At 53.1% G+C, this 70,691-nt stretch overlaps 3 protein-coding genes across 6 annotated transcripts in view; 2 read left to right on the top strand and 1 right to left on the bottom strand.

Moving 5' to 3' along the window:
- FCHSD2 (FCH and double SH3 domains 2) overlaps nucleotides 1-7,957 on the bottom strand; it is a 124,984-nt gene extending 117,027 nt beyond the window's left edge. For both annotated transcript variants that reach the window (XM_048950340.1, XM_048950349.1), the window contains exons 1-2: nucleotides 7,700-7,957; nucleotides 4,495-4,592 (exon numbers count right to left, since the gene is read on the bottom strand). In XM_048950340.1, the coding sequence (XP_048806297.1) occupies nucleotides 4,495-4,592; nucleotides 7,700-7,720 (119 nt within the window). In that variant the 5' untranslated portion in view covers nucleotides 7,721-7,957. The remainder of the gene's footprint in view (nucleotides 1-4,494; nucleotides 4,593-7,699) is intronic.
- Nucleotides 7,958-32,787: 24,830 nt separating this feature from the next.
- P2RY2 (purinergic receptor P2Y2) lies at nucleotides 32,788-51,050 on the top strand. 2 transcript variants are annotated; one of them, XM_048950670.1, is made up of 2 exons: nucleotides 32,788-32,861; nucleotides 37,585-38,667. In XM_048950670.1, the coding sequence occupies exon 2, from the start codon at nucleotides 37,589-37,591 to the stop codon at nucleotides 38,663-38,665; it is 1,077 nt and encodes a 358-aa protein (XP_048806627.1). In that variant the 5' UTR covers nucleotides 32,788-32,861; nucleotides 37,585-37,588; the 3' UTR covers nucleotides 38,666-38,667. The 2 variants fall into 2 exon arrangements, with proteins under 2 accessions (XP_048806627.1, XP_048806619.1); XM_048950662.1 differs by having other exon boundaries at nucleotides 32,805-32,909; nucleotides 37,585-51,050.
- Nucleotides 51,051-67,512: 16,462 nt separating this feature from the next.
- The window catches only part of P2RY6 (pyrimidinergic receptor P2Y6), a 6,739-nt gene continuing 3,560 nt past the window's right edge, over nucleotides 67,513-70,691 (top strand). The window contains exon 1 of one of the 2 annotated variants that reach the window (XM_048950726.1): nucleotides 67,513-67,596. The gene's annotated coding sequence lies outside the window, so the exon portion shown is untranslated. Of the gene's footprint in view, nucleotides 67,638-70,691 lie in introns of both variants that reach the window. The other variant, XM_048950719.1, reaches the window with a different exon arrangement.

The following is a 70,691-nucleotide window of genomic DNA, read 5'->3' as shown; positions in this document are numbered from 1 at the left end:
GCAAAGCACTCTCCTGACTTTCCAGAATCTCTTATGGGATCCTAACATACATGAATATCCATGCACATACATATATATTCCTCATCTCCAGTCACTTAACATTTAGCAGCACCACCCCTGCTCTGACGAGGCTGCTCCCCAGCACAGGACACTGAGCTGTAGGTGCCACGTTAGATTTGCTGTATTTCAAACCAGAACCACTGTTAGCTTCTACTTCAGTAAACTGACTCCCAGCCAGCACTGCCATAAACCTTATCACAAACCTGCTGATGGCAGTGCAATCACAGACCTGCAGCCACGTTCCACTGGAGAGTGCAAAGTATATCCACAGCAAAAGGTTACGTGCACTTGATGAAGCTGAGATACTCCAGTACATAAAATGGCCTGTTAGGAGCACAAGGAGCTAACTAGAAATATTCTTTCATACCTCTTTTTCTTTTTTCAATGTACTCTGCTCACTTGGGCTCATTGCGACAGGCACGAGACAGGAGATGTTGAAGCACACGGAATGGTTTTAAACTAAAGGATTTAGTTTAAGGGTTTGAAACTAAGGAATGAAGGGGAATGGTTTAAATAGTTTTAAACTAAGACAAGGGAGGTTAAGATTGGATATGGAGCAGCTCTGCTGTGAGGAAAGGCTGAGGGAACTGGGCTTGTTGAGCTTGGAGAAGAGAAGGCTGCAGGGAGACCTCATGGTGGCCTTCAGTGCTTGAAGGGAGCGGATAAACAGGAGGGGGAACAGCTGTGTGTGAGGGTGGGTGGTGACAGGACAAGGGGAATGGCTTGAAAGTGAGCCAGGGGAGGTTTGGGTTGGATGTGAGGAGGAAGTTTTGGAGGCAGAGGGTGGTGAGGCAGTGGCACAGGTTGCCCAAGGAGGCTGTGGATGCCCCATCCATCCCTGCAGGCATTCAAGGCCAGGCTGGATGTGGCTCTGGGCAGCCTGGGCTGCTGGTTGGCGACCTGCACACAGCAGGGTGTTGGAACTTTGAGGTCCTTTTCAACCCAGGCCATTCTGTCCTTCTATGACTGACCACACCGCTGTTCCGTCTCAGCCAGAAGGCACGCAGTCTTTCCATCTGCTTTGAACACGTGTGCAGTCAACTGACTCCAAGCGATGAAGCAACATAGGATCAGCACATCCAGACTGCAGAAAGTTGGATAAGACTCAAAGCAGGTGGCCCTTCCAGCTCTGTGATTCCTAAGGCTGCAGCCCTGCCTTCTGCTGAAGCCCCAGGGTGCAGATTTACCTCCAACCACCAATGGGCAGAAGAGCAGGGGAGGGAGCTGAGTGCCTTCACCCACCTGGCTGCCCCAGCATGGGAACCCACAGAGCGACAGCACGAGGAGCTGGCAAACAGGGCTGGCACTGCAGAGGCAACGCAGGCTTCAGCACGGATTGAACCTGCACCATAACCACTGGCAAAGCATGAAAGCAAAGCAATGATTTAAAAGAAAAAAACATTTTATGACTACAATTGCAAAACCTGTAAAGGCACACGAAGTTGCCTGGAAAATGAGGCACTGAGATAACATGCAAGGTAAAAGCTGCTATCAGCTAAACAGCTATTGGGATCATAGACAGCACAGATTACAGAAATATCAACTGGAATCCCAGCATGGATCAGGTAGAGCTCTTTACAGCTGTGCAGACACACAAAAGCTATGCCTACATCTTGGCAGACTAAGGGCAGTTTCACACCACTGCACACGACTCCTTGACTACCACCCACCAAAAAAACACCATGTTTCAAACCAGAATAAGGCATTGGAGAACCACCAGCACCTCTGATACAAACCCAGCCACTCCTAACCCAGAGCAAAGCACCTGCAGCCAGGGAGAAGCTCTGAAGGACGCGTGCATCTGGAAGGCAAACTGCAACTGAAACAGAAGAGACAGACAGCACCCTTCTAGCAACACCAGCACAGATCCACTACATGAAAGGACACGATGGCTTCAATGAGCTACAGAAGATGCCTTGCCTAGAGCTGTGCCAACTGAATCACTTGCTCCACCAATCCCCCAGTCACCGAGCATGAAGAAATGTTAACACGAAGAGCCAAACGGAGACGATAAACACAAAGATATTTTTAAACCTACTTGCTAATAGACTTCAAACACACATTTTTCATTATAGCCTTGTCAGGTCATAAAAAGATATTCCAGCTTTGCTGCTACTAAGCTGTCACAGAGAAGGGAAAACGCAGAGCAGTTTGTAAGGCTGCAAAGATCTTACAATTGTTATGCATCTTACAATCTTACATTGTGTCAGAAGTTGTCCGACCCCAAGCAAAGCTCTCAGCTCAACTACCTGCACGTAGCTCTGCTGAGTTCTAAGCATGCTCTCTGTAAGCAAAACACACTGCCTTTCTTCTCAGCCTCTCTGACCTGAAGCTACATTCTTGGCATGCTAAACTCTGTACTATCAGTGAAAAAAAGACATATTTTAGATGTAATTAAGCACGGTGGTTTGGTGTATGTACAGCCCTAAGGAGATCTGCAGAGGGGTGGAGAGAAGCCAGTTACACCTGTTTGCCTCAGCCTCGACTGAGAAGAATCCCATTGGGATTCTTCATCCTCTCCAAACGACACAGTTTAAACCTTCCCACTGTAAACACTGAAAGCTGTGCTCAGTTTTGGAAAAAATATCAAAGCTACTGGAATGAAAAGTATGTTTATGATCTGGTTTGCTGCCAAAAGTCATCTGCCTCTCCTACAGCAGACAATGGGCGCGTTGCAGCACAACTCACGAGAGAACTCTGTCATCTCTTCCTCACATCCCTTCTGCATTACAGACATTTGAAGTTTTAGACAAAACCAGACTGAAATGATATTAAGAATGTAATTAAGAGCATTAAAGCCCAGATAAGTGCTTTGGTTTATAAACACTGCTGGCATATATATACCAGCATATACAAACCAGCATTTCTCAGCAAGCATTCCTAAGCCAGACCTCTGCTGTCCCCTCCATTCCCATTCTCTGCTGGTTGAACAACTCCTGGAGGTTTCACATCCACATCCCACCACGTGGCTCCACGTTTTACATGCAAATCCACACAGTGATACTGCAAACACAGACTGACAGTAACAAGGATGCTGAACAGACCGTGCCTGTTTACTGATCATCTTAATGAATTAAATAATCCCGTCTCTTAATCCATAACATCAACATTTACAAATTAAATTAACATTAAAAATTAAGTTATAATAAAAATAAAACATTCTGAGCCAATGTTTCCATGTGTTTCGCTGTTACAGAACCCACAATGCTGAGGATGCCTCTCAGCAGGAAAGCAGCCTGAAGGAATTACAAACACCTGAGAAACAGGGGGAAAAAAAGAGGAGAAAAGCAGCAGCTCCACTGCTGAATGCCAGAAGGAAGAACCACTCTGACAATTGGTTCTCTCCAAACAGAGCAACCAATCCCCTACAGAACATCAGGCACCCACTGCCACCTCTTCTGTGAATAGGAACATTTTATGTTAAAGGATGAAAGAATGACAGAATGGCCTGGGTTGCAAAGGAGCACAGCGCTCATCCAGCTCCAAGCCCTGCTGTGTGCAGGTCGCCAACCAGCAGCCCAGGCTGCCCAGAGCCACATCCAGCCTGGCCTCCAATGCCTGCAGGGATGGATGGGGCATCCACAGCCTCCTTGGGCAACCTGTGCCACTGCCTCACCACCCTCTGCCTCCAAAACTTCCTCCTCACATCCAACCCAAACCTCCCCTGGCTCACTTTCAAGCCATTCCCCTTGTCCTGTCACCACCCACCCTCACACACAGCCGTTCCCCCTCCTGTTTATCCGCTCCCTTCAAGCACTGAAGGCCACCATGAGGTCTCCCTGCAGCTTTTTCTTCTGCAAGCCAAACAAGCCCAGTTCCCTCAGCCTTTCCTCACACAGAGCTGCTCCAGCCCTCTGCTCATCTCAGTGCCCTCCTCTGGACCTGCTCCCAGAGCTCCATGCCATTCCCGTGCAAAAGCAACACAGAATTGATAGCATGTAGGTTTTCCCTACTGATTTTAAATTATAAATGCAAATATTTTCTTGTTTCTGGTTAAAAAAAAGAACAAAACAACCAACAACAACAACAAACCCCCACACCAAACTATTTAAAAGTGCTGCTCAAAGCTCTTCCCACTGATGTAAATCATCAGTGGTTTTAAAAGATCTGTAATAATTTTAACAGCCTCTTACAAGCAGTAAATCAAACTCTCCATCTATTATACAGAGAAATACTGCTGAAAAGCCCGAAGTTTTCTGTGTGTTGTTTGGGAGTTGTTTTTTTTTAAACACTTCCCCCATTGAAGAGAAGAAAAAAGCGTTTGCATTGTGTTAGCTGCAGTTATAATTTCCAGCTGTGTCAGAACTTTAACAGCCTGAAAGCAGGAAATCCAAAGAGGAAATTCCATCGTCAGTTCCTGAAGTTTTGTAACTCAAACGTTCTTCCAAAAACTGGATCCTAAAGGAATTCTGGAAATGCTCTCTGTAACCTTACCTGATATCCTCAAGTAGCTCACATTCTGCCTGATGCTTGGCCTGCAGCTTTGTCATCTGCTCCAACTGGATGTTTTTCAGCTCCTGTGTAACTTTCACCTACGAACAAACACAGACCACGTATATTTTTGGTAAAGTTTAAGCCAAATCTCGACAAAAACAAACATAATTCCTTTCCCTCGTTTGTTTTGAAACGACTCATTGCAGTGGAAAGTTGGGACGCAGCACTAAGAACTCAGTTTTCCCCTCAGCAGCGTTAATAAAAGCTGAATTCAGTGCCTGTGCAGGCTGACATCACACGCAGTGAGGCTCCCAAACTTATGCCCAAACATCAAGGAAAGTGCCATTTTATTTCTAAAGGCAGAAGGATGGTTTGTGTGCGACAAAGGACCTCCACCAGGGAGAAAAGCTTGGAAAGAAGTGGGTCAAGAAGGTAAAAATTGGCAGCTCGGAGGCATTCAGAGCACTTAAGTTGTCCCACAGTTGCTGTCACCTTAAGACAGCTCCAACACAGGATGACAGCATGGCCTGGGTTGCAAAGGAGCTCAATGCTCATCCAGTTCCAACCCCTGCTGTGTGCAGGTCGCCAACAGTCAGACCTGGCTGCCCAGAGCCACATCCAGCCTGGCCTTGAACATCAGGCTGTTCCTCAGCTGAGCAGCAGAAGGGCTCCCTCTGAAAGGCTTCAGGAGGTTGGGCTTAGGTGCGATTTTCCTCTGATCCCTGTGATCATTCAGCTCCATTTCAATCCTTTGGGAGCCTCCCCAGCAACCAGCACTGTGGCACGGGGAGCAGGGATGGCTCTGGAAGGGGGTGTTTGCTCTGTTTTCATAGGGCTCTCTGACCTGCTTGTGACCACAGGCAATCTGTCAGGCTGAAAAGTGATCAGCAGATCAATGTAGACATCGTGCACTCATAGGACAGAATGCCCAACCCAATGGGCACGGAGACACAACTCCAATTCCTTCATCAGCCAGGAGGAGGAAAAAACATCTCCATCTCATCAATTAGCAAAAGCCCCCTCAATCCTAACACTGAAACAATCCCCAGCAACAAGGACCCTTTAATCACGTTATGCTGACAAGTTTTGCACAAGAGCGCCCACAAGACACGACAAAAAATGAAGGACAGCCCATGCACGGCTTTAAGCAGAAAAAGGGTCTATTTTTAATGTGAACTTCAACATTTCTCATCTGTATGTGAAAGAAATCAGCTCAAAATACATCAACCTACACGAGATGACCCACGTAATGGAAATAGACTCAAGTGCCATCATGTCAGCAAAGAACGACACGCACGTTGTTATCGATCGGAAGCCAAACACAAACTAAAATAGCAGTAAGATCTGCTCTGCTTTGGTGAAATGGGAGTGAAGAGGCAGGAAGGAACAGAGCTACAACAGGAGGCTTCAGCCTGCATCCCCTCGCAGCCCGCATGCAGCACAGCCCTGCAATCCCACCTCCGCACCCATCCATCTCTGCATCACACAGGAGACCTTGGAGATCCACGGTGAGCAGCAGCAGCCTGACTGCATCTCAGCAGACAGAGATGCAAAGGGCACACGTGGATCTCAGACTGCCCTCCGCCACCCCCAGGAACCAGCATCTGAACCAGCATCTCCCTGCCCCACAGCCACCTTGGCGGGTCCGGCTCCCCTTTTATATAGCAAAGCCCCAGGGTGCAGCCTTCCAAACATCAAAGAAACCCATCCCCACACGGCAGCACAGGGCTCAAGACTTTGTTACAGCTCACATCTGCCACGCAGCAACCTGCCTGCACCAGGAGCAGCCTTTTCCCAAACCCAAAGCCTCAGTGCAGCCAGCCCAGCGGCATCGGTGCCCACCCCCTCCAGCACCCAGTGCAGAGCTCTGCTCCCAGCCCTTCCCTGTGCCTTGATGCCTGCAGACCTCACCTCTGAGACCCCCAGCCCCAATTTACCAATGCTCTCCCCCCACCTCTGCAGGCATTCAAGGCCAGGCTGGACGTGGCTCTGGGCAGCCTGGTCTGCTGGTTGGTGACCCTGCACATAGCAGGGGGTTGGAACTGGATGAGCATTGTGCAACCCAGGCCGTTCTATCATTCTATGATTCTAAATCCCACTCAGCACAAATACTCCCATTCTGTGACCACCCTGCACCCAAACACAACCCCAAATCTCACTCAGCCCCACTGCCCTCCCCCCCCCCCCCCCCCAAACCTGCCCTGAATGCCCTTCAACACCAAGCAGACCTCCAACTCCTCATCACTACTCCCGACCCAAGCACTCAAATCCCAGCCAGGACCCTCCACCCCACCCCAAAACCAGCCTTAAATCCCACTCACCTCCACCACCCTCACCCCAACACAGCCTCACACTGCACCCCCCCGCCCCCCTCCTCCAAACACCGCCTCAAATCCCAGCCAGGATCCCCCCATACACCCAAACCAGCCCCAAATCCCACTCAGCCCTGGTGCCCTCCCTCAACCTACCCTGAATGCCCTTCAGCTCCAAGCAGAGCCCCAAATTCCCATCACTCCCGCCGTTCCCCACCCAAACACTGCCTCAAATCCCAGGACCCCCCCCCAGCCCACCCCAAACAAGCCTTAAATCCCACACAGCTCCACCACCCTCACCCCAACACAGCCTCACACTGCACCCCCCCTCCAAACACCGCCTCAAATCCCAGCCAGGATCCCCCCATACACCCAAACCAGCCCCAAATCGCACTCAGCCCACCCTGAATGCCCTTCAACACCAAGCAGAGCCCCAAATTCCCATCACTACCCACCCCCCTAAACACTGCCTCAAATCCCAGTCAGGACCCCCCCCCCCCCCCCCCCGACCCCAACCCAGCCCCGAATCCCACTTGGCTCCACCACCCTCACCCCAACACAGCCTCAAACCCCTCTCAGCCCCACCGCTCCCCTACCTCACGACCCCCCCACCGATCCCCACCCAGCCCCACATCCCTCAGTCCTTCCGAGACCCCTCCTACCCCCCAACCCCACTCAGCCCCACAGCCCCTCCACAACCCGAACAGAACCTCAAACGCCACTCACCCTCAGCCGCCACCCCCCCCCCGCCCCCCCCCGCCCAACCACCGCCTCAATCCCACCCAGGACCCCCCCAGACCCCCCCCCCAAACCCCACTCGGCCCCACCGCCCCAACACGGCCCCACATCCCACACGGCCCCACAACCAACCCCCCTTGAAGGCGGGCCCTCACCTTCCTCGGCGGGGGCTGCATGGTGCTGCGCGGGGTCTCCACATCAATTCCCCCCCCCGGCAGCAGGACGCGACCCCCGCTGCAGGAGGAGGAGCGGGAGGAGGCGGCGAGGAGCGGGCGGCCGCCGTTTGCCTCCCGCTTCGGGCTGAGAGAACGAGGCGAAGGGAGGGGAACGCGGCCGCCTCTCTCTCTCTCACGGTTCCGAACGGGCGGAGAGCGGCGTCCCGAGCCGCGGCCCTGAGGAGCGGGGAGGGGAGGGAGGCGGGGCCCGGCGGGGCGGGAGGCGGCGGAGCGCGGCTCTGGAGCGCCGCGCTGAGGGGAGAGAGATGGCGGGAGCGCGGCCCGCCACAGAGGGAGCAGGCGAGAGGAGGCCGCCGGGTTGCCTAGAGCGGTCATCATAGAGATGGAGGAGCAGAGAGGCGGCGTGGGCGCGGTACTTGGTGAGTGCGCCGCCATGCGGCTGGGAGGGGTGTTCTGGGAGGGGGTGCGTGGGGGTGTATGGGGTGCAAAGGGGGGGGGTAGAGAAGGGGTGCATAGAGGGTATATAAGGGATGCATAGGGGTGCATAGGGGGTGCATAAGAGGTGCCTAGGGGATGCATAGCAGTATATAACGGGTGCATAGGGGACGCATAGGGGGTGTATGAGGGGTATATAAGGGGTGCATATAAGGGGTACACAGGGGGAATATAAGGGGTGCATAGGGGATGCCTTGGGGACGCATAGGGGGATATGAGGAGTATATAAGGGGTGCATATAAGGGGTACATATAAGCAGTGCATATAAGGGCTGCATAGGGTGTGTATAAGGGTTGCATAAGGGTGCATAGGATGTGTGTAAGGGGTGCATAGGGGATGCATAGGAGGTATATAAGGAGTACATAGAGAGCATATAAGGGGTGCATAGGGGTGTATAAGGGGTGCACAGGGAATATATAAGGGATGCGTATAAGGGGTCTGTAGGGGATGCATAGGGAAGGCATGAGGGGTGCATAAAGGATGCATAAGGGGTACATAGGAGGTATATAAGGGGTGCACAGGGGGTGCATAGGGGATATATAAGGGGTACATATAAGGGGTGCATAGGGAAGGCATAAGGGTGCATGGGGGATGCACAGGGGATGCATAAGGAGTGCACAGGGGATGCATAGAGGTGTATAAGGGATACATAGGGGTATATAAGAGGTGCATAGGGGATGCATAAAGGGTGCATAGGGGGTATATAAGGGGTGCATATAAGGGATGCATAGGGAAGGCATAGGGGATGCATAAGGGGTGCATAGGGGTATTAAGGGGTGCATGGGGGTGCATAGAGGGTGTATACGGGTGCAAAAGGGGTGCATGGGGTGTATATAAGGGAGCATAGAGGGTGTATAGCAGTGCAGAGTGGGTGTATGAGGAGATGTTTGGGGTGTGCATGGGGAGTGTGGGGTGTATGGGAGGTGTATAGGGGTGGATAGAGTTTGCACGGGGGATGAATGCATAGGATGTGCATGGCAGGGTGCATAGGGCGTGCATAGGAGGTGCCTGGAACGTGTATGGGGGGACGTTTGGGGTGGGCATGGGGGGTGTGGGGTGTATGGGGGTTGTATAGGGGTATGTAGAGGTTGCATGGGAGGTGAATGCATAGGGGATGCATGGTGAAGTGCATAGGGGGTGCTTAAGGGGTTGCATGGGGAGAGCACAGAAGGTGTACTGGGGATGCAGAGGGCTTGTATGGGTGCAAATAAGGTGCACAGAGGGTGCATAGGAGGTGCATAGAGGGATGCAGGTGGGTGAGAGGGGGGATGCACATGGGGCTGTGCAGTGGGTGCAGAGGTGTTGCAGAGGGCTGCACAAGAGGGGGCCAGTCGTGCACGTGAGGATGCATAGAAGAGGGACTGGGAGTGCACACAGGTGTGCACAAGGGTGTGCAAAGTGGTGCACAGAAAGTGTGCGTGGGAGGGGGCACAGGATGGGCACACAAGGGGCTGCATGGGAGGAAAGTGAGAGCACTGGAAGGTGCACAAAAGAGGGGATGCATGAAGGGGTGCAGGTAGATGCAAAGGTTTGGGTAGAAGGCATGCACAGAGGTATGCACAAGATGGTGCTCAGGGAGTGTGCAAAGAGTGAACAGGATGCGTGCAAGGGGTGCACACAGATAATGCAGGGCTGTGCACAACAGCAGTGCTGCTCCTCACCACGCACTGCCATGTGATGGTGATCAGGCAGCCTTGGGTTCAGCCTGCATGGCCTGACTCTGCCTTAGCTTATTAGAGCTGCTGCAATGAAACCTTTGAAGTATTAAACTGCATTTGAACGTTTCCTTGAAGAAAATCACCAGGGTGGATTGCAGAGCGCGAGTCAATTCTCCTAATTGCATTTCCCCAAGTGCTTCATCACTGCCTCCTTCATCACTGATGCTCTGCTTCACTCCAGTTCCCAACCGGTGACCCTCGCCCTCCCCTGGCTTTAAGAGCCTTTAACACTTCCGCAAGCTAAATGCAATTTGGATGCTCCATCCTCCTGCAGCTATTTGTTTATTTAGTGCTGCTAATTAGTCGGACTCACTTCCCCCAGGAAAGCTTCTTTAAGTGATGCAGCGCAGCAGTGTCCTCTGCTGACACACACCGCAGCTCTGTGCTCCAGCTGCAGAGTGCTGCAGGTGTTGGGGTATGTGCAGGCCAGGAGAGCAAACCCTGCCCTATAGACCTCTTGTGGGGATGGATAGACCTCATGGGGGTGGATAGATCTCATGCAGGGATACGTGGATCTCATATACAGATGGGTAGATATCGTAGGGATGGATGGATCTCATATGCAGATGGATAGATCTCATGGGGATGGGTAGATCTCATGTGGGGATATGTGGATCTCATATAAGGATGGATAGACCTCATGGGGATGGGTAGATGTCATGTGGGGATATGTGGATCTCATATAAGGATGGATAGACCTCATGGGGATGGGTAGATGTCATGTGGGGATATGTGGATCTCATATAGGGATGGATAGATCTCTTAGGGATGGGTAGATCTCATGTGGGGATATGTGGATCTCATATAGGGATGGATAGATCTCATGGGGGTGGAAAGATCTCATATGGGGATATGTGGATCTCATATAGGGATGGATAAGACCACACAGACCTCATACAGGGATATGTGGATGTCATATACAGATAGATAGATCTCATGGGGATGGATAGATCTCATATGGGGATATGTGGATCTCATATAGGGATGGATAGACCTCATGGGGATGGATAGGATCTCATGAGGGGTTATGTGAATGCCATATGGGGATGGATAGACCTCATACAGGGGTATGTGGATCTCATATAGGGATGGATAGACTTCATGGGGGTGGATAGATCTCACTTAGGGAGACGTGGATCTCATATGCAGATGGATAGATTTCATAGGGATGGATGGATCTCATATGGAGATGGATAGTTCTCATAGAGATGGGTAGATCTCACGTGGGGATATGTGGATCTCATATGGGGATGGACAGACCCCATGGGGGTGGATAGATCTCACATAGGGGTACGTGGGGATGGATAAGACCATACAGACCTCATACAGGGATGGATGGATCTCATATGGAGATGGATAGATCTCATAGAGATGGATAGATCTCATATGGGGATATGTGGATCTCATATAGGGATGGATAGATCTCATGGGGATGGATAGATCTCATGTGGGGATATGTGAATCTCATATAGGGATGGATAGATCTCCTAGAGATGGATAGATCTCATATGGGGATATGTGGATCTCATATAGGGATGGATAGATCTCATAGGGATGGGTAGATCTCATGTGGGGATATGTGGACCTCATATAGGGATGGATAGACCTCATGGGGATGGATAGATCTCATGTGGGGATATGTGAATACCATATGGGGATGGATAGACCTCATACAGGGGTATGTGGATCTCATATAGGGATGGATAGACCTCATGGGGGTGGATAGATCTCACATAGGGACACGTGGATCTCATATGCAGATGGATAGATTTCATAGGGATTGATGGATCTCATATGGAGATGGATAGATCTCATAGAGATGGGTAGATCTCATATAGGAATATGTGGATCTCATATAGGGATGGATAAGACCATACAGACCTCATACAGGGATATGTGGATGTCATATACAGATGGATAGATCTCATAGGGATGGATAGATCTCATATGGAGATATGAGGATCTCATATAGGGATGGACAGACCTCATGGGGGTGGATAGATCTCACTTAGGGAGACGGGGATCTCATATGCAGATGGATAGATTTCATAGGGATGGATGGATCTCATATGGAGATGGATAGTTCTCATAGAGATGGGTAGATCTCATGTGGGGATATGTGGATCTCATATGGGGATGGATAGACCCCATGGGGATGGATAGATCTCACTTAGGGGTACGTGGGGATGGATAAGACCATACAGACCTCATACAGGGATATGTGGATCTCATATAGGGATGGATAGATCTCATAGAGATGGATAGATCTCATATGGGGTTATGTGGATCTCATATAGGGATGGATAGATCTCATGGGGATGGGTAGATCTCATGTGGGGATATGAGGATCTCATATGCAGATGGATAGATCTCATAGAGATGGGTAGATCTCATATGGGGATATGTGGATCTCATATAGGGATGGATAGACCTCATGGGGATGGATAGATCTCATATGGGAATGGATAGACCTCATATAGGGACATATAGAATCATATACCATATATCATGCTCCATAACCTTCCCTGGCACAGAGGTCAGGCTAACAGGCCTGTAGTTCCCCCCATATTCTCCTTTCAACCCTTCTTGCAGATAGGAGTCACATTGGCAAGCCTCCAGTCTTCTGGGACCTCACCAGTCAACAAGGAGTGCTGATGAATGATGGCAAGGGGAGGCTATCACCTCCACCACTTCCCTCAGCACTCCTATGGATATCCTATGGAGATGGGTAGATCTCTTACAGGGATGGATAGATCTCGTACATGGATATATAGACCTCATATAGGGATGGACTGATCTCATATAGGAATATAAAGGTCTCATATAGGGATAGATCTCATCTAGAGATACATAGTTCTCATATGGGTGTGGGTAGATCTCATATAGGGGTATGTGTGTGAAAAGCATGGTGTGGGACACAGTGGAGACCAAATGTGATGAATGGTGGCCTGGCAGTGGCTTCTTGAACTTCAGGAAGGCTTTTGGAGCTGTCCTCCATCAGATCCTTGCAGAAAATAGGTTGGATATTAGGGAAAATTTCTTTTCCAAAACAATGGCAATGCAGTGGCACAGGCTGCCCACGGAGGTGGTGTGGTCACCATCCCTGGGGCTCTTCCAAACCATGGGGATGTGGCACTGAGGGATGTGGTCGGTGGGCATGGCGGGGTGGGTTGGGTTGGAGTTGGGGATCTTGGAGATCATCTCCAACCTTAATGATTTGACGATTCTACCAACACCCAGTGATGAGCATGGGGAAGAGCTTTGGGGAGTGTTTGGACCACCTGTAATTCCCAGCTCAGGGTCACGTCCTCACTGCAAAACTCACTGCAGTCAACAGGAAAAGCTCCCATTGAGTTCAGTGCTTTTTGGCACTGGCCTGCAGCCCGCTGTTATCTTGGCTTGGTCAAATAAATATTTTGCTGATAACTTCAGAAACGAAAGCAGGCAATGCTCAGAGCAGGCAAAGGGAAAATAGATTTCATAGAATCACAGAATGACAGAATGGCCTGGGCTGCAAAGGAGCACAGCGCTCATCCAGCTCCAAGCCCTGCTGTGTGCAGGTCGCCAACCAGCAGCCCAGGCTGCCCAGAGCCACATCCAGCCTGGCCTTGAATGCCTGCAGGGATGGGGCATCCACAGCCTCCTTGGGCAACCTGTTCCAAAGTGGTGAGGATGGGAATTTGGCCGTTGGTTTGATCTTGGCTGTGCCTTTACCAAGCACACTGGGTATGTAGAGATGCATGCGGAAAGCCAGAGGAGACTTGGGTGCTCTCAGGATTGTCAGCCCAAATGTGGGCTTGTTCTGCATCACCTTGCCAAGGAGAAAAGGTGGAACAAAACCCAGCACCACAGAGGCTGTCCTTTTCCCTTATAGAGAGGGAAAGAAAGAAAACCCAACGGCTGCGACGCCCCGAGCGGTTCAGCAAATAAATCTCCAGCCCATTGATTTTAATCTTCTGGAATGCTTTTGTGTAAATGCGGCGGTGTGCAAACAGCCATCCCATCTCACAGCCCTTCTCTGTTCCCTCAGAGATGCTGAATGGGGAGCTGTGTCCTCGGGGTGGCACTGGAGCGAGGAGAGGCTCTGGGGTTCTCTGTGAGCAGTGCTGGGTTGCACGAGGAAGGCAGGAGCTCAACGTGGAGTCAATATAATAAGGAGAATATAGGCATACATCGGGCTTGTGCACTGTCTATCTCTTCATTCTTCCCTTCTGAACTCATTCCCTGAGGGGGTTTAAACCTCTTTGAGAACAACAAGCGAGCCAGGAAAATGGCTTTTATTCCCTCACTGCTGCAAGGCTACGCGTCTGCTTCGGTGCATGGGCACATTGTGCCATTTAGCCCACGCCATGGGCAGGGTGATTCATGCAGGAGGCAGCTCCGGCTGTGAAAGCCCTGTGGACAGACGCTTCCTCCAGCTAGCAATAAAGGAGTTTGCTGACAGAGGAAATTTTGGCTGCTGAACAGGCAGAAGCTCTCCTGGCATGGGGAGCTGCTTGCCAACATGAGCTGCAGTGAGAAGGGTGGTCCTGCATGAGATTCCCCCACCCAGTGCAGGAACGCTACCCTCCAGGACATCAGCTTTTGGTATTAAATAGGGATATATAGGAAATAATGCTTAATAGGTGTTACAGATGAACAGGTGAGTGGATGGAAGGGTGGATGGAAGGGTGATGGGTGGATAAATGGATGGAGGGAGGGACGGAGGGATGGATGGGTGGATGGATGGATGGATGGATGGGTGGATGGGTGGATGGATGGATGGATGGTTGGATGGATGGGTGGATGGGTGGATGGATGGATGGATGGGTGGATGGGTGGGTGGATGGGTGGATGGATGGATGGATGGATGGATGGATGGATGGATGGAAGGATGGATGGATGGATAGATGGATGGAAGGATGGATGGATGGATGGATGGATGGATGGATGGATGGATGGATGGATGGATGGACGGATAGTTACATAGATGGTTAGTTGGATGGATGGATAGGTGGACAGAGGGATGGATGTGTGGATTAGATAGATGGATAGACAGAAAAGGATAATGGAGCTGTGAGGGGACTGGAGCACACTATGAGGAACGTTTGAGGGAACTGGGATGGTTCAGTCTGGAGAAGCAGCAGCTCAGGGGAGACACTACTGCCCCCTACAACTCTCAACAGGAGGTTGTAGTGTGATGCGGATCAGCCTCTGCTCCCAGGTAACAGCAATAGGATGAGAGGTGATGGCCTCATATTGCACTAGGGGAGGTTGGATATTAGGAGAATATTGTTCTATGAAACAGTGGTCATGCACTGGAATGGGCTGCCCAGGAGTCACCATCCCTGGAAGTGTTCAAGAAACGTTTAGATGCAGTACCAGGGAACGTGGTTTAGTTGGCAACACTGGTGGTAGGTGGACGATTGGATTAGATGATCTTAGAGGTCTTTTTCAACAGAATGATTCTATGATTCCATAGATGGATGGTTAGGTGGATGGATAGATAGGTGGATAGATATACATAGATAGACATATAGGTAGGTGGATAGATAAATGGATAGATAGGTATGTAGATAGATACAAACATACATAGGTGGATCGATAGAGAAAAAAAGAGTGAAGCAATGAAAGGAAATGGGGAAAAAAATGAATGAAAGGAGAACTATAAGAATGAAATTGTCCTTGATAATTAACAATTCTACCCTGGGGGTGTCCCAGCCATTCCCTTCCCCATCTGTATTTTGGCTATCAAAGGATCCAGCCACACTGTGAAGCACGCAAACGCAGAAACAGAGCCTGGGAGTATCCAGCTGCAACAAACCAGATGTGCTGCCAGATGCTTCCAGCTCCCCCTTTCCTCTGCAATGCTCCGATGAGATGTAGGCAGGTTTGTGGAGGCTGTGCCCTGTCAGAAACCACCCAGCTCCACCAGCCCCATGGGTTGGGGTTCCCTCCTGCTCCCCAATGTCTGTCCCAACCCCAACTTCTTGTTTGATCTCTATGTCAACTTCATCATTCCTTCCCCCAGGAGGTTTTCCCCAGCCAAGCAAAGTGTGGGTCTGGTGCTGGAGCCTCCGGGCTCTCCCCACATGGGGGTGCCACGAGGATACAAATGGGGCCAAGCTCTTGGCAGTCCCTGAAGAGCTTTTTCTTCGTGTCCTCTCAGCAGATGATCCTTAATTCATAATGCAACACAAAATAAGGTGTCCTGTGTAACCCAGTGTCTGAGAGGCAAATTCTCTTTGGCTGGGAAATGGTAATTCTCTGACCCAGAGAGGTGTCAGCTGTCTCCAGGACCATCAGATCAGTCTCTGTGCTGAGTGCTCAGCTTGTTTACATGCTGTATTTCACCTCCTTAGCTGACCAGCGTCAATCAGGGCAGGTAAAGGTAGCAAGTGAGCAACTGAGACAGCTCAAGCTTTGCCATTTATTAAAAAAAAAAAAAGAAGAGAGAGAGAGAAAGAAAAAGAAAAAGCTATTATAGAGATCAGGAAACAAAGATTTGCAGAGCATGCTTTTTGCATGCTTGGGCATTCCTCAGCTGGAGAAAATCACTCCTTGGAGTTTGTCATAACCTCGTGCAAGTGGTTCTGCAGGAGCCCATGCTGTGACTCAGCCTCCTCCAGGTTAAGCTGGGGTGGAACCGGGCGTCCTGGAACCCAAACTGCCAGAGGGGATGGAGGTCCAGCCGAGCAGTGAAGAGGGCTGGAAAGGAGCCCATGTGGCCTTGCAGCATCCTGCTTGGGCTTGTCCCACCACACTGAAGCGAAGGCAGCATCACTGCACCCAGGCAGCTTTGTTCCCTGCTGCCTTGGCCTCTCCCCATTCCTTGTTCATCACATTTACCATACATGGGGGGTGGGTCTGGAATTGATTTTCATGAGAACACATCCAAATATCTGTGAGTGGAGAGGGTTGGCAGATGGGTGGGATTTCGTTTCCATCAAGAATTGGCCACGCTCCTGCATTGCTTCTGGGTGCTGATGACCAGACGTGAACAACAGGTTCTGCGAGGAGGAATCCTGCCCATCCAGAGCAGGAATGCTGGCCTGGTGCAGGAGGATAACTGTTTCCACGTCTATCTGAAGGGACTTGGATGACTGGTTGGACTGGGTGATTTACAGTTGGACTGGATGAATCTCGGAGACCTTTTCCAACCTTGGTGATTCTGCGAGTCTATGACTTCTTGTGCTTTCAAGGGAGGTGACACCACCACTGGTGTAAATCAGGTCCCCTAGGCATGAGTGTCACGTCCTATCCTATGCACTGACAGCAGGTGGGAGAGGCAAAGCGAGGACCTGCAGGAGATGAGAGGTAAGTCCAGTGATGGGTTTTAGCCCTTGGGTGGGAGTGACTCTGACTGTCCTTCAGGTCTCATTAAACACATACCTGATCTTTGTCCTCTGCACTACACCAGCAGCACAGCAGGAGGAGGAAGGAGGTCATGGCTGTCACAGGAGTAGAGGAAACACAAAAAATGTCTCCAAGAGCCATCCAAAAACTCTCCTGAAGTTGAAGAGGATCCACATCCTCTTGGGCTCCCCAGAACTCTTCCATGGGACATGGGCATGGATATGATCATCATCCTCAGTTGGGACACAGCTGCTGAGCTGCTCTGGGTGTTGGTTATGGGAGCTGTCTTCATGAAGACGACCTTCACCTTCCCGAATGTTAATTACTCGACTCTGATCGCCTGGCCTTGCTCACCCCATTGGCACACATGAGGTTTTCTGGCTGCCAGGCAGCGTGGTTTCATCAAAGGGGTTGATGTGACCATCAGAAAACGATGGCTGTAAGGAAGGATGGGATATCAAGAAAAAGGGGATCAAAGGAAAGGATAACAAGGGACAACAGGAGACAGCTAGAAGAAGCTTGGAGCTGGGAAGAATAGAAAGGACAGTAAGGTGTGAGATGAGTTACACAGATATGGGAAGAACACTAGGTCTGCAGGTCGTGGATTGCTCCCATTGCCTGTTGTGGCCATGGGAAGAGACAGAAAGGATTCCCCCGACTCACAGATGCCCGCTCTTTGTAGCAATGCCAAAACCCACCTTGCAGCAGCCCTAACCACTCCACCAACAGTCTTTCCATGAATGCACCATCACCCCAACCCAAACCCGGAGAGAAAAACCTCCTTATTAGCTGCACCACACGGCTTCTGCATGCTGATCCCCCATGCTTGATCTGCTGGGCTGGGCTTTGCAGGAGCACACCAACACAGGGCTTCACTGTCATAGAATCATAGAACATAGAGTGGCTTGGGTTGAAGGGACCTCAAGGATCACGAAGCTCCAACCCCTCCACTGCATGCAAAGCCACCAACCTCCCCATTTCACAGCAGCCCAGGCTGCCCAGGGCCCCATCCAACCTGGCCTTGAACACCTCCAGGGATGGACGGGGCATCACAGCCTCTCTGGGCAGCTGTTCCAGCACCACTCCCAGAGTAAAGAACTCCCTCTGTGTGGGCTGAGCTCTCCTGCCAGCACTCCTCCTGCCCACTCATGCGTCACCACTGCTCTCCCCCATTAATGTGTAACTTGAAGCTCCCTCGGGCACATTTCTGCCATCACAGCATTATCTGTTCCCTGCCCGGTGCATCCCTGCTTGCTTGGAGCATTGGTATTTTTATCTGTGGGTGTTGTGTGAAAGGCACAGCCTGGGGAGGGCTGGGCTGCCTGGAGAAAGGTCTCCCAGATCCCCCGGGCTACCAAGGGCAAGTCCTTTGCGGACAGAAAGTGAACGACCACCTGGAGAGAACTTCAGAAATGTGTTTTAGGGCAGCTTTGGGAGCTCAACAAGGCTGAGGTCTTGTGGAGGTGGGAAAAGCTCCGGGGTGAAGGGAGTCCTTGGCTGTGCAGGGCCATGTCAACCCAGAGCCACCTGGGCTGGATGATGATGGCACTGATGTTCTCCCTGCTGCTTTCACACACACACCTCCATCCACAAGGACCTGTGTTCTTCATTCACCTTCCTGTCTCATTTCCTACAGCCCTGGGCAGCTGAAGAGAGGAGGAACCAGTGTCCTGTTGGGATGTAAGACCCTTTCAACCCCAAACCATTCAACTTGGAGGCCCAGGCTGTGGCTCAGCCATGGGTCTGGATGGAGCCTCAGATTCTTCAAGGACCTGTTTCCATGGAGAACAGCAACTTCTCCAAACCAAATATGGCAAGTTTTCTGCCAACACTGTGGCCACAAGCCCAATATTTCCTTTTCATTTTCCTCATGCTTTGCACACTGCTCAACCACTGAAGTGAAGGTTGGATCAGGAGAATTTCTTCCTTATACATTTGCTACCACTTTCAACCGCAGAGCCTCCATGGTGCAAGTCAGCGACTTTCACATCCTTTTCTCTCTCTCACATCTTGGAGATGCCACTATCTGCTTCCTTAAGATGTCACTATCTGCTTCCTTCTCCTCTGTTTCAGTCTTCCCCATGAACGGGATGAGACCTCATCACTAAATACTACATTGAGAGTCATACAAATGAAGAAACACTGAGGTTTTGCTTTCTTGGGTAAGAAGATGTAGGAGCCAAAATCTTCCCTACAGAGAGGAATCCCATCACAGTTGGTTCTTCCAAGTAAAAACCCAAGTTAAAATCCCGTATATGCAAGATAACAGAAGTGAATCTCCTAAGAAATCTTCATGGGGAACTGTAGTCACTGATGGGATCTTGCTCCAAAAAGGGCCACTTTGAATGGGCAGGAGGAGACATGAAGAGGGGTGTGGGTGCCCACCCCTGTGTGGTGATGATTTTGGGAGTGCCCATCCATGTATGTTGGAGACCTTGTATGAGTCCATCCACGTATGGCAGAGATTCTGGGGATGCCCATCCACGTGTGTTGAAAACCTCGGATGTTCCTGTCTCTGTATGAATGAAGATCTCAAAGGCCACTACTCGCATATGGGTGGAGGATTTGGGAGTGCCCAACCTCTACCAAAACCAGGAAGGAAGTGAAACTGGATGTGGAGCTGACAGGATGGCATGAATCAAACTCAGCATTTTATCTCATTGCACATAGGGGCCCGGCACCCTCCTTCAAAGCGAAGGGTGCTGGGGGGCCAAGGCTCAGAGCTCAGCCTTGGTATGTGAGAACAGAACAGAAACTTCCTCTGCAAACAACATGAGGAGGTGGGAGCAACGTGCTGATCTTAGGGCCAGGCTTTGGAGCACGCCAGGGGATGAAAACTCATGTAGAAAAGCCACACTGGGGCTGTGTGAAATAAAATAACCACGATGGCTTTGGATATTTTTATGCTCGTGGAGCAGAGCATGCATTGAGCAAAGAGATTGGGGCTGTAATGATGCAGTCTAGTAGAATCATGGAGTCATTCAGGTTGGAAAAGACCTCTAAGGGCATCAAGTCCAGCTGTTCAACTACCACCAGTACTGCCCACAAATCACCACAGCTGCAGTATTTCTCACAATACTGACTTCCCAATGTGAAAATACAGGCACAGCAATGGGAGCTCAGCCTTTCCCATGAGCACATCCCTCTTACAAACTTCAGAAAGTGACAGTAAAACTTCTGCAGGCGTTCTGTGCTGCTGCTGGTGGTAGATCCCAGCTCAGGCTGGGACACGGCAGAGAGCCCTGCCATGTGGGAAGGTCCTGAGTGACCTCATGCCCTTCAATCAGCCAACGCCAGGCTGTGGGACAGCACCTGAGAAATCTATTGGTGGCCATGGCACAGGAATAGCCTCTGAGGTCATTCAAGCTGAGATGAAATTGTAGGCAGAGAGCGTCCCCACACCCTGGGTGAGATGTATTTGCAAGCCAGTATGAAGGAGAAAATGCCACCTGGGTGTGAATGCCACCCCTGCCAGGATGTCGGAGTGATTTCCATCTCTCAGGCATCTCTTCTCCTGTTGCAAAATGTGTTGTCTGGAGCTGGAAAGCCCTCTTGGCCAATTTCCTTCTGATCTTACTGACTAAATGTGACCATTTGCCCTTTCCATGCTTTTGTCAGCCCTCCCCCTGTTCCACTCATCCCCATGGGTCCAAACTCCCATCACTGTCCCTTTGTGGACGCCCAGGTACAGCCTGGGCATGGGAACCCTGAATATGTCATTAAACTCTGGTGGCACAGGAACATGGTCTAGATGTTGCCCTCTATGAGCAAGGCTAAATCTGCCCATACAGACACCAAAATATCTTGACACAATGCCCATAGAAGTTGGATTTGAGTTAGAAGGCCCCTGTGTGTGTCTATAGGGATGGTCATGGCTAGGGAAATCAGGATAGGGCAACGCTAACATGCTGTGGGACAGTGGGCATCCCCTACCCAAGTAATGCATCGATGTGGATCTCTGCAAGAAGCTCAGAAAGCAGAGTGCAGGGAGAACTAGCTAAGCCTGATCCAAACCTAACCCCAACTCCAACCCCAAGCCTAACCCTAACCCTGACCACAACTCTAACCCTGATGCTAACCCAAAACACCAGCACCAGTCCTACCTCTAACCATGGCCTTCACCCCAACCCCAAACCCAACCCTACCATAACCCTAACTCCAAACTTGAGCCTAACCCCAATCCCAAACTTCCTAACCATAACCATAATCATAACCATAACCATCACCCTCACCCTGATCCTCTCCCCAGCCCAGACCCTTACCCAGATCTTAACCCTTGTGTAAACTCCCAGTGATTTTCACTCTCTCCTGCCTGCTGATGATCCACAGTGTGTTATTTGGGAAAGAAATCTGACAGCAGGGAGGAGAGGGGAGGCAAAGAGTTAACCCCAGGTCGGGCTGCAGACGCAATGTCCCACCAGGACAGCACTTCTGAGACCTCCTTGTGCACGCTCCACGGAGGGCTGGAGGACCAAGGCACTCTCAAGCTCTCCTTTGACAACACCTGTAACTACCTGCACGGTGGGATGGATCATGCCTTAGGAACAGCACCAGGTTGGGGAGGGCAGGCTAAGTGTCGCAGTCAAAGCTGCTGCAGGAAATGGGTTCAGCAAGGACAAGTGGAACAGGTCAGGTTGGAGCAGTCAGCCGGAAAGGGGCTCTGATGGTGAAGAGAGGTGGTGCAAGCTGTCCTCAGGTCAATGGAGTGTGTTTGCAGCACTGAAAGCCAACGGTGCTTTGAGTGGTGTTTGTGGGGGGCAGCTAGCATCACCAGGTTTTGATTCCTGCTCTTTGCTTGGTGATGGTGATGTCCCATCTAGGCACTGGGTCCAGTGTTGGGCTGCCTGGTAGCAGGTTGAGGAGAGTGAATCCAGCAGGGTCACCAGGATGGAGCTGGGGACACACAAGGAGGGGTGGAGAGCTCAGCGTGCAGCTGCAAAGGGGGATTTTAGTATGGGGTCCTTGCTGGGATGGCACGGGGTAGACAGAAGAACAGCTGGGCTGTTCTTGGAGGTCCCAGTGCTGGGACAAGAAACAGCATCACAGATTGGGAACACGGAAATTTCCATTTGGAGAAAAAATGTCTCCATAAGTGAGGACAAAGCCCAGAGATGGGGATAAGTCTCCTTCTTTGGAGATGTCCAAGCCTTCCTTGGGCACAATTGGTCCCAATGGGGTGGTGCCCATCCCATGGGGCTTCACCAGTACTTGGTGGAGTGGGGGCACTGCATTGCTGCCACCAGCAGCTCCGTCCTCTGTGCAGAGCTGAAGCAGAGCCAACAAAAGGTGATACTGCAGAAAACGTCTCCTTGGTCATTGCAAACAATGGGGAAACATTGTGGAAATGTAATTAGCTAATGCAATTATATCTCTCTGCTTCATACAACCAGCGTGGTTTTGGTTCAGGCTCTTGAGGAGGTGTGCAGGTGTGATATTTCCGTCATATTCACCTTTAACCCATGGGGAAACTGAGTCATGGGCTTTCCCACACTCCTATTCCTTCATCCCTACCCCACGCCCACCTGGATTTATGTTATTTTGGCAGCTGAATTTCAGGGCAGGCTCCTTAGATAGGCAGTCAACTGGAAGCTCTACAGCCACAACCCTGTAAGACCCCCGTGGAGACCATCTCACCATGGCAGATGACCTCAGACCCCTCATTCCAGAGCTGTGGGTACAAGTGGATGCTGCCCTGGGGCTGTATTGGGCTGGTTGGCACGAGCAGTGAGCCCTGCCCACTGCTGTCCATCAGCTTTTCCCTCTGCTCTGACAGGTTCCCATCACCCCATGGCCACAGTGGGACGCAGAACACAGACCCACAGCGGTGCATAGGATCACCGTGATGCTGAGGCTCCCCAGCCATATATTACTGGGCCCAGCAGACACGGGAAGAAGCATGGCACTGTGTTCCAAAACAGCAGCTTCATTACGGATGAAAGGTCGGCAACCCAGAGGGCTCCCCAAGAGAGGGAGGAGCTCCTCCTGCTGCAGGAAGACGAGTGACTCACTGCTATGGAAACTGGAGGGATGAGGGAGAATATCCCTCTCCCTGGTGGCAACCTATCTGCGGACAAATCTCCGTCCATTTCCCCCGCACATACTTGCTCTTCTAAATTTCTATTCCTGGGTTTTTCTTATCAGATGGTCTATTTATTCCAAAATAAAGGTTCTTGGTCCTCGCTGAGGCTCCAAGCACATCCCTGTGCTTTGCCGTGGCCACCCCACAGCTGACTCACTGAAAGGGAGAACACCAGGAAACACCTGCAGGCACTCAGCTGAGGGAAAGGGCTTCCTCGTGGTGTTTTCTAACCAAGAGGAGGTAGATTCTGATGTACAGCTTTCACGTGGGCTCCCAGCTCTATGGTAGTGGTGGATTCAGCTCCCATCTGCCCAGGTTGTCCTAAGCCTCCTTAATGTATGAGCCCCATTGGGAGCAAAGCCATCATCTACTTTCCATGGGGAACCTTGTGCGTAATTCATTTCCACTGCAAACTCAGGGCCTTCCCCTTGACTTGAAACAGACTGAGGAGCTTCTGCTTGTGATCACCCTCCACTTCTTTGATTTTCAGCCTGGAAAAGATCAGCTCAGCTTCTCCTTCCCAAAAAGACCTGCCCTGGTTGCTACAGGGGAGAGGAATATTTGGCTTGCACGGCATGAGACCCTGTGTGCCAAAGGGCCCTTTGCTCACTGGGTGGCGAAGCTCAGATTGCACGAAGCACCAAACAGTCACGAATGGGGCAGAGACTGCAGGGAAGAAGCAGTGTTAAACACCAGGACCAGCTGGGCAGGAGGCAGCGGGGTTTCTAACACAAGACACAGCGCCTTCCTAACAGAGATCGGTCCAAGCTGTTGGTTTCATGAAGGGTTGAGGGGTGAAAACTCAGGTGGCAGCCAAAATCCCAACCCTGGTTAGCTGTATAGGTGTGGGCTGCTCCATCGCTGGCGTGGCTTTGCACCTTCACTCTGACTTCAGTCTGTGGGGATCTGCTGAGCAGAAGATGCTGTGATAACTCAGGTTGGGAAGAAGCACAGGAGATCCCAACTCCACCATCCTACTCACGGCTTGGGCAGCGCTGGGGTCAGACCAGTTTGCGTGGAGGTTTCTCCAGCTGGCTCTTAACCTCCAATGGCAGACATTGCTCATGGTGGAAAGCTTTTCCCTTATCTGAAATAGCAGTGGCAGTGCAACGTCAAGCATCACCCAACCCTTGGCCTTCTGAGGATGAAGGAGCACCGCCATCGCCTCTCCTGGGAAAGCCCCAGTGGCAGCAGGTGGCTCTGGGGACACAGGGAAGGAGTCCTTCTGGGTTAACACACATCCCCAGCTGCTGCTTGCACATCTGGAGGCCTCAGGTTTGCTCTTCCAGCCGACCTGCCAAAACGATGCTGCTATCAGGGTTTCTATCTCTTTGCTACAGGTCCTGCACTCCTCCCTCTACCCGTGTTTCGTGAGTTACACGCTGCCAGAACCCCCTTTACCCGGGCATGATGGGTTCATTCCTCTTTTCCTTCCCTCCCTCCTTGCCTACACGCATCCTTAGACACGATTTATGTTTTCCTTTTGTGATGTCCTGACCAATACCCACTTCATTAAACACTCAATTGCTCCCCACTTGTATTTAGCTTGGAAGCACTCTCCTTTCACTTCAAGACTTGTTTGTGGAAAAGAAAAAAGAAAACAAGCACAAGTCCGACTGTACCCGTCGGTTAAACAAACTATTGCCTCCAAACTTGTTTTCACCAATCTGGACTTTCCAGTACTGCTCAAGGGTGGGAGGAGGATCTACAAGGAAATAACCGCGTGACCGGGGAGGAATGGAGGTGTGCTCAGCTTCCCAGAGAGCTGAGGGCACTGAAAGTGCTGGTACTGAGCCTGCTCCCACCCAGGGCACCGCCAGCACTGTGGGCACACACCAAGAACCACCACGCTCTGGATCCTTGTTGGTTCCATCCATGATCCTAAGCCCAGAATCCAGCCCGGGAGGCTCCGGATTCATCCCTGGAACGTGACCTTTGCAAGAGGGGAGGGGTGAGAGAGTTATTTTAGCTGCGGTGGCAAAGATCCAAGGAAGAAAAGCCAGCCAGGCTTGAGATAAGAATATTGGCCCTCTGACAAGGACACAGGCTGTGAGCGAGCCTTTGGGCCAGCCTCGGTTCGGGGGAGTGATGGAAAATGATGGGTGCAGGAAAACGGGCGTCAAGAAAACCGTGCTGAGGGAGCACACAGCCGTCACCCCATGCTTCCTCCCATCCCCAATAAATCAGTGTAGGTTGGATTTCCAGCTCCCAAAGCGCTGTGATCCCATCCCAGCCACAGAGCTCTGTGCTCTGCACACCAGCTTCACCTCTCAAGTTGGGTTTGATTGATGTTAAATGGGAAATTACCATATGGTTCTATCATAGAATCACAGAATCACAGAATGGCTTGGGTTGGAAAGGACCTCAAGGATCACGAAGCTCCAACCCTCCACCAATGCAGGGCAACCAACCTCCCCATCTCACAGCAGCCCAGGCTGCCCAGGGCCCCATCCAACCTGGCCTTGAACACCTCCAGGGATGGACGGGGCATCACAGCCTCTCTGGGCAGCTGTTCCAGCACCTCACCACTCTCTCTGTACAGAACTTATCAAGTTCTTTCTATCAAGAATTCTATGATTCTTGATTCTATCAAGAATTGGGGTGACCCTCATGCAGCTCTGCTTCAAATGGGATTTGTCTCCATGGGGACGCTGCTATGGGGACGATGTGTGTGCACAAGGAGGCCATGAACCCACTCTTTTCTGAAGGGCAGGAAGCAGGATGGGTCCTTGGGTTTGGGGAATCCCTCACCAAGTCAGAGCACTCACAGAATCACAGAATCACCAAGGTTGGAAAAGACCTTCAAGACCATCCAGTCCAACCATACACCCATCACCAATAGTTCTCACTAAACCACGTCCCTCAACACAAAATCCAACCGTTCTTTGAACACCTCCAGGCTCGGTGACTCCACCACCTCCCTGGCAGCCCCTTCCAGTGCCTGACCACTCTTTCAGAAAAGCAGTATTTCCTAACGTCCAGCCCCTCTCAGCTTGGAGCCTGAAGCTTGGCTTGGTGAGCTCCTTCCACCCATGAGGAAACCTCGATTTAGGTGACCGCCTCCTCGGCCAAGCTGTGCGAGTGTCATCCTCCAACTCATGGAGCTGCAGAAAGCAGAGAGAGTCATTCAGGTTGCAAAAGACATCCAAGATCCCCACGTCCAGCCCCAACCCACCCCACCATGCCCACTGCCCACATCCCTCAGTGCCACATCCCTGTACCCCTGGGACACCTCTAGGGATGGAGATCCCACTCCCTGGGCAGGGCCTCCTGCGTTCCATCCGGTGTCTGTGTGTCCCTCTGCCCATCCAGCCCTGTGCCCTGGCCCATCTCAGCATGAATATCCCCAAGGACACACGGGTTATTTTGGAGCAGGAGGGGAAGGAAATCCATTCAAAAGCCCTGTATTGAGAACAGCTGGGTTTTTTTTGGGAACAAAGGGATTCCAGGGTGGGACCTGTGCTGTGAATCCCCTCGTGGTGAGCAGAGGGGAGCAGACCCCTGCAGCCTGGGCTCACACGTGTGCCTCCACACGCTGCTGTCAGGGGCCCGTGCCCTTCTCAGGTTCTGCAGATGGAGAAATGAGCCCTTTGGGAGGCAGCTTCTCCTCGGGCACTGCTTTGGGCGCAGACCACAGAGCGTACAGTCACTGCTGCTGTTTTTAGAAGGGCTCAGTTTCAGAGCACATGCTCTACGCCTCTCTTGTTCCTCTCAGTGCTGCCAGGATCCCTGTAAAACCCCTTCCAGCAGCATCACTGCCCCCAGGGCAGCAGCTCTCCCCCCAGAGCCCTCTTCTACTCAAAGCCCCCCAAAACCAGTTTTCAGATAAGACCTCACTGCTACTGCAGTGTGTTTTAAATTTGATTTTCAACCCACGGTCTTACTGACCATTTTCCAGGCAGCCCGCAGCACACGTAGGCCATACCAATGTGTTAATTTTAACACGCCTGCCCCAACAGGCTGCTTATTTAAGGGTTTTACAAAGCAAAGCTGTCAGCCACAAAGGCATCCTTGTGCTTCTGCTCCACCTGGGAGGCCGCTGCAGCCCCAAATCCACTGCAAGCATCTCCCTGTGGGAAGGGGATGCTCGTGCAGTTTGCTAGGGCCATGCAGAAAGCTGGCAGCTGAGAGATGGGGAGGAATAATGAGCAGATCAATGCTTACATGGGTTTTCTGCACAAAGAGAGGGTGGATCCCTTGGTTTCCAGCATGACCAGAGGCTAGGGGGGTCTCCAGGAGCCCTCAGGACACCACAGCTCTGTCCCCACCTCTGTCCCTGTGCCCCCTCCTAAAGTCCCTTAGGTGGTGGAAGAAGATGGCTGAGACTCTGCACATCTTGAGTGGGCAGGAAACCAAAACCCCATCTTCTGCAGAAGAGTAAAAATAGATGTGCAGGTGAGAAAAGTCACAATTCTGTGCTGCAGTGGTGTGGGAAATGTCGAGTCCCTCTGCCTCCTGCACACAGTGCCCAGAGGGACTGGTTTGTGGTGCTTTTCCAGCCCCAGATCCCACCCCTGACCCCTTTTCTACTATCAGTGCCACTTTTCTGCCAGGCTGGACACTGGGAAAGTCACCCTGCGTGTTGCCAGTGCGTACTGATCTCAACCCATGCACAGCCCAGTGGGGTTCCCCACCATGGCTGACGTTCTGTTGTCCAACTGGATTGTCCCTCCATGCCCCCGTGAGGAGCTGTTGGGTCGCCATGAAGAGCTGCAAAGCCACCATGAAGAGCTGTAGGGTTGCCACGAGGAGCTGTAGGTTTGCCACGATGGAGATGTAGGGTTGCCATGAGGAGCAGGAGGGCCATCATGAAGAGCTGTAGGGTTGCCATGATGGAGATGTAGGACCACTAGGAGCTGTAGGGCCACCATAAGGGAGCTGTAGGGTTGCCATGATGGAGCTGTAGGGTTATCATGAAGAGCTGTAGGGCTGCTGTGAGGAATTACAGGGCCACCATGACGGAGCTGTAGGGCTGTGAGGAGCAGTGAGGCCATGAGGATCTATAGGACCACGAGGACCTGCAGTGCTACCATGAGGCCTCTCCCCATCCTCCTCTTCTCTGGGCCAAGCAACCCAAGGGCCCTCAGCCCCTCCTCACATATCTGCCCATCCAGACCCTTCCCCATCTCCGTATCCCTCTATGACCTCCCTGCACCCATGGTGCAAACGCTCTGAGCCAGGCACAGCCAGCAGCAGCAGTGATGGTGACGCTGCCCTTCAGCCTTCCTGTTCCTCCTGTTCCTGTAACCCCGCACACAACTGCATTCCTCCCTGCTGGACAACATGGAAATGTTTTGAGAGCGTCTTAGAAACCTGTGTTATTGCCAAAGCAGAGAAAAATGGAGACATTAAGAGAGATGTGGGGCTGAGGGCCAGCTCCTCTCTAATGAGTATTGCTGCTCGGCTCAGACGTGCAGTTGCAGCTGTACAAATCATTCATTTCTCTGTATCTGGATTTGTAACATCTGCCTCTGTTTGGCTCATGTAAGCTGCTTTGGAAGTTCTGGAAATGGAAAATGGGGGTTTTTAGGGGTGGTTGGATCCTCTCTGTCCGGTCTGGGCATGGGGTGGCCATCCTCTGCCAGTGCTCCTGCACAAAAAGGGTGGAGATGAGCAGGGTGGGTTAGAGAGCACACGGAGCCTGGGGACGTAATCCCAGAATCATGTAGGTTGGAGAAGATCTCCAAGGTCCCCAAGGCCAACCCCAGCACACCCCGCCATGCCCACTGCCCACATCCCTCAGTGCCACATCCCCATGGTTCTGGAACACTCCCAAGGATGGTGATCCCCACTCTCTGGGCAGCTGCGCCACTGCATCACCACTCCTTCAGAGAACAAGTTTTCCTAATATCCAACATGGCCTCCCCTGGTGCAACATGAGGCCATTGCCTCTCATCCTACTGCTGATACCCAGGGGCAGAGGCCCACCACCAGCTCACCACAACGTCCTGTCAAATCATTGGAGAGAGCCATGAGGTCTCAGAAGGTGGCAACCCTCCTCTTATCTCTTCTGTACCCAAATGAGTGAAAAAGTGTGAAAAGACCAAAGCAGTGGAAGGAAAGGCACTGGGCAGCAAAGCTGGGAAAGCTCTCTCGATGAATGGGTTTCATCCAGACCCAAAAAAGACACCAATCTGCTGGCTGGATTTCACACCACCTCCTCTTGGTCATTGACCAAGCTGCTGAGCTGACCCTGCATCCAGCCATGTCTGTAACAAACCACTTCTCAGCATGAGAAAGTGCCTCGTGCCTGGAGCTGCCTGGCTTTGTCTCATACAATCAAGGAAGCATAGAATCTCACGATGGAAGAGCTGCCCATGCCCAGAGCTGGGAGCAGCAATGCCCATAGGCCAAAGCTGGAATATCTCTGGCCGTGGTGCACCAATCCCTTTGGAAGGAGAGACACTGATGGCTTTGGAGGCTGATGATGGGGTGGCACCGTCATTAGGCAGGTGTGGGAGCAGTGGAGTGGAGCACAACATCCACATCCACATCCACATCCACATCCACATCCACATCCACATCCACATCCACATCCACATCCACATCCACATCCACATCCACATCCACATCCACATCCACACCACCATGCTCTGTTGGGCACCAACAGCTCGCTCTGCCCATGGGTGCTATTAGAGCTGTGAAGCTATCTCAGAGCCAAGCCAGGCTGGATTAATTAAATCCCAGAGAGCCAGGCTTAACACAGCACATCACTGCCCTTCCTGAGCTCATTGCTGTCCCAGCAGAATAAATCCACCCTCCAAAACCTCACTCAGGGGCTCCGTCCCAGCTTTCCCCCCCCAAACACCAGGCCTGGCCTTCCTCCCTTATCAGGCTCAAATAGCTGTGCCGTGATGCATTGTTTTCCCTCCTCAAACAAATGACATCAGAAGAAGGAAACAGGCTGTTTTTTTGGCACAGAGGGCCGGCAGCGGCTGCTCGGCTCCAAATGCTCGTATCCTCATAATGCCTCCGCAGCAGCCACCACGGCTGAAAAGCCTCTAAATAATAGATGGCCATCAGCTTGTTTCCCCCTTCTGCCTGCTTTACGGTCATCCCGGCCTCCTCCAGGAAGGTTGCTTGCAGATGTGGGGAGCCAACGCAGGAGTGGACTCAGGTGCAGGAGGAGGATCTGCCTTCCAGCCGTGGGTGCAGATGGAGAATGCAGAGGGGAGCGCTGGGGCTCACTCTGTGCTCACAGCAGTGAAATACCACGGGACCACCTGCAGACATCTCAGTATGTCCTTTTGCATGGCTCTACCCTACACAGAAGCCACCCAGCGTGCCAAATTTGTCTGGGTTTTTGCCCCAGGTGAGTAAGGTCCATGGGAAGGCAGAGCTGGACCTGGCCGTGGTTTCATTCAGGCATCCGGTGCTCTGCAGGGCACAAACCCAGCGCTGATCCTCCAAAGCTTTCTGCAGGCTTTCTTGGGGGTTGTTTCATGCCACAACAGAGCCCAGAACATCTCCAGAGTGTGGCTGGAGGACACAGATGATGCGATCCCGAAACTTGCATCCACTGCACCCAAAATCAACATTTCCAATTCAGGAACCTTGAAGGAATTCTCTTCTACAGCACAGCCTGATTTGCCTGCAAGTTCCTGTGGACTCTCTGCTTCCCAGAGGGGTTTCAATGGGTCTGCAGCCCTCTGCAGGACAGGACCTGTGTTTGGGAACTGCTCCTGAGAGCACCAGCATTGCTAAAATTAGAGCCCAGATGGCCTCAAAGTCCTGCTGTCACATCACGTTCCCCATCCCTTCATTTCCCAGAGGGACACAGCTGGCTCATGGCAGGGGCATGCTGCACCAGCACCCATTGGGGCACAGCTTGGGGACATCTATCGTGGGACAGGATCCCATACGTGGGGGGCTGAGGCAGCTGCCAGGCCCTGGCTGTGCTCCTTCGGATGGTTTCAGGCCCTTTTTTCCCCTCCAGGTCTGATCTTGGGATTCCTTCACCCAATGGGGTTGCTCCGTGCCCTGGGCTGACTCCAATTCTGGAGCATCCCCAGGGTGTAAGGTGGGTCCCCAGGGCCATCCATGGTCCCATCACTGGGTGGGACAGTGACATGGCCCCAGACCTGATCTCATCCATGATCTCATCGTCAGAAAGGATCTGACCCCAGTCCTACCCGTGGTCCCAGCACAGGAGTAGAGAGATTTCCAGCTGCAGTCCCAGCCTTGTTCTCGTTCATTACAGAGGTGCAGTCCTGCTCCATCCTTGCTCCAGTTCCATCCGTTGTCCCATCACTGTTCTTCTGGTCCCAGCCCTGGTCCTGTTCATCATCCCATCATCCTGGTTGGTGTCCAGCTCAGACTTCAGCATCAGTCCCTTCCACCCACACTCCTAGCCTTGGTTCCACCAATGTTCCTATCATCCTGGAGGAGTCCAGTTCCAGTCCCATTCCCAATTCTATCCATGGTCTCATCACCACGGAAAGTGGTCTGAGTGGGACCACCAATGGCCACAGCAAGAAGGGATGGGATCCTGCTCTGATCCCAGCCCTGATCCCATCTATGATTCCATCATTAGAGTGGGGGTCCAGCTCTGGTCTTGGCTGTAGTGCCATCACTGGAGTAGCAACTGGGAGACAATCTCAATCCCAGTTCTACCATTGCAGGGATCCGGCCCTGGTCCCATTCGTGGTCGTATCACCCTGCAGGGGGAGGTCCAGCTCCAACTCCAGTCCCAGCCCCAGCCCCATCCGTGGTCTCATCACCAACGTCTCACCACCAAGTGGATTTTCTGCTCTAGTCCCAGCTTCAGTCCATCTACGGTGCCGTCATTGGAAAGGGATCCACCTCTCACCCCTGCTGTAATCCCATCAGAGCAATGCTTGTGAGTTCAGCCTTGCTCCCATCCCTGGGGAGCCTGGTCCCAGCCCCACCTGTGATTCCATAGGGAGAGAGTTATAACTTTGGTCCCATCACTGGGGGAGGTCTATCCCTACTTTCAGCCCCAATTCCCTCACTGAGGAGGTCCAACTCCTGTCCCATCCCCAGTCTCATCCATGGTCCCATCACTGGGAGGGGTTTATCCCTAACCTCAGCCCTGGTCCTATCTATGGTCTCGTTGTTTGGGAGGATGGTGGGGGGAGGGGGGGGTGGAAGTTCCAATCCCAGCCCCAGCTCCGGTTCCATCGCCGAGGGATTCCAGCTCCCGTCCTATTCACGGTTAAGTCGCTGGGGGAAGGAATCTCAGCCCTGACCCTATCCACGGTCTCATCGTCGGAGGGGAAAGCGGCGGTGGGGGGGTGGGGGGGGGGTGGAAGGGGGAAGGTCCACCTCCGACCCCAAATCCCTTTCCAACCCCTCACGGGGGCGGCCTGGAGCTGCTCCCGTCTCCTGTCCCGACCTCGCCATCCCTATTCCCGGGGCGGGGAACCGGGCCCCGTTCCCGATCCCACCCTTAACCCCGAGGGGAGGGCGGTGCAGCCCCAGATCCGCCCCGTCCGTCCCCACGCTGCCGCCTGGAGCCGCGCTGCAGCCGCAGGCGGTGGGAGCGCAACGCGGGGTATGAGCGGAGCGCTGCGGGGGGAGCGGAACGGATCGGCCCGGCCCGGTGAGCGGGGACAGCCGGCACCGATCCTGGGGAGGGGGACGTTCCTATTAAGCAAAGGAACTAAAAAATGCCTCCAAACCCCCCGAAACGGATCCAAAGACCGCAGCGGGAGGGCTACGCGGGCGCGGTGCGGACGGCTCGGGGTTCCGCTGCTGCTTTCTGCCCCATTGCTCACCGCGTTAAGCCGCTAGAAACTCTTTTACCCTCCGTCCCTCTGCTCCCCGGGGGTTGACAGGGCTCTCTACGGCATTTCCCCGTCCGCAGCTCTCGGGGTGCCCTCTTCCCATTCACCGCGGCTTTTCCTCCTCCGCGCTGCGTCCCGCCGCCTCCTCCGCCGTCTCTTTGGGGGTCTTTTCCTTCTCTTTGCTCCCTTCTCACCTTTCTTTTTGGAAGCCCTTTAATTCCTTTCGGCACTTCCTAAAGCACCTCCGTGCCGCGGCGTTGGGAGCGTGGCGGTGGAGGTGGGAGTGGGGAAGAGAGGGGGCTTTGGGGGCGAAGCATCTCAGCGCTGTTTCTCCTTCGGTTTTCTTATCGCCTCTTCTTGCAAAACGCGTTTGGCGAGCCGCTGCCTTCCTATGCGAGCAGCGGCGGGGCTGCTGCCCTGAGAGACGCAGTGATGGCACTGCAGCCGGGCGCCTTCCTCAGTTCCTCATTTACGCCCTTGTGAATGGAGCTGTGCCCTGTGGCCCTCAGCCGGCGGGGTGCGGAGTGAGGAGAGAAGCCAACATTCAACCCTTCTTCACCCTGAGCATCCCCAGTTTGGGAGGGATGAGCTGCAGACCCCCTTTTGCTGCCTCGTAGGTCGGTGTGCTCCCCGTGCTGGGGTTCAGCCCATGCTTTGGGTTGAGCCCAACAGCTGTGTCATCTCCCAACCTGAAGTCATGTTAGTAGAATCATACAACACCCTGAGATAGAAGGGACCCGTTGGGATCATTGAGCTGGACTCCATGGGTGATCCCTTCCAAGGGAAGCGCTTGGAGTGGCGACCAAAGGATTAAATATGGGCCAGGTGCTGTTTGCCTCCACCCAAATTGCTGGGAGCAGGGCCAGCCCAACGAAGGCAGCTTGAATTATGCGTAAGCGCGTGTTCTGTTGGGTTTAATGACTTGTTCCTCATTTGGCTGTGGTTAATTGGGGCTGTAATGCGCTGCGGATGAGGGTGGGAGGTGTTGGGACCGCAAGAAGCAGAGGCACAAGAGGGATAGATTCAGATCTGTGTGGATTCAGGGGATTTATTGGGGGGGTTCCCTGCAAGCTTTTTGCAGGAGGTTGGGAAGGGATGGGGCAGGCAAAATGGAAGGGGGAACGGTTTTAAGGTGAGACAGGGGAGGTTTGGGTTGGAGATGATGAGGAAGTTTTTGAGCCAGAGGGTGGTGAGGCAGTGGCACAGGTTGCCCAAGGAGGCTGTGGATGCCCCATCCCTGCAGGCATTCAAGGCCAGGCTGGATGTGGCTCTGGGCAGCCTGGGCTGCTGGTTGGCGACCTGCACACAGCAGGGTTGGAGCTGGATGAGCATTGAGCTCCTTTGCAACCCAGGCCTTTCTATCATTCTATGAAATGCAGAGCCTGGCAGCACCGTGTGCACAGGACACAGGAGGAGGAGGAGAAGGAGGAAGCTTAGCCTCTATGGAGCCATCCTGGAGGGAAACAGAGCTGCTTGGAAAGGGCAGATGAAAAGCACGCCGGTTTGTGAGGCTCTGGTTCCAGCTGCTCCCCTCTCCTGGCCATGCAGGCTCAGTACCATCTGCTGTTTCCTTTGGGTTACGAAGGATTTTGACTGCCCTCAGATGATGCTGGGTTGTTCTCTTCCCGACGTCTTGAGCAGCTCCTGATCCGGCACAGGGATTTTGATGAGTCGATGGAACGCGTGCAATTAGGGCAGGGAAAACACCCACGCTGTCCTTGTGGCCTTTGCAAAGGAGCCATCAGGAAATATGCAGTAAATGGAGGGTGGTTTTGTCCTCCGGCACAAATGGTGCTTGTGCCAGAGGAGGCACCAGCAGATGCAAGGGGCTCTGCCAAGGAGTGAATCCCCATTAATTACCAGGGACGGCCCATTCAACCCCACAGCTGACTCGCTTTGGTGACTTGGGTATGAAATTTGATGGGAGAGCGATGGGAAGGCTGAGAAAGGGGCCTGCAATTGGGATTTGGTGAGTTGAGGAGTGGGTTGGAGGAGGCCCTGGGCTCTCTGCTCCAATGCCTGGTGTGGTGGTCAGCAACCCTGCCCACAGCATGGGGCTTGGGCTTGGGAATCCCTCCCAACCCGAGCCATTCAGTGATTCATGTCCAACCCAGCACTCCTGTGTGTCCCTTGGGTGCCCGTGACCTTGGCATGTGCCCTCTTTTGGTGACAGCCCCCTCCAGTCGATGGGACTCACTGTTCCCTGCTGAGGTGGATCCTGTTACAGGAGCATTTTGGGATGTGGGCATCACATGGCTGTGCCCTCGGGTGTCTGTATGCCCACGCAGATGGGATCACAGTGACAACGTGCCACTGGGTTTCCATGCATGGGTGGATCCAGACCAGCTCTGGGTGCCCAAACCTCAGCTCCATCCATGGATGAAGCCATGCCTACAAAGAGAGCCAGCTGTGTCTCCAGTTTCATTGAGACTGGGCAATGCTCTCACACACAAGGCCTGATTTTTGGGTGGTCTCGTGTGGTGCCAGGGGTTGCACTCCATGATCCTTATGGTCCCTTCCAACTTGGAATATTCTGTGGTTCTAAGACCCCTGCATGGAGGAAGCCAGGCAGGGCGATGCCCTGAGGGTGCTGTGCATGAGGACACCTGGAAAGCTGTGCAAGGTCAACTGCAAGTAAGAAATCCTCCTGCCACGATCTCAGGAAGGACCAGGAGAGCTGATGCAGCAGCTGCTCCTCCCCAGAGCGTTGGGGTGGGTTTGCTTCTGGTTGTCACTGAAGGATTTTTCCTTCTCGGTTCCTTCAGTTATTTCCATTGCTTTCTCCCTCCCATTGTCCCCCCCCCTGGGTTGGATGTGTGTCCCCTGCCACCCACTCACTGCGGATGCAAAGGGGCTTTGGCACAAGGCTGGAGAGCAGCCACGGCCCTGATGGACACAGTGGGTTCTGTTCAAAGAATTCTGGGCAAAATTGAGGAGAAAAAAAAAAATGAAAGGAGAGAAAAAAATGAAGGAAGCAAAGTGAGAGCGTGACTGCAGGGACAAGGCTGCCTTGTGAGCAGGGTTCTGTCTCTGGTTGCCAACCCCAGGGCTCTGTTTGCTCCTTTTCCCGAGGAAGGAGATGCGCAGATTGGCACATCCGCCTTCACACAGGGCACAGCCCCCTCCTCAGCTCACAGACGCTCTCCAATGCGTTGTTGAGATTTCTAGTTGGGGCTGTGGGACCCTGCAGGCAGGTGGGAATAGGGCTGGGAGCTGGAAGATGGGGTCTTCACAATAAGGGCTGTGAGGTGGTGCTGCCCTGCAGACCCTCGAGGTCAGGCTGCGAGCACTGATGGAGCTGTGGGTGTCCCTGTGCATTGCAGGCAGTGGGACCCAATGGCCTTTAGGGGTGCTTCCAACTGCAGTCATTCTGCAATTCTGTGGTTCTCTGATCCCTCATGCTCAGATAAAGGACGCCGTCATCCCAGCTCTTTTCACCCAAATTCTGCTCTCTGAGCTCCTGCTGTGCTTGCATCCCCCATAACCCCTTCTCCCTCTAATGGTGCAGCAGCACAGGGCTCAGCCCATTGCTTCACCGGAGGTCAGCCCGGTTTGTTTGATGGGAAATGAGGCAAATCCATTTTAATTTGATTCCTGGCTGACGAGCTGGCTGAGCGATCGTGTGTCGGTCGGGTCGTGGGCACAAAGGGGCCCTTGTTCCTCCTGGCACAGACAGTGCCAGACCCTGTGTGTCTGCACACACTCTTTTTAGTCCATTTCTTTTCTATCAGCTGCTCATTCCCATGTGTAGCCACTGTGGGTGGTTGAGCACAGAAAGGAGGATCTTTGCTGTTCTGTAGCACAGGAGACAATTTCTGCTTGGCCCTGGTGAGAAAGGCAGCTTGGGGCAGCTGGGATTTGTTCAAGACAAGTCACAGACCCATAGAATGGCTTGGATTGGGGAGAACCTTAAAGATCATCTGATTCCTACCCATCCATTGATAATCATAGAATGACAGAATGGCCTGGGCTGCAAAGGAGCACAGCGCTCATCCAGCTCCAACCTCTGCTGTGTGCAGGTCGCCAACCAGCAGCCCAGGCTGCCCAGAGCCACATCCAGCCTGGCCTTGAATGCCTGCAGGGATGGGGCATCCACAGCCTCCTTGGGCAACCTTGGTTACCCCTCTGTGCCCCAGATGCAAAATGAGGATAAATAAGACTCCTTTTATGCGCTCAACCCTAAGTCCTCCACACTCAGGGCTGCTGCTCATATCAGCGCCCAGCTGTGAGGTCCCATGGGGATGCACTGTGCTGGCATGAGTGTGTGCCACCTCTCAATCACTGTCACCTGCACTGAGCTGGCAGTGCTGGCCAGGCTGTGAGCCACACCTGTGGGCTATGTCTGTCCATAGCTGTTGGGTGGATGTTGGGTGGTTGATGGCAACATCACCAGGAGTGTAAATACAGCAGCTGCAGCACTGGATTTTCCTTATCTAAGTCAACTCTACCAGGGATTTCTCACCTTCTTACAGCCTCTTTCCTTCCCCGTAGGGTGATGGCAAACCTATCAACTCCTCCCGCCTGGACCAGAGTCATCAACAGCTCCTTTGTTGCAGGCAGTGCTGACAACAACACCTACAGGTGTGTGTTTGATGAGGACTTCAAGTACGTCCTGCTGCCCGTCTCCTACGGCATCGTGTGTGTGGTGGGGCTCTTCCTCAACCTGCTGGCCCTTTATGGCTTCATCTTTAGGATCAAGACCTGGAATGCCTCCACCACATACATGTTCAACCTGGCCGTGTCCGACACGCTCTACGTGGTCTCCCTGCCCCTCCTGGTGTATTACTATGCCATGGGGGACAACTGGCCCTTCGGAGTGGGTTTGTGCAAGATAGTCCGCTTCTTGTTTTACACCAACCTCTACTGCAGCATCCTCTTCCTCCTCTGCATCAGCATCCATCGCTTCCTGGGCATCTGCTACCCGCTGAAGTCCCTGCAGTGGGGACACGTCCGCTACGCCCGTAGGGTGTCTGTCATCATCTGGGTGGTGACCGTGGTTTGCCAACTGCCCGTTCTCTTCTTTGTCACCACCAGCACCAGACGTGGCACCATCACCTGCCACGACACATCCAGCAAAGACCTCTTTGGCCAGTTTGTCATTTACAGCTCGGTGATGATGGTGCTTCTCTTCTGCATCCCCTTCCTCATCATCATCGTCTGCTACTGCCTCATGGCCCGCAGGCTGTTGCAGCCCACACGGGGCATGTCCCGGCTCTCCCGATCCAAAAAGAAGTCGGTCAAGATGATAATCATTGTCCTTGTGGTCTTCAGCGTTTGCTTTCTTCCTTTCCACGTCACCCGTTCCTTGTATTACTCCTTCCGGAGCTGGGATTTGAGCTGTCAGACCCTCAATGCTATAAATTTAGCCTATAAGGTGACCCGGCCCCTGGCCAGCACCAACAGCTGCTTGGATCCCGTACTGTATTTCTTAGCAGGACAAAGATTTATGAAGCTCACAGGCAACAAAATCCCGTGGAAGCCTCAAAATGAGATGGCAATGGGGTCTGTGCCCAACGGTCCTCTGGGAACCAGCAATGACACGGACACGACGTCCAAGGAAGTGAAATCCTAGCTCTGCCCCACTCTGTGGCAGTGGAAGGGTTCATCCCACATGTGATGGGAGGTGAGGATGCTTCAGGGCCAGAGGCCTATGGTGTTTGCAGTGCTTGGCTCCCATGAGTATTGCTGTTTGTGGCATGCATTTTCAGGGAGGTGACACCATGGTGACAGGGACAGGCACCGTCCCTCTGCCTCTTTCCCTGCCTGTCCATCAACATGTGGCCCCTCCCCAGCAGTCAGCCTGGCTGACCTTCCAGTGTGTTTGCAAAATCTGCTAAAATTCACACCCTGGATGCCTCAGACTGTTTTCTAAAGAAGAAAACGCTGCGTGCAAAAAAGCCCCATAGAGAAATCGGTCTGCTTTCCTCCGGGTTCCCTGGCACATAAGGAGCGTGCGTTTGTCAGAAGTCTTTCCATGCCTTGGCATGGGAAAAAAGAGTTTTGATTCATGGGGAGTGTCAGCTGTGGTTGTGATAAACAGGTTGATTAAAGGTCGAGTGCAAACACTGCCTGCGGCGGGGACGGGACGCCCGCTGCTTCGCATCCCTGGGGAAATAATCTTGGAATCATGAAGGTTTGGAAGAGCCCTCCAAGATCCCCAATTCCAACCCCAGCCCGCCCCACCACGGCCCTCAGTGCCCCGTGTGCCCCTTTGCTGAGCACCTCCAGGGATGGAGACCTGCCACCTCCCTGGTGCAGCTTGAGGCCGTCGCCTCTCATCCTATCGCTGTTACCTGGGAGAAGAGATTGACCCCCACCTCATCACCACCTCCATTCAGAGCTAATGCTCTCCCAGCTCCAGCCCCTTTCTGAAGGATTCCCATCAAAAGGGGTGCTGGTGGGGGCACTCCCCATCCCACTGGGATGTACTGATACTATCAAGCTGGTCCCCGATTTCTCCAGTGAGGTCAACATCGCAGAGACCCACTGGTGTTTCCCAACAGCAGCATTCGTGTCTGAAAAGCTTGTAGGAACCAGTAGCTCTCTCTGTGCTGCTGCCTTTAACAGTCGCCTCCAGCTCTGTGAAAGTGAGGGTGAGCTCTGTGTGCCTTGTTTTTAATCATCTTACAGGCGTCTCATGGTGCCAGCAAAGTGGTGAAGACCATTGCCCATTCCATCGGTTCAGTATTGATGCATCCTATCACTATTCCCCATTGTTGCTCAGAGATGTGGTGGATGCTCCATCCCTGGAGACTTTCAAGGCGAAGCTGGATCAGGCCCTGGGCAACCTGATCTACCTGTCCATGTCTCTGTTCATTGCAGGGAAGTTGGACTGGATGGCCTTTAGAGGTCCTTCCCAACTCTAAGGGTTCTATGATTCTATGATTGTCCCACTTGGAGACACTTGACATATCCCATAGTGACAGGGAAATATAGGGAAATACGGCAGTGCTGACTCTGCTTTTGGGAGCCATGCCTACAAACAAGGTGCTGAGCTTAACCCCAGCCCTGTGTGGATGTGGGCTTGCATCCCCACCAGTTCAAAGTCAAATGGAGGAAAGAGCCACCAAACCCTCCACCAGAAGGTCCGCATGGCCCTTCTCTCCCATTGCTGGGTTAAGAGCTGCAGAGCCCAGACGCTCGGTTTCCTGGCCCAGCCCTGCCACGAGGATGCTGATTCCTCACCCCAAAAAATGAAAATTGCTCCTTCTGCAGAACTGGTTGAGTCCTATTTCATAAAAACGGCCCGGGCTCTATTTTAGGGTTAGACAAACACTTTTGGTCCCGGTTTAGACTGATTCCTCAGACCTCTTAGTTTCTCCCATCCCTCCTGCCTATGAAGTGGCTTGGTGGGGGTAAGGACACGGAGATAAAGAAATAACTCGGACATTCCTGTGGTCTCAGCTGGGTGGAATTGTGGTCCCATGGAGGGCTCTCGTCCTGACCCACAATATCACGGCCACAGAAGACAAAGGAGAGGACTGTCTCCATGCTGAGCACCATCAGCAAAGAAAAACAGCATTTGTAGGGTGAGTCATCTCATCCAGGAGAGGATTGTTAGGGGGGTTGGGTTAAGAGGGGCATTGCACCTTTTTCTCCCCGTGGAGCTTCATGGGAAAGGTTACAGTCACTGAGGTGAGACATAATAATCTCAGAATGACAGAATGGGTTGAAAATGACCGCAAGGATCGTCTCATTTCAACCCCCTGCTGTGTGCAGGGTCACCAACCACCAGACCAGGCTGCCCAGAGCCACATCCAAGTGAATGTGAGTGAATCCAAGTGAAGTGCTGGGCTGCTATGATCCTTTCTCCGGGCCAGATCTCAGCTGCTCACCCACCATTGCCCCAAAGCAGTGTGAGCACCGAGCCACGTGCTCTGAGTAACTCAATAAACCACACTGCCAGCTCTCTCCTTTTGCCCCGTTGGCACTCCCCCCCTCACCACCTCCACTGCTATTGGGGTCCCAGAGGTTCTCCTCGACATGGCTCAGGTGGAGAGCTGATGGAGAGGGCCCAACTGGAACTGTACATACAGGTTTTGTGTTCGTTTGTCAAAGCACTAACTTATACACACACACAAAGAAGTGGGTTTCGTGATAATAGCTGTACATTTTTATTTTTGTAACATGCAGGCTTTTCTTAGAGTGAATAAATGTGTTTCTACTGTGAGCGCTCTTCTGCCATCTCCTCCAACGCGAGAAGGGGAGGGTACTGGGGTAGAGGCTGAATGTTGTAGATATGTCCTGTAGATATGTTTTGTAGACATGTTTTGAGCTCCAGATGCACTCAGATCCAGGAGGGTGAGATCCAAGCCGTGTGCTCTGCAATGGATACCTCCAGCAGTGAAGCTCCATGGAGGAGCACACGACTTTGGGTTGTATCACATCCATCCCCCCAGCCCTGGCAGGCAGCTTCTCCAAGGCTGTTGAAGACCAGAAGTTCTCAGGTTCGTTTCTCCTAAACCACGTTCTTTCCCCTTCGCCCAGCTGCTCGTGGGGCCGCCAGCAGCTCGTGGTGGAGTGAAACCTCTTCTTCTCAGAAACTTCCCCTTTTCCTCGGCAGAAACCCAGGCAGGGGGTTCCCAGTGCCTAACCGCAGCCCTTGTGAGAAAAGTGCCTTTTGTTTCTCCACTGCAGTTCATCCTCTGCTCTCTACCCAGCCCGGCGTTCGCTGTGTATCCGTGCTCAGGATGCATCCATCCCATGGATGAATTTATTGCAGGCCGCAATCAGATCGTATTGAAATCTGCCTGGCGTTAACCTGGGCAGCTCAAATCCCTTCGCTCTCATCCTCATTCCAATTTCTTCAGCCCTGAGATTAATTCTGCTCCTTTTCACGGTGCCTGGTCTTCAGGCAATATCACAGTGACATTTGCAGCAATGGGATCCCATGGAAAACGCTCAGCTTTCGGTTTTCTTTCCTTTACAAAACTTCCCAGCCCTTGCAGTTGCTGAAGCAGCAAAACTCAAAGGCGTACACCCAGAGGAAGAGCTGCAAGAAGTGCATCAATTACCCGGTGCAGAATCTATGCTCTAACATCCTGCTTGATTTCCAGCCCAGGTTTGAGACTCTCAGCCCAAGGCAAAAGCCACGAGGATGGAGCACGTGCCCAGCTTTCACTTGTGGGCTCTCCTGCATCACACCCAAGCCTTTCGTGCCCTGACTCCTCTGCAGCCAATGCCAGCACTGACTCGTGTGAGTCACTCAAAACCCAGGAACGAAAGTTAAGCAAGAACAACGCGCGCAGACGGGGAGCACGGAGGTTGTGGAGTTATTTCAGAGCAACAAAGAGAAACCAGAAAACCCACTTTTTCTAAGTGCCTCTTGGCGCTGGGAGCAGGAAGAGAAAGTTGAGAGTGCTGCTGGTCTCCTGCCAAGCCAACCCATCTGCCCCACAGCAGGGGTGGAGGCACGAGCTCCTCGTCTTTCTGCACACTGTCCCAGCACCCGGGCTCTTCCTTCCCTCCGTGTCCCTTCCAGTTGGCACAGTCAGCCATTATCGTTACCGTAAGCCACTCGTTGCCTCCGTCCGTTTCACAAGGAGCGAGCCCTGGCTTCATTTGCCCTCTGGTTTTCCTCTTTGAGGCTGAATTTTCCTAAGGATCACAGCTGTCTGTTTCCCCTCACCCCGAGTCATTTCTGGTCCCATTAGCCGTGTTGTTGAACTCCAGCCCCGAGCTGGAAGGGACGTATCATGGAATTATAGAATTGCTCAGCTTGTAAAAAAGACCTTCAGGATCATCAAGTCACAGCCATGATCGCTGAGCCCAACCCCCAGCCCCACACAGCATCCCCGAGCCCCAACCCTATGGCTCAGAGCAGTGTCCCTGCACTCCCTGAGCAACGACCAACGATGCCATAACCAGTGGTGAGTGGGGAAAGGTGGTAGGTGGTGTCCCAAGGTTCAGCTGAAATATCTTTTTTTCCCCTTTTCTGGGATCCAACAGTCTTTGGCTTCTCCAGATGGGGTGGATGGGGCAGCCCCAAAGGAGGGTCCCTCAGAATTTGCTGCTCCTTCAAAATGGAGTGAGATGTTAGAGGGTTTTTGTGCTGAAGTATCCTGCAGCTTTCAGAGCTGAAGGAAACAGTTTAAAGAATGGAGATGGGTGTAAGTAAATAAATAACAGAATTAATAGAAAAGAAAATGGAAGAAAAAGAGAGGATGTGAAAAGAAGGAAGTTTGGGGCTCAAACACAGCTCCACAGCTCCACAGCTCGAAGCCTCTACTATGTGGTAACCTGAAGGAAAGGAAAATAATGTCATTAGGTTCCACGCTCCCATCTGAACAACTGTTTAAAAAGGAAATTAAATGGAAAAAATTCCTCCCCCCTCGATCTGTTCTCTTTTCCCTCTTCATCTCTTGCTCTATGCCATCCAGTCTGGGGCTGTTGGAATACCAATTAATCCAAAAAGGAAGATTTTTCCATTGAAAGGGAGAGGCTGGGCTCTGCAGTCAGAGGACAGCCTGCTTGCAGCCCTGAAAACGGGGCAATAAAACCCTTTTATTACCCTTTCCAGGTTGGGACGTGCAGGGTGGGAGCCCATTCAGCCCCTGCAGCTGTAATGCACGTGTGCCACTCCTCTCTTTCTGCGTCATTTGGGTTTAATCACTGACATCTCCAAGCTCTTCCACCAGGCCCCGTGCAGCCAGCTGGGACCTCAGCTGGAAATGCCATTTTCCCCCAAATTCAGGGATCTAATCTTTATGGTTTGAGGGTATCTCAGTGTTCCCATTGGGTTTTGGTGGGGCTTGGAAGTAGGGCGGTGGGATGCTACCTTTTCTCAGGGGGTTCTTTACAATGAGTGTTGACTGCAGAGGAGTGGGATCCAGCAGGGGGGTTCCTCCTCGTTATCCCCTGATTTTTTAATACTGAATCCATTTTCAGCAGAGTCCTCAGCTGACACCAATAGGATGTGGCAGTGGGGAGCTGGGGGTCCCCAAGAAGCTGCCTTGTGGTCACCATCCACCCCTTGCCCATTGCCTGCCATGATGTCATCCACCATCTGGGTGGCCATCACTGCTGTGACCTCATCCACCTTGAGGTCCTCAGCTGCCTTGGTGTCCCCAGCTGCCTTGTGCTCATCCTCTTCCCCATGGTCATCATCTGCCTTGATGTCACCCATCATCCATCATACAGGTGCCATCTCCTACCACAAGGTCATCACCTGCTGTGTGTCGTCACCTGCCTTGATGTCACCACCTGCCTTCCATCCAGCCAGTCCCCCATTCTCCAGCTCCATCCCTGCCCACTGCATGGAGGCTCGATGGTCCTTCAATTTCCTTTTTCTCATCACTGTAGGAGCAGGCAGGCTGAGATTTAACAATAACGGAGGCCACGGGTTGGGAGGCATCCCTATCACCACACTGCCAGCAGTGTCAGCTGGAGCTTCCCCAGAGCCACCCAACGCCAGATGCAAACTGAGTCCTGAATGCTGCAGCAGCCAAAAATCCATAGGAAATTGCCAAGGAAAATCTGAAAGCCCCACGGCAGCACCCCCTGCTGCCTCCCCATCTGCTCTTCATTAGATAAACGAGTCGTGGTCTCCCACCCGGGTGGCCCTGGCTCAGGGACCCCCCTGCAGCAACTGGAGTGATGAGTTGGGGTTGGGATCAAGGCTGCTGCTTCCAGAATCTGGGGCTCAGCTCCAGTTGGACCCGTAGGGATGGTGCCCCCAGCCAGCTCTGCCCACATCCCACAGCCCCAGCTCCAGCTTGTGATTAATACCTCACTGGTCTGAACCTCATTCAGACTTTCTGGGATAATTTCCTAGAAATTCATCATTCCTCTGCCAGCAACGCTTCCCAGATGTTGCAACCCCAGCTCTGTGTTTGTCTGGCCCTGCAGCACAAAGAGCAGCACGTTGCTACAACCCCTTCCAATACAGAAACTGGAACCATTGGGTTCGGGTCTGGTGGGTCCTGTGTTGGACTCAGTGATCCCTGTGGATCCCTTCCACTTCCAGATATCCTGTCATTCTATAAATCGTCGTAACATTAGTTTGCAGTGGCTGCTCTTCTTCCTGATGCCCGTAGGTGGAGAAAGAGAGCTTCACGCCTTTGGGTTCCCTTTACAGCAAACTCAGGAGGGTGCGTGGTGCTCTGGGCTCTGTCCCATCGGCTGCCTGGTTTGGGTGATGCAACCCCTGTTCAGACAAAGATGTTGGCCTGCATAAAAGCTCCGCACCCCCAGGGCAAGGGTGGCTCCTCCAGGAGACCAGGTATCCTTGAGAGAGACTTGAGATGCTGCGTGATCCGTGACCCGAGGATATGCAGTGAGCACAGGATGAGCAAACTCTGTGCAGGTCCGTGAGAGCCCATTTTCTGCCCTGGGGGTAGCACATCCCGTGGGGTTGATGCCTTTCTACCTCGATATAGGTGGCCTCCACCAATCCAATGGCAGGCATCCCCAAACGGAGCTGTTCCAGGGAGCCCATCTCCAAGCCGTGAGGAGGATGGCCCCATCCAATGCTGCTCTCTGGGTGATGGGATGGCCCTGTCACCACTGCTCAGGAATAGCTCCACGCAGTCCCGGTGTTCTGCAGGCATTCACCCACCACGACCCAACCTCCTTGGCCATCACTGGCCATACCCACAGCCATCCCCAGGCCAAAAACGTCCATATTGATCACTGGAGATCACTTGAGGGGAACAGTTCAACTCCAGAGCAATGGCAGACATCGTTGTTTTGGGAGATTTTCTTCTCCCAGAACGAAGCTTTGGTTTGAGAAGAGCAGGAGTATTCCACGATTCAAACCAAACCAAAATAAGGAAGGGTTAAAGAACCAGACAGAAACTATTTGCTTTGACCTCCTGTTGACCGGGATCATTTTTTCCTCTGAAATTTTGGTTCAGCCACCCAGTCGAAAAATACCTCCTGTCCCAGCCTGGCCACTCTGTGGGTTTCAGCCTGGCCCCATTTAATGCACAGATTGTGGCAAGGGTGGACGCATGCTCACTGCCAACCCTGCGTGGGGGAGGAATCAATCAGAGGGCTGAGAGAAGCCTGATTTGTCGGAATAAAAGCAAGACTTTGTTGTTTGCTTTGTTGTGCTGCCGATACAGCATTCACAAAAGCAGTGCTTGAGGCCAACCGTGAAAAATAAAGCAATCTTTGCCCATGAAGAGCAAATGTTTACCTTGCACTCTGCAAGCTGACTCCGGGTGATCTCAGGTGGTTTAATAACACTGAAAGGGGCTTTTGTGCTTCCTTGTGTGACGGAAGACGAGCTGCAGGGGTTGTCACATCTGTGTGCCGTCCCTTGGAATTGTCCATCTGGTTCTTGGCCAGCACTTCTGAGGAGGATCCTCATTCCCCCTTGGGTCTCACCAGCTCTTTGCTGTGGACTTTGGTTCCTCCTACTCTTTACAAGTCAATCCCCCAAATCTATCCTGCACCACTGGCATTCAGTTTGCCATCTTCAGGCTGGATGGGGCTCTGAGCACTGATGGAGCCGTGGGTGTTCTGTGGGCAGTGGGACCAGATGGCCTCTAAGTCCCTTCCAACTCAAACCATTCTATCATTCTATGTTTACCTCCTTCCATGTCTCCCCTCTTGGACACCCTGTGGACTTTCTGTTGGTTTTCATCCTTCCAGTGACAATTTTCACCCTGCTTTTAGTGCAGGCTGCTCTGAAGAACCATTGCAAAAAGTGCTTCCTCGGTCCACTTCCACATTTAATCTTCAGGATAGACTCCTAAATTCAAGAAGCATCCCCATTGCTCTGTATTTCCCCTTTCTGCTGTTGATTTATGCAGTAGGAGCCTTTTGTTTTTCCTTCACTGCAAGTGTTCTGTAGCCAACAAACTTCCTCTGCTGTATCCGTACTGCTAACCACAGACAGAACAGAGCTTAGCCCATGGCAGCTCAAACCCACCAGGACAACACTCAAGCACGGTCTGCCCAGTGGGTTGGACACACAGATGTCCTCTCCAAGGATGGAGTTCTCCAAGGTAAACGACGATAGGACAGGAGATGATGGCCTCCAGTTGTGTCAGGGGAGGGTCAGGTTGGATATTAGAAGCAATTTGATCTCCAAAGAGTGTTTGGGCACTGGCACGGGCTGATCAGAGGGGTGAGGAGTCACCATCCCTGGGGGTGTACAGGAACCATGGAGACGTGGCACTGAGGAACTCAGTGGGCATGGTGGGGTGTGTTGGGGTTGGATGTGGGGACCTTTGAGGTCTTTTCCAACCTTCATGATTCTTTCGTTCTATGGTTTCAAGACCTGAGAGCTTTAAAGAAGGCACCATCTACAGAAAGGCATTTTCTACAGGTAAAAGCCCACAGCATCTTGCAGCAGACCCACTTGGTGGACCAGCTCCACCACTGACTGTCCCAAGGAGAGGGGAGAAATGATGGTGACTCAACAGCAGAAGTTATTGCAGAAAACGTCCTTTTTTTTTCCAGCTATACTGTGGTCCTGATTACCTCGAGCCAAGGGGATCTCACCTACATCTTTCCAGGGCAGGGCTGGGGGGGACAGCAGGAACCTGGTCATCCTGGGGGACATTCCCCCCATACACAAGGTCCTGGTCATCCTGGGGGATGTTTTCCCCCATACACAAGGCTCTATGACAGCCAGTTGTCCTTCAGATGATGGGAAACAAATGGGGGTTTGGAGCAGAACTGTTCTATGGACATCTCCAGCACGAGGCTCAGGTTTTTGCCCAGGGGAGACAATGTGGTCACTCTGCCTGGGGATGATGATGCCCCCTGGCCATCTCCTCCAGGAACAACCCCTCAGGACAGGCAGTGACTTTCCCGACACTTAACCTCAGTCTAATTAGTCTGAGGGGAGTGTTTGTTCTGGCTTTTGCCCTCAACAGCTGGCCAAGGGCCAGGGCATTGACTTTGCAGCCTGTGCATTGGAGAGACTCAGGGCAGACTTTTTGTAGCACTATAAATGCCGTGCCCTGACCCCATCCATCACCTTTTGGCTGCTCAGGTCTTGGCAGAAGCACCATATGCCTGGTTGCTCCAGGAGAAGGGGAAAGTGATACTAAGGACCAGCATCCTTGACTCCTAGATGTCCAGCACTCACTGAGTTTTGCTTGGTGGCCTATCTGCTCCACTATCATAGAATCATAGAATCATACAGTGGTTTAGGATGGAAGGGACCCCAAGGATCATCAAGTTCCAACCCCCTGCCATAAGCAGGGCCACCAATCTTCACATTTAATACTAGACCTGGCTGCCCAGGGCCCCATCCAGCCATGCCAGGTTATGGCCCTTTTTCCTAAGAAAGGTTGAGATCTGTCTGAGTTGGGCACCCCGGATAACAGAGCAGAGAGAAATAGCAGTGTGTGCCACTACTGCAGCCTCGTGCTGGTTTTGGGCCAAGCTGGACTTTTTGACACTCTGTGTTGTGGGCTCATGCCTCATGCAGCACCCCAAAAACCCTTTTCTGATGCAAAAAAGTAATGTTAAGGGAAGCTCAGATGCCACTGGTGCAGAGCCAGCCCTGTTCTTCTTGTGTGTAACCATGGTGGGTAATGGATGGGGATGTCACCATCCTCCCCTAAATATCCCTCTCTGCCATCAACCTTTCTCTTCATGTTGTTCCTTCCGGCCTGAGGTTTGGAGTGCAATCCAGAGAGAAAGCAAAAATGGAAATCCCCCCAGGGCACAGGGGGAAGGAGGATGGGAAGCAGCTGGTTTCTGTGCTGTGGTGGCAACATTGGGCTGGCTGTGGGCCAGGCAGCTGGGGGGCACGGAGACACCAAGTCCAGGGCACGGTGACCTCGTAAGCAATGTTTTGCCAGGCTCTGCTCCTCAGATGGGGTCTTGGTAGATGGAGATTGGAAAAGGGCTGGAGGGATGTGCCTGAGGCTGTAGGGTTGCAGTCGGGTTAAGATCCTGGCTGCCCAACCCGTCATCTTCCTCCTTATGGGCAAGACCACAGACTTTGGACATGGAGGAAGACAACAAGGGCCGTGGGGTCTATCTGGCAGGGATAGTGGGTGGGTAACCACTGCCTTGTAGGAATGCCCATCCCAGGGCATGGGGTAGATGTAGGTTGTATCCAGGGGGTTCTCTGAGGTCCAAGAGTCAGTGCTCCCTGCCACGGAGGGATAATTTGGGCTCCAGCCCCTTCCTCTTCCACTTGCTGATGGGAACATCCCTGAGCTCCTCATGTTCCTCCAGCTCTGACCAGAAGCAGCGACAGGTTCCCACCCACAGAAATTCCTCTACACGCTCATTGGTGTCATGGATTTTTAGAAAAGCCTCCATCAGGACCCTGCAAAATCAAGTACGTACGCCTCTAAGAACGCCAGAGCCCTTATAAATACTCTGTTATTCAACTGTTACCATTTATATTCTCAACACAGGCTTTTCCCAGCATTTCTTAGACATCCCTTGTCCTCATGTGGTCCAGAAACCTGAAACCTCAGGAACCAGCACTGCCCAGTCTGGAACTGGGAGGAGTTCACCAAATCCAGCAGCTTCTCCCCACGCGCTCGATGGATGCTTGTTGGTAGAGCTGCTGATGGAGCTCCTTGGTGGCACAGTGGGGATTCTTTGCTCTCCTCTGAGCATCACATCCCAAATGCAAACACATGGAAATGTCTCATGACATCCCCACAAGCTCCAGTGTGAGACACAGCAGCTAGCAGCCAGAGCACATTGACACTCAGCTAAAAGAATCCATTCAATCCGGCAGGGAAGAAGACTAGGAGAAGTCCTAGAAAACATCACAAGTTCACCTTTTGGGACCTGGCTAGGAGCACATAGCAGGGCTTTTGTGCTCCTGTTATTATTTCCTTGCTGCCCTCCAACCTCTCATCCCTTTCTTGACCCCATAGGGCACATCCTTCACATCCCCAGGCTTGGTCCAAAGCCCCCTTCACCCTACGTATGGGCTGGATAAATCCTCCTCAGGGCAGCAGGAAAGAACAAATATTTGGCTCTGCATGTGTTTCTTTTATTATAATTATTATTTTATTTTCACGTGCATTATTTCTAAGGAACCATCACAGACCGTGGGAGGTCACTGTAATTCAGCAGCAGACAGCTAAAAGCTCTGCATAATCTCAGACCTTGTCCCCACAATATTTAGAAATCGCTAGGTGATGCCCTTTGAGCTCTTTCAAAAACAAAACACAACGCCAGGAGAACGGATAAACCACTGATCCAAAGGGAAAGGGATGCAGGCACATCCATGAGGACAACTGGACCCAGGAAGCAAAGAGCAATGCTAAAACCAAAGTGATGGGGTGGGGGGAAAGAAGCATTTGCAGCCCCTTGCACCACGCAGAGGAATATGAGCTTGGCATTGGGTGGTCAACACTGATGTATCAAGCACAGAGCAGCCCATTCTGAACGCTTTATGCCCAATTCCCAACAGCTCCTACTGGACCGTGGTGCTGATGGATGCCTGCTCGGATATAGCAGTGATTTGTAACCTCAAGGATGCAAAGGGCAGCAGCAGAGTAAAGCAAACTATCTGAATGCACGTGGTTTTGGACCTTGGTGGTGCAGCCCAGGGTCGCCCAGCCCCATTGCAAATGGAACATTTCCCTGCTCTGCAGCCCGATGGCCATCCTCCAGCACCTTATCTCAGAGGGTTCCTGTGCCCCTCACAGCCCTTACCTCCCTCCAAACATGCTCCTCATGCTCATAAACTGCGAGTACATCCCATCCCTACCAGCTGGTTTTGCAGGCTGGGTGAGCACAACAGCATGAAAGGAGTATTTGGGGCTGTAAATTGGTTTTATCCATTCTTCCTCTTTTCTTTCACTTCTTTTCTTCATTTGCCCCCTCACTCCTCCTCTCTCTTTTTTTTTTATCATGGAGAGTCACATCACGGCCTCAGTCTCTCTGTCTCTGCTTATCTGCAGTGGGACAGAGGGGCCAGATGCCCCCCAAGGCGCTGAGCAGAGAGGCTGCAGAGGCAAAGCACAGCCTGGAGCCTGCCCAGCAGGACTGTTTGGGCTGAAGGGAGCACTGATTAGAGCTGCTCAAGGCCCCAAGAAAGCTGACTTCAGTGCAACAGCAACAAGGGTGCAGGATGGGAGCCATCTGCCCGTGGCTGCTGGGCTCCTGTCCCACTCCCTTCTTCTCCCCAAGTCCATGGTGCCATTGGGATGATGCCCATTTGGGACAGAAGAAGGATGATGCCTGTTTGGGACAGGAGACAGGATGGAAAGCATCTGCCCCTTCATCCAGCAAATCCCTCTGCAACCAAGCAGTGGTTCTCCAGCCCGTCATTTCGCTTGGTTTTTACCCAAACCAGCTGCTCTCTTGGCTCCACCAGCCCCCAAATTCAGGGATTACCCCAGTCCAAACATTGGTGGCCATCAATACCAGTGCCCACAGAGGTGCTGTAGCCTGGGGAGGAGATATTTAAAGCAAAGCAGGATGAGATGCATTTCTGTGCTCCGTGCATCACGCCCACCATTCCAGCTCCAGCTTCATCCTCATCCTCATTTTGAGGGATGTGGTCAGTGGGCATGGAGGGGGTGGGTTGAGGGTTGAGGTTGGGGATCTCAGTGTTCTTTGCCAACGTTAATGATTCCACGATTCCATTGTTTCCTATGAGTGCAAGTGGTTCTCAGTGAACGTTCTCCACAACAGCAGTTATGGGAATTGGAGCCTAATGCCCATGAAATCCTCAGGTTTGGCATCTTGTACCAAACTCATTGACTGAGATACCAGTGATGTGGCTGATGCCCTCTCCCTGGAGACTTTCAAGGGGAGACTGGATCAGGCTCTGGGCAACCTGATCTAGCTGTGGTGTCCTTGTGCATTACAAGGGAGTTGGACTGGATGGCCTTTAAAGGTTCCTTCCAACTCTAAGCATTATACAATTCTATGATTCTATGCTCAGCCTGGCTTGGCACACCCCTGGAAAAGTAAGGATCTACCCGCTCTGTGCATAGATAGTTCTCCTCGCCATCTATAGAAAACAGTTTAAAAGGGGAAATTTAGGTTAGATTTAGAAGGAAATTCTTTACTCACAGGGCAGGGAGGCCCTGGTGCTGCTGCCCTGAGCTGTGGATACCCCACTCCTGGAGGTGCCCAAGGCCATGGATGGGGTCCTGAGCACCCCAGGCTGGTAGGGGGGCACTCAGCCCATAGCAGGGTGTTGTAAAAACATGATTTCAAGGTCTGTTCCAACCTAAGTCATTCTATGATTCTATGATAATATGATAAAATAATTCTCAAGACATCGCTCCAATGCATTTGGACTCACCAGTACAAAATCAGTCATCTAGGAAGGGATGGCCAACTCTTGCAGATCCTCAGGCTCTCCTTCTGAAGGGATGCAATGCTTCCAGGTGTTCCCCACCCCAAGCTGTGCCTGTGCTCCCATTCCCAAGCAGAGCAGGTGAAGCAGTCACCATGCCCTGATGGTTCTCCATACGCAGACCTCTCATTCTCTCAGGCTGGATGTGGCTCTGGGCAGCCTGGTCTGCTGGTTGGCGACCCTGCACACAGCAGGGGGGTTGAAACTAAATGGTCACCGTGGTCCTTTTCAACCCAGGCCATTCTATGATTCTATGATTCACCCCGAAACATGACGTCCCCACCAGCTGTGCTGACATCTGGGCTTTGCTCTCCTGCAGGAGCGCTCACGTCAGAGGACAGAAGTTCATCCACTTCAGGCAGAGCATTTCTCTCTGATCTGGTGACAAACACGTGGTGCTCCTCCTCCGCAGCACATCTGGGGAGGGAGGAGGGGGATGAGCTCACTGTGTCACCGCAGGGTCATCGTGTGGGGCGAAGAGACCCTTCGTGCCATCCCTGATGGGCGCTGTGGGTAAGAGAAAGCCCCACGCCAGGGCTTCCAAGAGATTGGCATTAGCAGCAAGCACAGCCGATGTCCCTTGAGGGAGTTTGTCTCCTGAATTAATCTGCCAGCCACTCGGCCCTAACTCGCCGTCATTTGGGATTGTTTCATCCCACAGAGTCGTGGTTTCGGAGAGTCCCTTGGGGAAGTCAGTGATGGCAAAGGAGAAGCTGCAGATCAGGTGGCAGGAAGCAGAACTAGGTGCTGACATTTGTTCAGTTCCTTGTAGATGGGAGGAGAAACAAAGTCTGTGTGAGGGGTGGGTGCCAACCCCAGGTCTAGGATTTGCACATCTGTAAAGGCAAGGCAACGAGAGACTGCTTCTTTCCTGCCTACTAAATAGGAGGTCACACACACAGACTGTTGACAAGGTTTAGAAACCACCACTGAAGGAAGGAATTAGGAACAAGCTCCAGCAGGGTGATGTGGAGCAGGGTAACCAGGGCTGTGCTGAGTTGGGTTTTGAGCATCTCCAAGGATGGAGGCCACACAACCTCAGGAGCCAACTTCAACCACCCTCTCAGTAACAAAATATTTTCCTTGTGTTTGAACAGAATTTCTTGCCCCATGGCCCCACTCCAAAGAGTTAGACTCTGCTGTCTTTATTCCCACCCCATCAGGCATTTATAGAAGTCAATGAGATCCCCTTGAGCCTTTTTATCTGCAGGGTGAACACTTGCAGTTCCCCATTTCTCCTGATGCTGAAGATGCCCCAATCTTATCATCATCCATCCAGCCCTGTACTGGACTCAGTTATGGCCATGTCTCTTGAAGACTTGGCTACTGGTGTTGCTCAAGCCTGGGTGGGGGGTCAAGAAGGGATCTCCCCTCTGATTTGGCCACGGAAAGCTGAGCTGGGATCTTGGGCAGTCTCAGCCCATCTGATCTCCAGCCATAATGCTTGGCTGGATGGTTGGACTTGGTGATCTTAGTAGCCTTTTCCAGCATTAATGGTTTTATGATTCTATGGCTGGTGGGGTTCTGGGCAGGTTATGAGGGATGGAAGCAGTTGGGTTTTCCATTGCTTTCGTATATGAATGTTGATGGAACTCACCAAAAGGCAATGTTCTGCAGTAGGTTTCAAAGCAAATTTTAAGAGCCATATACACAAACTGCCCAGCAACCTAGAGGAGGAAAGAGGGAAATAACCAGTAGGAAGGACAGTTCTACTATTTAAAAGCTCCTGAATAATTTCTATTTAAATAAAGAATAACCAACTGTTACTCATTTCACTTAAAAATAGACTCTCGTATGGTTGGGACAGAGCTGCGTTGCCCCATGCCAGGACAGGAGAGATGTGTGGAGGAAGGACCTTCCCAGACCTGTCAAAGTTTTCACCTGCTCCAGCTAACTTTAGGTAAGAGATCCATCCAGTCCCTTTTTCCAGCACCACATGGGATTTTAATGCTGAGAAATTTCCAAAGCTCTGAGGCTCTGCTTCTGTGCTTGCCTTGGAGCAAGGCCATAGTGTGAGTCACCAGACGCTTGCAGTTTGTTTAGTACACCAGTTTGGGCTCTATTGAATTTCTAGGAGGGAATTTAGTCCATAATCCCAATCAATAAACTGTCAAGGAGGAGGAAAAGGAAGAAGAGGAGGAGAAACCAGTCGGTTTGGTGGTCATGTTGCCACGAGCCATTTCTCATTGTCTGCGGTGTGAATATATCCTCCTTACATCACAATCCCATGATCTACATGGCAGTCTCACAAACTCACATAATTGTCTTTTCCAAGCCCTGCGTGGTGCCTACAGATTTACTGTGGATGCAAAGGAGGGATGCAGTCCATTGGAGACGCCTGCTTAGAAGACATCCAGAGAAGTCATTGATGTGTTGAATCCTGGACCATAGGATGCCCCAGAAATACCAGAGACCTGTTGAGTCACCCAGGGCCCCTCTTGCAGGACCTGAAGAGGCCTACAAGAAAGCTGGGGAGGGGCTTTTTATATGAGCAGGTAGTGACAGGATGAGAGGAAATGGCTTTAAGCTGCAAGAGGGTAGATTTACAGCAGAGATTGGGAAGAAATTCCTTAATGTGAGGGTGGTGAGACAGTGGTCCAGGTTGCCCAGCCAGGCTGTGGATGCCCCGTCCATCCCTGGAAGCACTGAAGGCCAGGCTGGATGGGGCTGTGAGCAACGTGGGCTATGGGAGGTGTCCCTGCCTGCAGCAGGGGGTTGGGAGTGGGTGAGCTTCAAGGTCCCTTCCAACCCAAACCATTCTGTGATACCAGGACATACAGGTGCATAAGTAGAAAGAGATGGTGACAATAAGGAAACCCCCTGAGAGCTCACGGTTTGGATTTGATGAGATGGAAGAAGCACTGTAGGTGTAATGAATGAGAAAGATTATTCTGAAGGTTTTTACAGGAGTCTTTAATTCAGTGTTATCTTCTCGGTGGTCGTCTGGTGCTCGAGGCAGGAAGGCTGTCAGTCTCATTGCTCCTAAACTTCCATCCTTGGTCCAGTAATTTCAGTGCCAGCACCTGCAGTGGGGCCAGGGCTGAGCAAAGCGGTATGAAATGTTGGGGTGTGGGCAGGGGGATTTTTGGGAGCTTTCCTGATCCTGTAGGAGCACAACAGGCTGCAGTTTGGAGCTTTTCTGTAGGACACCAGTTTGGATGTCTGAGCTGCAGCACTTTGGCTCATCTGGTGCCATTAGTGTTGGGCTGTAAATCTGCAAGGCAGAGGGGGAGGAATGAAAGGAGCAGCCTCCTGCCCTGCTGCCCTGTGCTGCCCCCCCTGCACAGCCCTGCTCACCGGGTTGCTGCTCTGCCAGCCATTTCCATGGCTGTGTGGGGCTGCCTGTGTCCCCAGGGCTGTATTGGAGGCACGGAGACCAGATGGAGAGCTGAGGACAGGCGCGTGTCCTCCTCTGGTTCCATCTTGGAGCGGATGCCCTTCTGCAAGGCAAAGGAGAAGGAAGGAATGAAAGGAGCAGCCTCCTGCCCTCTTCCTTGTGCTGCCCTCCCCTGCACAGCCCTGCTCACCGGGTTGCTGCTCTGAAAATGGTTTCCTTGGCCATTTGGGTCACCAATGCCACGTTGACACAGGCACTGCGGTCTGCAGGTCCGGTGCCAGCACCTGGAGTGGGGCCAGGACTCAGCCAAGCAGCACCAAATGTTGGGGTGAGGGCAGGGGGATTTTTGGGAGCTTGCATGGTGCAGTAGGAGCATGACAGGCTACAGTATTGAGCTGACTTATCTTTTCTGTAGGACGCCAGTTTGGAGGGCTGAGCTCCAGCATTTTGAGTCATCTGGTGTCATTAGTGTCTGCATCTGCAAGGCAGAGGGGAAGGAAGGCAGAAAGGAGCAGCCTCCTGCCCTGCTGCCCTGTGCTGCCCTCCCCTGCACAGCCCTGCTCACCGGGTTGCTGCTCTGAAAATGGTTTCCTTGGCCATTTGGGTCACCAATGCCACGTTGACACAGGCACTGCGGTCTGCAGGTCCGGTGCCAGCACCTGGAGTGGGGTCAGGACTCAGCAAAGCAGCACCAAATGTTGGGGTGAGGGCAGGGGCAATTTTGGGGAGCTTTCCTGATCCTGTAGGAACACAGCGGGCTCCAGTTTGGAGCTGATTTATCTTTTCTGTAGGACAGCACTTTTGAGGGCTGAGCTGCAGCACTTTGGGTCATCTGGTGCCATTTTTCGGGGGGCTGTCCATCTGCAAGGCAGAGGGAAAGGAAGGAAGAAGCCAGCAGCCTCCTGCCCTGCTGCCCTGTGCTGCCCTCCCCTGCACAGCCCTGCTCACCGGGTTGCTGTCCCCAGGGCTGTGAGGAAAGGCCACTGCAGTCAGCAGGTCCGGTGCCAGCACCTGGAGTGGGGTCAGGCCTCAGCACAGCAGCCCCCAACATTGGGGCAGGGCAAGGGAAAGCATGGGGAGCTGGCAGGGTCGCGCAGGAGCGAGGCGGGCTGCAGTTTGGGAGCGACTGATCTGTGGTGTGGGTGAGCACAGGAGCGTCTGGCCGTCCTGCTGTGTCCCTGTCCCCGTGTGGCTGTGAGGCAGAGGAGGAGCGGCCCCATCCATCGCCATGGGCTGCTCCTGCCCGCCACAGCCCTGGCTCCCTCGGTCCTCGGCGGCGCTCTGGGGCTGGCACTGCCCTTGTGCTCAGCATTCCGGGCTGCTGTGACAGCAAGCTGGCTCTGGAACACAGCCCCCCCAGCGTTGTGCTCTTGTGACATGGCTGTGCCGGCTGCAGGGGGCTTCCTGGAGCTGCTGGCTGCCCCTGGCAACGTGGCCGTGCCATAGCAGGGCTGGTGCTGCCTGGCGTGGGGCTGCTGCCTTGCGCCGTCCGTCTAATAAATGATGCGTTGTTCATCGCTGAGTGTCTGATGGTGCTTTGGCCATGGCAGCATGAGCGTCAGTGCGCGGTGTGTGAGAAGAGGAAGGCCATCTTTGGCATCCAGCTTTGCCATGGAATCGGGGGGCTTGGATTGCAAGCAGCCAGGGAGGGGATCCTCAGTGCATCCCGCTTTGAGGCTGGTGGTGGGAATGGATGCTGTGGGCCTGAGCTGGCTGCCAGGGCAGTAAGAGAGCAGCAAAGGTGCAGGATAAGAGAAGTGCAGTAGGGAAATGTGCCTGCGTGGGAGCCCAACTCAAATGCCTGCACACGAATGCACAGAGCATGGGGAAGGAGCCACAAGTGTGTCAGGTGTGTGTGTGCCTACAGGGCTGTGATGTCACTGGCATCACTGAGCTGTGGTGGGATGGCTGTCATGAGTGGAGTGCAGGAATGGAGCAGGCTGCTGGCGGACCTGATAGCGGCCTTCCAGGACCTGAAGGGGACCTACAGAAAAGCTGGGGAGGGACTTTTGATCTGGGCAGATATTGACAGGACAAGGGGAAATGGTTTTAAAGTGGCAGAGGGTAGGTTTAGAGTAGGGATTAGGAGGAAATGCTTTCCTGTGAGGGTGGTGAGACAGTGGTCCAGGTTGCCCAGCCAGGCTGTGGATGCCCCGTCCATCCCTGGAAGCACTGAAGGCCAGGCTGGATGGGGCTGTGAGCAACCTGGGCTATGGGAGGTGTCCCTGCCTGCAGCAGGGGGTTGGGAGTGGGTGAGCTTCAAGGTCCCTTCCAACCCAAACCTTTCTGTGACACCATGATTCTACTGTCACGTCCCTCTACCAGCCTTCCTGGAATCACAGCTTCTCGTACACCATCCTCGTTATTTTTCTGGTTTTATTTTAATCCTCTTTGTTATTGTTCAGCTTCCCTTCAAGTCAGTGTTTCTAAGGATCCAAGAATAGAGAATCACATCAGATAATAACAGGAAGGAAAAGGGAATGCCTAGGATTACTGGACGCATTAAATTAAATCTATTTCACAAGTCTATCACCAAAGGCTCTTCCCCTGGCCTCAGTGGAAAGATGAAGGGGAGGAAGAAGAGTGATGCAAAAGGAGAGCTTTGCAGTCATTTCCCAGACTGGGCACCATGGCGAAGCTCATAGTGATATATTGCCACAACTGGCGTTGCCTGAATGCTTTGCCCAGTGGTGTCTGTGGTGTCTGAGGGCAGCTGGGGTTCCTGGCACGGAGCCTCCAGCCCACTCCATACCCAGGATGGAGTCATCGCCGTGATTTACCATCACCACGCTGCCCTGCTTTCTTCCATTCCCCCTCGTAAAGAAAATGACTTTCTGTTGATCATAAATCTGGCTGGTTTATCCCTAAAGTTTATGTTAGAGCAGCTTCCACCCTGCTGAGATCAGTTAAACGGGAACAGCATACAGGAGCCCACCAGCAGCCTGCAGAAAGAGCTCCCAGGTTCTTGGGGGTTTTCCACCAGCCTGGCTCCGGGTCTGAGCTGTCTGTCAGTGCCCACAGGGCACAAATGTGCAACACAACACAGTGACAGGCAGGCCATGCTGTGCAAGGACGTGGTGTGATGTGACGAGCAGTGCAGTGCAGGGTGTTGACATGGAGCACTGTGCAACGCCACGGCACGGCACAGCAGGACGTGCAGTGAAATGATGTGCAGCAAAATGCAGTGCAAGGAAATGCAGTGTGATGGCGTGGCGTGCTGTGATGTGCAATGCAGTGGAATGCCATGCAACGGGATGAAATGCAGTGACATGCAGTGCAAGGGCAGGAGATGATGCAGCATGCATTGAGGTGTGGTGCTGTGAACTGGCACGGCGTGCAATGGCATGCAACGAAGTGAAATGCAGCACAAGGATACAACATGCTGTGTCATGCAATGAAATGAAACGCAGCGGCGTAACATTGATGACCTGATGAGGGCATTGAGTAAGTTTGCAGATGACACCAAGCTGGGAGATGGTGTTGATCTGCCTGAGGGTAGGGAGGCCCTGCAGAGGGATCTGGACAGGCTGGAGAGTTGGGCTGTGGTGAATGGGATGAGGGTCAACAAGGCCAAGTGCTGGGTCCTGCACTTTGGCCACAACAACCCCAGGCAGCGTAATAGGCGAGGGGATGAGTGGCTGTGAGTGTGGAGAAGAGAAGGACCTGGGGGTGTTGGTTGGTGCTTGGCTGAACATGAGCCGACAGTGTGCTCAGGTGGCCAAGAAGGCCAACAGCATCCTGGCCTGCATTAGGAATGATGTGGCCAGCAGAGCAGGGAGGTGAGCATCCCCTGCACTCAGCTCTGCTGAGGCCGCACCTCGAGGGCTGGGTTCAGTTTTGGGCTCCTCACTGCAGGAAAGATGTTGAGGCCCTGCAGCGTGCAGAGAAGGGCAGCGAAATGGTGAGGGGTGTGGAGCACAGGGCTGCTGAGGAGCTGAGGGAGCTGGGAGTGTGGAGGGTGAGAAGAGGAGCTCAGGGGAGACCTGACTGCACTCTGCAACTGCATGGAGGGAGGCTGTGGGGAAGAGGGGTTTGGCCTCTTCTCCCAGGCAACAAGCAGGACATGGGGAAATGGCCGCAAGTTGTATCAGGGGAGGTTTAGGTTGGACATGAGGCAGAACTGTTTCTCTCAGATGGTGGTCAGGCACTGCAATGGCTGCACAGGGAGGTGGTGGAGTCGCCGTCCCTGGCAGCGTTCAGGAGGCGCCTGGATGAGGAGCTGCGAGATGATTTGGTGCTGGTGGTGGCAATGGTGATGAGGAGACGGTTGGACTGGATGATCTTACAGGTCGTTTCCAACCTTGTGATTCCATGATTCTATGATGCTATGATTCTATGACATGCTATGACGTGCAATGAAATGCAGCGTTGTGCAGTGACGCAGCATGCAGTGCCCCGCAGCGCGGTGCGATGCGTTGCAATGACACGGCACAAAATAAAATGCAATCAAAAGGAAACAAACAAGCAAACAAAAACGAATCTGTGGGAAGAAGGATGAAAGTAAGGCACATCAGAGAGTCTGGTATCTGCACAATAGCAGCTGTGACGTGCAGCAGTGCTGCTGTGAGCCGGGCCACCCACTGCTGCTCGTGCTGCCTGCCGACACACACAGGGAACAAGCTGATCTCGTTCACCACCAAGTTCCCCTCCTCCCCCCATCGCCACTGCCTCTGTGTTTGTGCAACACATCCCAAACGGGACGGACCTGCTTCAGCATTTTTGGATTGGGCAGGTCTGGGGTTGGCTGCTCCAGGAGCTTTCCTTGCAGCAGATGGGGCTGCAGCCTCCATGTGAAAGTCCTGGTGCAATTTCCAAGCTGGAAAAACAGAGCTTTCACCGCTGTGTGCTGTGGGGGAAACTGAGGCATGGGTTGTTCCTGTCCCATGTGGGCACCAGGACCCACAAGATGAGGAGGTGTTGGCCCCCCCCCCCACCTGCAGCTTGACTTTCTATGGTGTTATTTCAGGCTCTGATTGCGTGCTCTGCTATTTCTGCAAACACTCTGAGCCTGACCCAACATCTACAGCACATCACAGAGCTGTAGAGTCCAGGCCATCCGGATTCACCTCCTCCAAGCCCATCACAAGCTGTAGCCCACCCCCACCCATCTGCTCAGGGAAGCCTCTGAGTCCTCATCCATGGAGCATTGACACAGGATGCCCAGAGACTGGGGGAGTCACCATGTGGAGGAGCTCCAGAACCGTGGGGATGTGGCCCTGAGGGAGTTGGCATGGTGGGCTGGGATGCAGTTTGATTTGAGGATCTTAGATGCCTTTTCTGACCTACGATTCTATTATTCCAGTGGCAGATGACCACCATGGGACAATTCCAGGGACAATTCTGGCCGTTCTCCCACGCACCCAACCAAAAACCAATTGGGACTGAGCACAGCATCAGAGACTCATCAAAAAAGAGGGAGCGGCAGCGATGCCCAGTGCAGACAGCTGATGGCTGGGACCCCCCAGGACTGTATTCCCCTTGTTTTAGTTTCACCTCCGTGTTTGTACAAAGCGTCTGGGCACCAGCGCTGCGCCCGGGGTTGTTTAGAAGGTGCTGCCAAGAGCTGGTGCTGCTCTGAGCTCTGCTGAGCAGGGAATGCTTCCCTCCAAAATCTGAGTCCATCCTGCCCATCAGCACAGAACACCCATGAATTCGTGTCAGCGTCAGGATTGTGCCCCCAAATCTCCCAGTAAAATCATAGAATGACAGAATGGCCTGGGCTGCAAAGGAGCACAGTGCTTATCCAGCTCCAAGCCCTGCTGTGTGCAGGTCGCCAACCAGCAGCCCAGGCTGCCCAGAGCCACATCCAGCCTGGCCTTGAATGCCTGCAGGGATGGATGGGGCATCCACAGCCTCCTTGGGCAACCTGCCCCAATGTGTGTGGTCCATTTGCTCTCAATTTGAGCAGAAACCTGTTCTGTGTGCACCCCAGGAGGGGACGGAAGGGGAAAACTCATTCCCGACTTCTTCCTCATTTCTCTCATTCCACCCCTTTCTAGAAAATCCCAGTTGCTCCTTGAGGAGAAAGAGGCAAATTCGAGGAATTGAAGAGTTCCCCCTTGGGATTTGGCTTCCTGTTTTGCTTCATGTAGCCAAGCATGGCAGTGTTTTCCATAAAGCAGAAGTGAAAGAGAGAAGTGAAGGGCACGTGGGCTGCTCCATGCAGAACGCGCCGTCGGCGATGCTCTGTTCTGGCTCCCAAAATAAAACCAACATCCGCTTCGGTTCCCTTGGTGGTTGCTGGGCTCCTCCACTGCATGCTTTGCCAAGGCGTCCCTTAGGATCCGAGGCTGAGTCAACAGTGCAGATTGCTTTTAATTGGGGGTAAAAAAAAGATATCAGTGAAGGGATTAGCATCCATCCACTAATTGCACGGGCTGAAAATGGCCTGAAAATTGCATCCATCTGGATGGGGGAGTTGAACCGTGGTTCTGAGTCCGTGGTGAACTCATCGCATGCAACATCCACAGTCACTATTTTGAGCGTTAAAAGTGGAGTGCAGCTTCTGTGGGGATGTGGGGAATGGCTCTGCTTTGGGATCCCAGGGAGAGGTGCAGGGCTGGGAGCATCACTGAGCCATCTATTGGGAGCTGGGTGGTCCTGTCTGTCAGGGATGCAGGAGAGAGGAGTCCTTGCCAAACGCCCTGGCAAAGAGAAACACAGAGTATTAAATTTTTTACTGTGTAAATTAATTGCTCTTGGCCTGTTGCGTTTTAAACCTTTCTGTTGTGAATATTCCTCTGGAATTTGGGCATCTTAGCTGCATGGGTTGACCATGGGAGTCAGGGGCTCCTGCTCCTTTCTCATTGTCAGAGATGGGATTGGTGAACACTAATTAGGCCATGGCTTGGGAAACGAGCTCAGCCCATCTGGCTGCCCCTACACTAAGCCCAGTAGACCCAGACACTGGGTGACCACAAGGTGTTCCTCCAGCTGGGACATGTCTGGTTGATGGTGATGGGCCATGGTCATAGAACCCAATGCGGTGGGCCATAAATGAAATACCTGTTCCCAACCTTAAAATAGCTAGTGGTTCCCCAGAAACGTGCACGGAGAGGAACAGTGCTTCTTCTGCATGGTGGCTTCCCACCTCCATCAACGCTTCCAACCTTTGACCCCGCATGGAATCGTTGCCTGAAGAGAACTCTCCAGCTGGAGACCTGCCTGTGGCCTAATGGACAAAGCAAACAAGCCATCGAGGAAACAGCCACAAGCAGAGGGGAAGTTATTTTAAATCCTTCCCGGATGGGAAATAGCAGCAGTACCTGCAGGTCGTGTGTGCTTTGACCTCCTGCCCCCTCCCTGGGGACACCAGAACCCAGGTGGCTCCAAAATGAATTCCAACCGTGGAAAACTCCACCAAAGGACCCCACGAACCCCGTGTACTGGGGTTTGTTGGCTGCAGAGGTTCATACATCCACGTATGGATCCACATCTCCACCTCCAAGTGTGAAAACCAGAGGCACCGATGCCAGATCAGCTCCTTTAGGACTTCTGGACAAATGGAAGAGAGGAGAGGAAGCGACCCTGTGTCTCCAAGGCATGTCCTGGTGTGCTTGCTCAAGGAAAGGAAGCCAGCAGAGATGCAGTCATTAATCACCCGCGTGCTCAGCTCTCCCTTCCTCCTCCCCCATTGATATCCGCAGGGCTGGAGGAAGACAGGCTGGAGAGGAAAAAGGGCTGAAGCACACTTCTTGAGAAATGCTGAGGCATAGTGGTGTCACGTACTTGTAGGTCAGGTCCCACTTGGAGCCAAACCAAGGGTTTTTTTTTGTCTGAATTCCCAGCAAAGGCATGATTTCCTGGCTGAACGGGTGCTGAAGGCTGCAGCAGGAGCCCATCTTTCCAGTGAGGACTGGGGACCGGAGCCCCAAAAACAGGACACATCTGGCAGTGGGGTTGGAGGTTTGGCTGAGCGCTGTGGGAAGGTTTTCTTCTGCTTGGTCCTGGGCAGCAGTCCGACCACAGTGAGGGTTGGTTCAGCAATGGGACACTGTCAGAGTGGGGTTCAAGAGAGGCCAGGGGATGGGGCCGTGAGCACTGATGGAGCTGTGGGTCTCTGTGCTTTGCAAGGAGTGGGACCAGACGGCCTTTAGGGGCCCTTCTGTCTCCAACCACCCTCTGGTTCTACGATTCTATGATTCAAGGGGTGAGACCATCTCCACCAAGCCACCTTCTCTGCCAAAAAAATGGCATCTGGGACTTCACGCTGCCCAACTGCAGGCTGCTCTCGCTGTGGTAGCAGGTGTCTGTGTGTCTGCAAGGGAAAATTGCTGGAAAATGGTTAAAACAGAGAGAAAGAAGAAATCAAACTTCATTAGCAAGCAGGAGCAGGTCTGCCACCTGGCAGGCTGGCGGTGTCAGGAGAAGGACACAAGGAATTGGCGTCATTTCCACTTGAAACAGCTTCTAGGAATTAGATTTCTCACGCAAGTTGTCTGCAGTTGGGTGAGCGGGGGGGAACCAGAGGAGGAGCAGCTGGATGGGGTGGCAGAGCTGGATGGAGGCACAGGTGGAGTGGGACACAGGGATGAGGGCACAGCTGGATGCACACAGCCGGATGGGGGCATGGGTGGATGGGGACAGCTGGACGGCAGCACAGCTGGATTCGGACACAAAAGGATGGGGGAACAGTTGGATTCAGGCACAGGAAGATGGGAAAACAGCTGGAAGGCAATGCATCTGGATGGGAGGGCAGCTGGGTGGAGGCACAGCTGGATGGGGGCACAGCTGGGTGGCAGCGCAGCTGGATGGGGGACAGCCACGGAGGCACAGATGGAGGAGAAGACAGATGGATTCCGGCACAGCTGGATTAGGGCACAGCTGGATGGGGCACTGATTGATAGGGTACAGCTGGGTGCAGGCAGTTTGTGACACAGTTCACAACTGGATGGGTGCGCAGCTGAATGAGGGCACGGTTTGATAGGGTCACAGCTGGATGGGGCACAGCTGGATGGGGGCAGCTCAACTGCAAAACAGTGGGATGGGGCTGCTCTCTGGATGGGTGCACAGCTGGATGAGTGCACAGCCAGCTGCTGTGGGGAGGACACAGCATGGAGGGAACATCCAAGGAGAGGCAACCCAAGGAGACTTCTCCTGCCCACAGCAGCTCTCCTGGATGCACAAGCACCCAAAGCCAGGCAAGAAAAGCAGCTGGCAGCGACGCAGCTTGCCTGCAAGCATTGTAAATGCAATTACTGGCAGCACGCAGATGGAGGGCAGGAACCAGGCAGCCAGAAGGTCTCGTGAGGCCAAGCCCAGCCACTGCACCAGGCCTTTGTGCCAAAGATTAATTCAATTGGTTAGCAACAAGCAAAGATGAGCCCAACAGCGCAGCTGTTCGCTTTCCCCAATTTCTCCTCCCAGAGAGCTTCCCCTCCCTTCTGCCTGCGTGAAAAGAGAGTGCTCACACTCCCGTTTCTCTCCTTACAGCCCCAAAATGTGGGGGGGGTGAGGGGTGGAGGAAGAGCGTTGTCCCTTTGCCAAGGGGACGTGCAGTGCTCTCCAAGTCCGTCCCGTCTGCCCATGTGCTGGTAGTCACAAAATGACATCTCCAGGAGGAAATTTCTTCTCATGACCCAAAACGCAGCCAGAAGCTTCGCATAACTTGTTGACTCTCTTCCAAATTAGCCAGGAACCCTCTGGTTTTGCGAGAAGAATTAGAAGAAATCCTTGCAGGCGCGTGCTCTGCCAATAGCTCACCTGACCGAGCAGCTGAAATCAGGGCGAAAAAGCCAGCATTCAGCTCTGAAAACAGCAGATTTTTGTGTCTCTCTTTTATCCCAGGTGCCACAGGGCCGGGTTGGATGGGGCAGAGGGGTGAGGTTGGTGAGCAGCCAGGAGCAGCTGCTTCTCAGTGTTTGTCTCTCCTCACCCTATTTACGGTGTCCCCGCCGCCAGGCTCACCTTGGGCACCTGCAAGGACACTGGCGAGGCGGTGACATCTGTGCTTCCCCAGCTCACATTCAGCTCCATAGACAGAGGTGGGACACGTGCTGCCACCGGCAGCTCATCACAGCGGTGAGTTGTGTCCCTTCTCATCCCCATCTCCCCCAGCCACGCGGCTGCACGAGGGGAAAGCCCTGCTTTTTCTGCAGAATGCTGCCAGGCGTGTTTGCACAAGGCGTGTTTGCTGCTCCGCTCCGCAGGCAGACACTTTTTCTCCCCCCAATTTCCTGCTCCCCGCAGCAGCTGGGAGTTTCACCGGGGCACTGAGCCATCTCCCCACCCCATCCCCACCTGCCTGGGCAGCCCCAGGACCGGGGTGATGGCTCCAGCCCGGCTCTGGCTGCGCATCTCCACCGTTTCCCCTGCCAGAAGTGATCTCCCTGCAGCGCTGCAGTGCCAGGATCGATGAGAGCCCGCCTTGTCCGTGCCCATACAGGCGCCAGTGGGATGCAGGCACCTCGCCCTGTCTCCCCATCCCCTACCCCACAGCTAGGCCCACACCCCAAACCCTTCATCACAATGAGGCAATGCTGGGGGGCACCCAGCGTTGTGCTCCATCGTCACTTCCCCCCATTAAAACAGGACCCCATAAGAAGGAGGAAAACACAATAATTTCAGAGGGCCAAGCAGAGTGAGCGCAGGATCCCATGGAAAGGAAGGGCTGAGCCTAGCATCCCAAGCAAGATTTGTATCCTCAGGCTCTTTCTGGATCGGTTCTTTCATACCTACGCCGTCCCCTGGGCTCCTTTCCTTATTGCATTTTAATGGCCCTGCTCAGGAAGTGCAGCAGCTCTATGGGTTGGTTAATGAGTAGCGAAGGCACCGACCCCTCTGCCCTGCTGCAGCTGGAGCAATCCAGATGTTGGCTGGTGCAATCCAGCTGTGAGCAGAGGCAGAAACTTCCCCATCCTCTTCCCCATCCTGGAAACCCTGGTTTGGAGGGGGGGGAAGGGGAATTGGCAGCATCCCAGTGCCCCGTTCAATCCAGATATTTGCAGGGTGGGAATGATGACCCCTTCTCCAGCTGTGCCACTCCATCCAGCTGTGCCTCTCCATCCAGCTGTGCAACGCCATCCAGCTGTGCCCCAGCTCCAGATTTGCCCCTTTGCAGTTCTAAAAACCCTTCCCAGCTGGGCCAATGCCATCTGCTGTGACATCTCCATCCAGCTGTGCCACCCACATCCAGATGTGCTCTTGCCCAGCTGTGTCCCCACCCAGATGTTCTTCCTTATCCAGCTCTACCCCATCTAGCTATGACTTTCATCCAGCTGTTCCCCTACCCAGATGATCCCCCTCAGTTATACCCCCCCCAGCTGTGTCCCCTGCAGCTCTGCCATCCTAATCCAGCTGTGCCCCCCAGTCCTACTCTCTCCATCCATCTGTGCTGCCACCCAGCTGTGCCCCCTCCAATTTTGCCCTCCCAATCCAGCTGTGCCCTCCCGATCCCACTCTACCCTCCTCCAGCCATCCCAGAGAACCCAGCTGTGCCATCCCACCCCCTCCGCACACCCATCCAGCTGCGCCATCCCAATCAGTTGTGCCATCCCGGTCCAGCTGTGCCCCCTCCATCGTTGCCACCCCAATCCCACTACGTGCCACCCAGATGCATCCCCTATCGTACCGTACCCCCATCCAGACGTGTTCCCCTCCAGCTGTGCCCTCCCCATCCAGCTGTGCCATCCCAATCCAAATGCACCACCCCCTTCCCCGTGTCCTCATCCAGCTGTGCCCTCCCCATCCAGCTGTTCTATTCCCTATGTGCCACCCCATTCCTTGCCTCCCCACCCAGCTGTGCTCCCCCCATCCAGCTGTGCCCCCTCCCCACTCTCCACCCCTTCCCCACCCCACAGGTGCCCGGGCCGGGCGGGGCGGAGGGGGGCGGCCCCCAGGGCGGATCGGGGCGGGCGAACAGCGGAGGGGCGGCCCCAGATTGCGATCGCTGCTTCGTTCCCGGCGCATCCCCGCTCCGGTAAGCGTGGAACCGAACCGAGCCGAACCGAGCCGGGCCAGGTGAGGCCGGGATGAGGCAGGCAGAACTGGGAGGGGTCGGGTTGAACAACAGGATCGGATCCGGTCTAAACCGGGGTAGGATCCAAGCAGACTGTGTCACACCGACCCGGGTAGGATGGGGCTGAACGGGGCGGGATGGGATCGGGGTGCGGATCGAGCCGTGGGGTGACATTGAGCAAACACCCAGCCCCATTGGGGCCGTGCCTATGGTGGGTTGGAGTCCTAGGCAGCCCAAGTGAGGGAGTTGAGGTTAAGGAATGGGCTCAAGGCTCCTCGGGGGACTTGGTGGGGGTCCCACGCCCATGAGGTGGCACAGCCCAGAGCTGCCCATCACATCTGTCGCCTATAGGGAGCGAGTCGGGGCTCCCCAGCTGTGCCCTACACCCTAAGCTGGGAGCTGGAGGTGTTTTCCTAATGGGATCTGGCTGTGTGGGGACATTGGTGTCAGTGAGGGCAACACGTATACGTATTTACATACATGCAGGGATGTAGGTATATGTGAACAGAGGGGTGTGTGCACACAGACGTGTGTCCAGGAGCTTAAATTTCTGGGTGTCTATGCATAAAGGTGCCTTGCTCAGGAAAGGTGTAGACCAGTATAGGTGTGCACAGAGATACATTCCAGTGTACAGGCACAGAGATCCATACAGCTGTGCATGGAGATGTGTTTGCAGAGATAGGCACAGAGGTTTGCGTGTGTTTGGAGATGCATTTTCATCTATAGGTGGAGAGTAATGTATATACATTGCATGCATGTGGGTCCGTGTGCTTACAGAGCCACGTCTGTGTTTGTTTGGATTTGTAGAGAGGTATATCCATGTGCAAAGGGGTGTATACATGCAAGGAGGTATAGATCTGCTTGTATACATATGCTTGTCTGTGAATGTTTACGCACATGGGTGAACAGATGGGTCCAGATGTGGGATTGTGGGTCTCTGGTGCATACGTGAGTCTGTGAGTAAATAACTCAGGGTTTGCACAAACCCCTCCAAGGCTGGAGGCTGCCAGCTGAGCCCAAGGCAGCTCAGTGCAGGAGTGCCCTTATCCCCTTTGCCACCATCCCGCTGCATGGAGGAAAGCACCTCCGTGGCGTCCCAAAAGGTGACGTGGGGACGGGTTGTTTTGCAGAGCAGGCAGGCAGCCCCGAGCTACGTGTTTTCCCCTTCTCACATCTCTCCAACCTGCTTTGCCTAATCCCTGCCCCCGCACTGCAGGTTTGCTGGGTTTCCTGCGAGTGCATTTTGTGCATGGGAAGAACTTTGTGCCCGTGAGCCCATGGACTGGGTTTGTTTTATTGCTGGGGCACAAAACATTACAGGAGATGCCCATAGAGTGACAGAGGCTCGCACTCCGCTATGCTGCACGTCCTGTATCACCCTCCTCGATGCCCCTCGTCTCCAGGCTTTGATAAATGGAGGTTTCCCCATCTTACCCATGGAGGGCTGCAGATCTGCTGAGCTGCAGATTTCACTTCCACCGTGGTGCAGAACCAGAAACCATCCCAACAGCCTCCAACTTCTCCTTCCTATCTTTCCCTTATCTCCTCCCATGCAGTGATAAATCCCACGGCACCCTGCACAGCTCAACATAGGGCAGCCCTTTCCCCACTTGGAGCCCTAATTTCCCCATGGGTTTTACCCTGTGCCCATCACTGTGACATCAAAGACCATTGATGTCCTTGTGACCATTTTTTTGGCTGCTTTTTTTAAGGACAGGAGTGTTCCACCACCAGCCATGCTCATAACCTTGAGCACGTAGCCCTGCACCCTACAAGGGACATTTTTTTCTTGGGAATTCTTCCTGGAGATCTAACAGCCATTTCCATGGATCAACACAGGAAGAACAAACCCCAAACCAACGTTCCATCCTCCCATTGACCCACTGACCATTGTCCCATCACCCATTGATCCGTTGATCCATTGGCCCATTATTCCATTGGTCCATCACCCCATCAGGCCATTGACCCACTGACCCATTGTCCCATTGTCCCATTGTCCCATTGTCCCATTGACCCATTGATCCGTTATCCCATTGTCCCATCACCCCATCAGGCCACTGACCCATTTCCCCATTGTCCCATTGTCCCACTGACCTGTTGACCCATTTTCCTATTGACTCGTTGGCCCACTGGACTGCGCCATCAGCCTGGAGCATGGATCAGCACTGTGCCAATGTGTTTCACTTGGATCTGTGGCCTATTTTTGCAAAAGCAATGAGTTGCTTGAAAGGAGCAAGAGGGAACATCTGATTCTTCTATCCGATTCGTCTGCACGAGGCAAATTTAGAACACGAAACACGCTCAGCTGCAGCAGTGTCCTCATGCCAAGCTTGGACAAAGCTCCCTGCTCTGGAAGGGAGGTGAAACAATGCAGTAATTGCATTAGGATGGAGAAATATGCACATATTCAGTGCTGTAACTATTTCTTTTAGCAGCCTTGCAGGTGGCCCGGGGCACCCATGGGTGTTTGAGTCGTGGTGTCACTGCTGTCACATTCCCAGATCCCTTTCTGGGCTGATCCCGGTGGCACATTCTCAGATATCACTTGGTGCCTGCATTTTGCTTGTTGGGGTCTGGGGGACGCTGTGCCCACCCTGGCATGCAGTGCCACACAGCCACACGCCATGCAGTGCTGTGCCCACGCTGCCACTTGGTTTCTGTTCCGCATTTGGTGCTTGGCTGCCACGTCAGAGTGGAAGGGGAAGTGATGCTACAGATGCACCCAGGACCTGGAGCGAGTCCAGGGCCCAGTGCCTCCAGCACCCTGAGCACCTCAGCAGGTAGGAGGTGCTCTGGGTTCCCCAAGCCCACCCCCTTCCTTTTGCAGGCCATTTCCCATGGTGGTGATCCCCTGGGTGAGGCCTGACTGGGGATCCCTGAGGAGGGCACAGGCGTGGGGTACCCTAGCCCTATGCTCCACACTCTACCCCAACTCTACACTGAGGCTTGGGGCAGGGGTGAGGGCATGGGGGATTCAGCGTGTTTCATCTCTGGGGTGGCTGTTGGAGGTGGCTTTTGCTGGGCAGTGGGTGCCATGGGGCACCGTGGGGCGTAGG

Source organism: Lagopus muta, chromosome 1, assembly GCF_023343835.1.
Source record: "Lagopus muta isolate bLagMut1 chromosome 1, bLagMut1 primary, whole genome shotgun sequence".
NCBI lineage: Eukaryota > Metazoa > Chordata > Aves > Galliformes > Phasianidae > Lagopus > Lagopus muta.
Note: the sequence above shows the minus strand (reverse complement) of the source record. Positions and strands in the feature narration are given on the sequence as shown.

Excerpts from the sequence above, each read along its gene's own strand:
- P2RY2 (XM_048950662.1), top strand. The coding sequence starts at position 37,589 with ATGGCAAACCTATCAACTCCTCCCGCCTGGACCAGAGTCATCAACAGC.